At 40.9% G+C, this 72,089-nt stretch overlaps 1 protein-coding gene and 1 pseudogene across 2 annotated transcripts; one reads left to right on the forward strand and one right to left on the reverse strand.

Annotated features, from left to right (window-relative positions):
• Nucleotides 1-2,028: 2,028 nt before the first annotated feature.
• Nucleotides 2,029-36,040, forward strand: DIPK2B (divergent protein kinase domain 2B). The gene is made up of 5 exons (XM_079123543.1): nucleotides 2,029-2,385; nucleotides 10,166-10,430; nucleotides 27,390-27,563; nucleotides 30,541-30,829; nucleotides 32,040-36,040. Exons 1-5 carry the CDS (start codon nucleotides 2,150-2,152, stop codon nucleotides 32,378-32,380), a joined length of 1,305 nt encoding a protein of 434 aa, XP_078979669.1. The 5' UTR covers nucleotides 2,029-2,149; the 3' UTR covers nucleotides 32,381-36,040.
• Nucleotides 36,041-44,247: 8,207 nt separating this feature from the next.
• LOC306651363 (small ribosomal subunit protein uS8-like) lies at nucleotides 44,248-44,643 on the reverse strand (annotated as a pseudogene). The gene has a single exon. The product of its transcript is annotated as a small ribosomal subunit protein uS8-like (transcript).
• Nucleotides 44,644-72,089: the final 27,446 nt, after the last annotated feature.

A 72,089-nucleotide genomic window follows, 5' to 3' on the forward strand; every position in this document is an offset into this window, starting at 1 on the left:
TTCTATATGAATAAACCAAGGTCCAATGTAAACAGTAAATTGAAATTAGAAACTATTAATCAGAAACCACCAACTAACCTACAACTAGCCACTTGCCACTCTAACTAAGCAAAATTATTTTCTTTGTACTGCTTTTGCAAACACTTTATTAAATTTTTCCTTTGGTCCCTCCTGAGAAAGTGCTAGCCATCTGAGATCTGGTTCTACTTTGATCAATGAATTGCTGAATGCTCAAAGAAACTCTTTAGAATTTATAGTACTTAAGTTTTTCTTTGGCCACACTTGAAACTGAAAGCATGATCCATAAGAGGGAAAATTGACAAATCAGATTTCAGCAAATTCACAACTTTTTTCTCTGCTTAAAATTCAAAAGAATGAAACTAGTTACTGCCTAGGAGAAAATATGTGCAAATTATATGTGTTTGTGAACTTTCTGTTAGTGTAGCAAATACCTGAGAAAATAATCTTATAAAGACAAAAGGTTTCTTTGGGCTCAGAGTTTTGGAGGTTTCAGTCCATGGCTCTATTGCTTTGGGGCCTGTGATGAGGTAGGACATCATGGTAGGGAGCACATGGTGAAACAAAACCTCACAGTGGGGAAGCAAAAGAGAGAGGAAGAGGAAGAGATCCACTATCCCACAATCTCCTTCAAGGGCTCAACCCCAAAGACCTAAAATCTCCCTCTAAAGCTTTACCTTTTAAATTTTCCATCACCATTCACTAGTACCACAGACTGGGGACCAAGCTTTTAACACGTGGACCTTTTGGATCCAAACTATAGCACCACATATCCACAAAACAAATCTAGAATATATTTTAAAAGCTCAAAACCAACAATAAAAAACATATTTTAACTGAGGCTGTGGCTCACTAGAGGAGCACTTGCCTAGCATGCATGATGAGGTCCTGGGTTCAATCCCTAGCAACATACAAAAATAATAATAATAATCTGACCAGACATTTTGCCAAAGAGGGTACACAGATGGCTAATAAGCACGTTTTTAATCACCAGAGAACTGCCTTTATCCTGTTCTTCCCACTGATGTTTAGCAAATGTCATCACTTCTCTTGAGGCCATTCTTGTCCCCTGTCACCTCTCCTTTCCCCCTCTCCCAGTCCCATTTTTCTGTGCACTCTCTTATATTCTTAAACTGACCAGGCAATTGAGCTGTAACCCCTAGTAGGAAGATTTTGTGCTTTTAGGCTCTCTCTAGTGCCAAATTAGCTCTCTCATCTACTCCATGCTGTGAACCTTATCTTGGTATCCAGAGGAAGGCAATCCCAGGGCAGTTAAATCCTCCCAAGTCAGGCCAGGCACTGAGAAGTGGCAAAGAAAAGAGGGGCTTTCAGGCCTGGGGGAGAGGGACCAACACAGGTGGGTGTAGGCGGGGGGCTCTTTCTGGCACTTCCCTCATTACCCAATAGAGGCCACGAAGTTCTTTTCCCTCTTATTCTCAGGTCAGCAAGAGAAAATGGACAAACGCAAGGTTTTCCATTTCCTAAGCAGCAAAAAGCCTTGACCTTTTATATCAGTGTTAAATGTGCCACTTAATGGCCAGCAAATTAACCTCTAGTTATTTCACAGCTAAATATGGTAAAAATAGGGGAAATATGAGTGGTTAAAGGACAGGACAGATTGTCCTGTGCAGAAAAGAACAAAAATTGATGTGTGTGTGTGTGTGTGTGTGTGTGTGTAATCCTCAGAATGAAAGCTGTGTAGAGGGTGGAGGCCATCAGGATTCTTTGAAACTCCCAGGTGGAACCTAGGTCGGACACACATCCTGCATGGACCTTTCCTGCCCAGCTGGGATATCCTGTGTTTGTCGAAAGGACCCACACGGGGAAACTGTGACCATTGTCCTTCCCGAAATCTGCCAGTGAGCCCCTCCCCAGGCTGAGGCAGCCGCCCCAGGCAGAGGAAGAGTAGCTCTGGAAACATGTTATCAGCATCCTCCATGGACTTCCTCACCCCCTCCCCAGCCTCATTAGCCCCACGCTCCTCAGCATCCTCAAACAGAAACCTGGGAGGCCAGGATGGGGTCAGCGCCCTGAAACCAGCTGCCTCTGACAGCTTCCTCTCTGGTCAAGCCCTGCCTCTGTACAGCCCAGAGTGGGCAGCTGAGGTTGCAGGCACGGCCCAGAGCCCAGGATGGAACCCCGGCCAGGACCTGAGGCTGCTGCCCTCTGCCTGGGCTGGCTGGTCCTATTGCTGTTGTGGGTCTCAGCCCCGAGCTGTTCTTTCTCTTCGCCAGCTTCTCCCCCTCCTTCTCCGGTGCCCCGAGTCCGAACCAGCTACAATTTGGGAAGGACATTCCTCGGTCTTGATAAATGCAATGCCTGCATCGGGACATCTATTTGCAAGAAGTTCTTTAAAGAAGAAATAAGGTCAGAATCTCAATCAAATAACTCTGAGGGAAAAATTCTGTTCCCTTCATGTGAGATGTCCAGGAGTTTGTTGAAAATGAACTGGAATGGGATTTATAGGTGGGAGCTAAAATGAAGCCATTCAATGATAGTGGTGAGAGTTTGAAGTGGAGGTGGGTAGGAGGGCAAAGGCTGAAGCCAAATGACAGCCATGAATGCTAATTTCCAAGTTGCTTTTAAAATGAAAGCTTAAAGTTTCCTTTTCTATGAATGGAGTAGCCTGGGGCTATTGAGTTTGCCAAGTTCATTTCTCATGGAGGGGGGGCGGAATAAAATTTATAGAAAACCTAGTATGTGACAGACATTTTAAACCATCCTGGGTATTAGTGATTTCACCCATTATTCAGATAATGAAGATTAAGTGAATTGCTCAAAGGCACCATCTAATAAGTGGCAAATCTGGGATTCAAGCCTGAACAACTTGTTCCAAAGTTTTAGAGCTGATTTCCTGTTTCGAGGAGTTGCCTTGATAAGAGGAAAATTGGAGATTTTTTGTGATACACATGGCTCTCACCAAAGAATGGTATCTGGAATTTGAGCCTGTCAACACAGTCAATGCCCATTTATCAAGGCAAGATCTAGCAGGTGCTATAGTAACAGCCTCTATAACTCTGGTCACTGCACTCTATTGGGTCAGGAGAAGGGAGCCATGTTATAGATAATAATAAGATTTGATATGATGCAGGCAGGTATAAAGAACCTTCAGGAGTCCTCCAGAAGCTCCAGGAAGGGGACATTAATTCAAAATGTAGACTGTGGAAGGGCTTCTAGGGGCAGGGGATTTTGAGCAATATCTTAAAAACTGCGCTGAAATTTCCTGGGAGGGGAAAGGTGGGAGGCAGAAGAAGTAGCTCAAGCAAAGGTCCAGAAATATGGGAAGGGGTGAGAGGTTCTTAAAGGCTGGAGCACAAAGTCTAGGTGGAGGTGTGGCAGAAGAGAAGGATGGAAGGATATGTGGGGCAGGGGGCCTTGAATGCCATGCCATGGAATTGAGACTTTAACCTGTAGGCCAGTGGTTCTCAACCTTTTCAGTATCAAAGACCCTTTGTCATACACCCCTTTTTCTCCACCCTCCCCCAAAGCCCTACTTTATGCTCATAAGATTCAGTGACCAAGGGCATAAACAATAATTTTATTATCAACCTGTATTAACCAAAGACAAGCTTGATTACTCGATTAAACTACTAAACAAATAATAAGAAATTGCCAATCAAAAATATTTCACTTCTTTTGAGAGGCCACAGATATTTTAGGAAGTTCATGTGAAGGTTTCCTATTAAACCATTTTTTAGGGGATTTTCAAATGTTGAAAATTGAAAAAGCCACAATTGGGGCAACTCTGTAGCAGGCACTAGTGAGGGGAAGATGAATTTGTATTTGGGGAAGATCTCGTGGAGAGCAGCATGTAGGATGGACTGACAGGAGCTGAGACAAGTCCAGAAGAGAGATCATCAGGACAAACGAGAGCAGTAGGATACTAGAGTCATGTTTTGACCAACTCGTTGTGAAATAAAGATGAAGACACTGAACATGAACTCAAGGTTTTCTAGGTAGGAAATGGGATGAAAAAGAACAAGAATTCAGGTGAAATATATTTTAAGATAGAGGAGAGAGAAATTAAGGGATTCAACTGAAGATGAGCTCTAGGTTCCCATCCTCCTTATTCACCAAGTGGCAATAAATGAGATTTTCTCACCAGGAAAGGACTGGCCAAATTCAGAAGGCATGTCCCTAAATGGGTTTGTGTTCATTAGAGTTCAGGATATTACTTCACCTCCCTCAGAATTCATTTTCCATGTGCTCCTGAAAGGGAAGTGTGCAGATACATGCAGGAAAACATCAGACAGGGCAGGTTTGGGGTTATAGTTATCCGTACTTCATCCTCAGAGAGGAGAAAAAAGGAAGTGAGTGGTTCTGAGAATGTGAATTTGTTTGTAATCCTTCTCTCTACATTGTAAATTTTTCTGGTTATAAAAGTAGAATCTGTTTACTTTAGAATATTTAGAAATGATTGATTAAGGAAAACACAAAATAAAAATCACATATAATTTCTCTCTCAAGAGATCACCCCTTAGAGTAAACATTTTATCATATATCACTTCCACCGTTTTTCTAAGTATGAATGAAGAAATGCTTGCAACAAAACTATGATCTTACTATGTATAAGTCTTTCGGGAATTTTTATTTAACAATGTATGAAAAACACCTTTCTACGTATTTAAATACTTTTCTTCACAATTTGATTTCTAATGGCTTCACAAAGGTTAATTACATCAACTAACTATAATTTATTTAGCTAATCCATTGCCATGAGATAACTAGGATTTTTTTTCAATATTCATTATTATATGCAGTGTTATGTTGAACATTCCTATGGCGAAATTTTGTGTACATTCTCAATTAATTCCATGTGAAAAACTCTTAAAAGTGGAATTTCTGGATCAAAAAAATATGTCAAATTTTTAGAAGATACATATTATGTATACATATTATGTATAATATGTATAGATATGTATAATATACTGTAGAACATACATTTATGTTCTATAGTATATTAATATTCAATATATAATAATTAATATTTTATTATATTATTATTGTATTTTCCAAATGGCATATGTATTTGTGTGTGTGTATATACACATATACATAAATGGAGACTTCTACATAAAGAGCCCATTTCTTGCACACTCACAAGTACTTAATATTACTTTTTTTTTTTTTTTTTTTTGGTACCAGAGATTGACCCCGGGGACACTTAAACACTGAGCCACTCACCAGCCCTTTTTTAAGAAATTTTTGAGACAGGGTCTTGCTAAGTTACTTAGGCTAAGTTGCTGAGGCTGGCTTTGAACTTGCGATCCTTCTGTCTTAGCCTCCCAAGTCACTGGGATTACAGGTGTGCACCATGCCTGGCACTATTTTTGTTTGCATTTTTTCTGAGTTGAGCTTTTTTTTAAGGCAAAGAATTTATAAATTCATACCCTCTGCCTCTCTCTTACGCTGTCTCTCGCGCCCACACTGGGAATCAAACCCAGGGCCTTGAGCATGCTAAGAACAAGTCTAACACTAAACTATATTCCCAGCCCCCGCCTTTGCCTTGTTTTCTAATGGTATGTTTTTTCAATTTGTTGTTGTTGCTCTCCAAACATTTCTCCATTTTTAAAAATGATTACCATTATACCTCAAGAAAAAGCCCATCCCAAACTCTCAGACATTTAGCTGCAATGATCTAGCCAGACCAGCATGAGCACTGTAACCCTGCTCCTCACTAAGGACTGGATGATGCTTGTATCTGTTCAATAGCAAATATCAGATGGCTTCTAAATGTGACTGGGTATGTGGAAGGCATATGACTGGTAGCTGAATAGCACCTTTCTTTGTTTCCCTTTTATCTGGCAAAAGTTCTAGTGATATATCAGAGATTTCATTTACTCAACCATCAACCTTTGAAAATTTGAATGTTTCCTGTACCCATTTCCCATGCATTCCATGTTGACTTTTACCTCCTAAATTTAAAAGTTAGGGAAAACTAGGAAATTGAGTAAGCCTGATTGTCATACTTTTCCTACTGAAAATACAACTATATGTGAAATCCTGAGTGGTCCCATCAATGAGGAGGATCTACCAAGGTCAAGTTGATCAGTACTATGTCCAGGGGTGGGTACTTTTAGTGGCAGTATTTTAGAAATATTTAGGAGGCCCAAAAGAATGACAGGGCTGGAACTGGGGCTCAGTGGTACAATGTCTGCCTGGCACATGTGAGGCCCTGGGTTCGATCCTCAGCATCACATGTAAATAAACAAATAAAATAAAGGTATTGTGTCCATCTACAACAAAAATTACATATTTTTAAAAAAGAGTGTGATTTTTTTCCAAAGGTTGCCAGTGGTTTGGTGAGACCAAAGCAAGCCTGTAAAGGGAACAGTAGACAATGGGACTAGAAAGAGAATTATAAACTGTGCTATGACTATACCCTGAGAGCTTTGGAAAGATGCTGGATTGTTTAAAGGTGTGGTGAAGAGCTGTAGGGTGAAGAAGAGTGAAAAGAGGCAAGAAATATTTAGAAAAACATGTCTAGCACAAGGCCCTGGGTTCAATCTCTAGCACCACACACAAAAAAAGTCTACATACAAAGGAAGAGGGCATCTCATTCTAATTCCAAAGCCATTCCTCTCCCCCACACACCCACCCTACTCTCCATGTTGAGAAGCTTGAGAGATTTACCTTTCTGCTTCCTTCCAGCTCTGAGAAGCTACAATCCTGCTTATCCAACTTTTAACACAGTGTGGAACCTAACCAGCACATCAATCATGCCCATGGTCTCATTGCAGAAGATGATTGGAAAACTGTCTGTTGCGTGGGTTTCCAAATTCCAGGATACTAACATTGTAGTGACCAAAAAGCAAGGCCTATTTTCTCACCTGAGTACTTCTATTCAATAAAGTAGGTGATCAGTATTGTAAGAATATACATTTTTCTCACTCAATGCAATAAATGTATTACTATTTTGAACAGAGGAGAAGCGAGGCCTGGGAACCTATTGGTTTGTCTCAATTCATCCTTATGGAGTGACCTGAGCCCTTGCTGACCCTGTACAGGCATTCATTGCAGGTTACCTGTCAGTCATGCTATCATCTGAGCAGAGCCTACTCAGAGATAAGGCAGAAGAAGAGGACAATGATCTAGTCCCACAGGGCAAGAAGTCACCTAATTGGATGAAAAGGAGCCCTGAGATCTGCCTCCTCCTACCACTAATTGTAATTTTTCAGACTAGTCATGTATATGTACTGCCTTCAATTTTTTCATCCTCAAGACAACATGGGAATAGGGGAAAGGGCAAAATAAACTTCAGGACCTTGCTAGCTCTAACCCTTAACAAAGCTATCAATGTGTTCCCATGAGTTAATTTGTAAAATGGACGAAAGTAGAGAAAGCAACAGCAAAATGGTGAGGATCAAAAACTCTGAAGCCTCGAATTTTATTTCCTTTTATTCCTAGTAGTGTGACCCTGGGCAAATGATAACCACTCCGTGCCTCCGTTTCCTTATCTGTATGGTTAACAATAGTTTCAGCCTCATAGGTTTATCGAAAGGATTAAATGAACTAATACACAAAGTGTGTGGCAAAGTTACTGGCACACTTGTATTTCATAAGGGCATGTTACTATAATTGTGACAGAAAGACCAATTCTGCTGCTGCTTGATAAAGTCAATGACTCAAGAGACAGAGTATCAGGAGAAGAAAGAACTTTATTCACTGGTCAAAATATGAGAAAAGGGAATTCAGTTCACAAAACAGCTTCTCAACTCCAGGGAATTAAGGGCTATAAATATAGAATAAGAATAATGAAAAAAAAAGAATAATGAGGGAGAGAGATCGACTAATAAACGGGAGGAATATTAGTGTTCATTCTGGGAATAGGCAGAAATTTTCCAGGAACTGGAGCACCTCTTCTTTTCATTCCTTTCATGGCCTGGTGTTCCTGGTCATGGAGCTTGTTAGGTATCTTTAGCCTTGAAGGGAGACTAAGCAAGTCCAGGCCAGGTTAACCCTGTATTATAGTTCTGGATAAAATATTTTTCAAACCATCAACACTTCTGAGTAGAATATGACCCAAAGGTTAAGGCAGCAAAGAAGATGAACACAAATATGAAGGCAGAGTTGCCAAGCCTTTTCCTCCCATTCCAGTCACCCATTTGATGTCTGCAGGGCAAAGTGAAGAGTCAGTGTTTTCAGTAGAAGTGGCCTTCACATTCCTGAAAAGTAACCTACGTAACCATTATCATCATAACTCACATGTCAGAGATGTTATCTACAGCAAAGCTAGTGGGAGACTAAGAATGCATTGCCCAGCTGTGTGACCTCCAAAGCTAGTGATTTTTAAGTCAACTAAGCAAGTGAAGCTAGAGGGCTTATTTAGGTTTTCGTTCAGATACATCAACATTATCTAAAAAAGTTACCAAACTGTAAATCCTTAGTCCCAGGACTTTTGCAGGTTTCAAATCCCATGAGCAAGAAGAGCAGCAGGAAACAGGCAAACAGCCCTGCCTATGGATCGTGATCCTCCCAGAGGGGATGATTATTTCCCAAGGTTGTCCTGAAACTTGCAGCAAAATCAACTCATTACAAATTTACAATGTTTCATCTTTAAAACATTTTTGTGATAATGCTCTCAAACATATCTTTTGGTACCAGGAATTGAACCCAGGTATGCTTAACCACTGAGCTACACCCCCAACACGTTTTATATTTTATTTTGAGTCAGGGTCTTGCTAAGTTGCTGAGGCTGGCTTTGAACTTGTGATCCTCCTACCCCAGCCTCCTGAGCCACTTGGGATTACAGGCATGTGCCACCACGCCCTGCTTGAATAGAATTCTTGATGTCTACTTCCACTGAAGTTTGCATTGTCACATTACAGAAGTTGCTTACTGACAGTTTCTGTTGGAGCACTATTCCAAATGAGAGAGGCCCAGAACTCAACTGTATTCCTCAAGGACAGAGAGTTCTGGGCTCTCCTACTCCCTGGAAAAGTACCTTGACTGCTTTGCCCTTGGAAGTTTTTGTGTGGCTTTCTTCAACATCAAAACAGTAGTCTTTTAGGGTAAAGCTGCATCATATAAGTGAGAAAATAAAATAATCTAGGGTTTGGGGTTCACTGAAATGCCAATTCTTCCAAAATACCTTATCCTCAACTCATTATCATAAGGATGTCCAATAATGCCCAATAATAAGAATTTAAACATTCTCATTTAATTTAAATACATAACACATAACCTGATTTTCAATTGCAGTATGACCCTCGGTTATTAATAATAATGAAGGTAAACTTTTTCTGAGTGGTTTTTCATACATAAATCAAAAGGAGATTTAACATTCTTCCCTGATGGAAATGTCAGCACACAGCTGGAGAAATTATTATGGAGGAAAGGGTAAATGTTGGGCCTAGGAAATCAGTAGATGATAATAGGCCTGTGCCTCTCCCCTGAGGAGAATTAAAGAATGACCAGACCATTGGATAATTTCACACCTCCTAGAGCCCTAATAACTTTCAATTCAGTGACCTAATATTTAGCCGCCAAGGTTGCCTAAGACTTGGTTGGTGCTAATTACCTAATTCCATGGGGAAAAAAAGCAAAGTTGATGGGACTCCTTGGGGTTGGATATAGAGGATCAGTGATCTCCCCAGTGTGGGCCCAAAAGCCTCTTCAAGAACTATGGTTCCAAGACCTAGGCACTGATCAGAGGATGGGTGGATTGAGCAACCAGTATGGGAAGCAGGGAGCATGGCAGAGTTTGCTGATGAACAGCCCAGAGTTTGCACCACTACTTAGCAACATATTGTCTACCTTCATCAAAATACTTAAGCTCCATGAGCCTCAGTTTCTGCTTCTGTAAAGTAAGGATGGAGTGTGAGGAGAATCAAAACTGTTAGCACATGTAAAACTACTATCTTTACATGGAGTAGATGTTCAGAAGACCATAGCTCATCCATCTGTACCAGTGGACTGAGGAGGATATTCTGGCTGACCCACACTTTCCTCACCTTTTATTGACAATAACATGTATACTTCCCTAAGTTTGAGGAAATAAAAGTAGTCCTCTCATCAAAAGAGTTTGGAACACTCAATCTAAGAAAAAGAAATAGATCAGATAGGCTGTTGTCCCCTGTCTCTCTGTCTTTGGCTCCATCAGCCTCCAGTTCACAGGCCAATCCTAAAAAGACTATTCTTCTGACAGGTTTGACAACACACTGGCTTCCCACCATGGACTGCCTCCTGGTGACTTGCCTTCTTACTCTGCAAATTACTCAGATGATTCCAAAACCTGGCGCCCTGTGGAGATCTTTAGGCTGGCCAGCAAATACCAAAATGAGATCTCAGACAGGAGAATCTGTGCATCGGTATCAGCCCCAAAGACCTGCAGCATTGAGCGTGTCTTGCGGAAAACAGGGAGATTCCAGAAATGGCTGCAAGCCAAGCGCCTCACTCCAGACCTGGTGCAGGTGAGTGTGTAGACTACAGGCAGGATGGGGTTGGAGAAACTGAGGCAGAGAGAAAGAGAGATCCATTCCCATCTCACATCTCAGCCTGAAAAAAAGAAGTTGTGGTCTTTGTAAAGTGCAACAAAGTACAGTTCCTGGCTTGTGAGAAGACAGGTATAAAACGTGATTTACTTGTAAGTCTCTTATCCCATTGTCATGCACCATTCTCTTTGATATGACCTTCAGTGATTATTTGAAAAGTAGTTCCTAGCTGCCACCTCTGGTCTAAAGATCTGATGGGATGACTCTCGTCAGCTATGTTAGTCAGCTCTCCATCACTGTGAGAAAAACAGCTTAAAGGAGGAAAGACTTATTTGGGTTCATAGTTTCAGAGGTTTCAGTCCGTGGTCACTCAACCCCATCACTATGGGTCTGTGAGGAGGGAAAGCATCATGGTGGGGAGCATGCAACAAAGCAGAGCTGCTCACCTCATCATGGCCAGGAAGAAAGGAGGGAGAGAGAGAAAAAAGGAGAGAGGTAGAAGTAGGGGACAGAGACAAGACATCCCTTTCCAGAGCACACCCCCAATCACCCATGTCTTCTAGCTAAGGTCCACCTTCAACAGCATCATCAACTAGGCATCAAATTTTCAACACATGAGCCTCTGGGATATTCCAGATCCAAACTTCAGTACCAACTCTTCCCCTCCAACAGGGTTTAACTCACCTGCAACTATCCTCTGACAGCCTTTACCAACCTCCTGGCTAGGTGAGCACAGAAGCTCCTGTATATATTCTCTTTCACAATACAGAGAGTGCACTTTGAAAATCAACTTCCTCTTCTGTTTCCCACTGTAAAGAAGAAAAAACCTCTATCATTACAGAAGCAAACTCTGATAATGCAGCACCCTTTTCCCCTCTGAGATCTCCCCACCCACTCCCACAACTATGCTGCCCTGGGAACTTCAACATATTGCTGGTGCCATCATGTCCTACATAGGTTTCTTGCTGCACTATCATTTCAAGTATCATCCTTCTTTGTTCAAACTGGCATAGACAAGGACCACCACACACAACCAGCTGAGCCCTTTGGGGAAGAAGATGCCACCTCCAAGGACTGAGGAGTCACTCACCTCCAGCAAAGATGGGAAAGAAGAGGCTCACTCCAACCTCCCTGCCATCACAAAGGCTGAAGGACTTGAACTGGGTCACAAGGTTGGAGGACTTGAACTAACCTTCTCATGGCAATGCTAAGGCTGCTTCTCACACTTCCTGGGCAACTAAGTCCTTTACATGGGCACCTAAGGCTGCCTGAATGAATTCTGAGAATTAACAGATCCTTCTTTGGCCTCTTCAAGGTGAAGGACAAGGAGCAAAGAATATTCACTGACTCCTGGATATCTCATCCATGTAATAAGACCATCTGGTTTTGCTCTTAGGTTGTGTGGCATGATGGTTAATTTCGTGTGCTAACTTGATTGGGACATAGGATGTCCAGATATTCAAACAGTGTTCTGAGCATTTCCGTGAAGGTTTTTTGGGATGGAATCTACATTGGAATAAGCAGACTGGATAAAGCAAATTGTAGGTTGTCCTCCCTAATGTGGTGGGCCTCCTCCAATCTGCCAAAGTCAGGTCAAGCAAAATGGCTGATTCTCCCCCAAATAAGAGGGAACCCCTCCTGCCTACTGATTTCATTTAAACAGGGACATTGTTTTTCTCCTGCCTGCAGACTTGAACTAAAACATTGGCTCTTCCTGGGCCTCAACCCTGCTAGCCTTTGGACTAGAAGTATACCACCTGCTTTCCTGGGTCTTCAGCTTGTTTTAACTGCAGCTCTTAGGACTTGTCAGTGTCTATAATCATGTGAGCCAATTTCATGTACACACATGCACACACACACACACACCATTGGTTCTGTTTCTCTGGAGAACCCTAGTACTTGTGGAAAATGCTTTGAAATAAGGAGTCAGTTTGCTGGTAATTAGGGCCATCATCTGACACAGAATAAATCTGAGTTTTCTAATGTGGTACTTTTGCGTCTGCACTATATGAATTTACTGGCATTGGGTGGGGAGAGAACAAATCAGAGGATGTCAAGCTGTCCCAGTCCAAGGGAGTGGTGACAGCATTCAACATAAAGGTCATAGAGTTGGTATATATATATAGGAGACAGGAATTGGAAATTCAGGTAGAAGAACCTCATGGGGACTACTTAACATAGAACAGAACCAAGGGACAGAGGACAGATACCAAAGCCTATAACATGGTCAATAATCTAGATATAATCCCTCTGTGCCTCTCTTTCTGCCCTGCAGACAGACCCTCCATGCATTGACCTGGATACCCACCCTATGCCATTCATAGGCTGGCCACAACTAGTACTGAGGTGTGGGAAAAAACAATCAGAGACCACCTTCACTTTACCTCAAACATGTGCTTAGGAGCAAGTAGAAGTCCCCAGGAAGGTCAAAACAGGTAGACAAGGAATTGTTTCAAAACCTCTTGAAAATCCCATCACCTCTTCCTCCTCTGTATTATCAAGTCCTACATTGAAGAGCACAATCCCTCAAGATGACAGTACTTCCACCTGGGACATGGACAGCATAACAGAGAAAGGACAAGGGAACCTATGGTTGAGTCCTGCATCTACCACTAAAAGCTATGGCAGAATGAGAAGGAGCAGAGACGCAAAAGAACAGAGAGCTTCCGGTTCCTGTTCATCCATTCAACAAGTTTCAACAACTGTGCTACATTTGGGGGACTCAAAGATGAATCAGACACAAACCCCACCTCCAGGAGCTTATGGCTCAGTGATGGAAACAGACAAGAGTGCAAATCACCACAAAACAATGTAGTTGATGTTATGGAGGTGAGGGGTAGACTACTGGCTTGGGTTCTTCATTCACTGACCCCAGAATCTTGGATTTAAACCCAGGTCTTTCTCATTCTGCTCTGAAATTCCTACTCCAAAAAAATGAGGAGGGAGGAAGTCTTGTGGATGATCTCCAAGACCCTGGAAGCTCTGATATTCTTTGACTTGATAAGTCTCTGCTTCATTTATTTTACAAATACTGACCGGATGCCTACCATCACCAGACCACATGTGCTGGACACTTGAATTTTCTTGTTTCTCAAGTAGCAGCAAATGGTACCTTCTCTGCCTCATTCATTCATCCTAATGAGCATAATTATATGAAAATGCTTTAGAAAAAGTTCATCACTTTAAAAATGCACATCAGTATTCTCATAGTAAGTCCTTTCCTTTAAAATTTGCTCTATCTATTTTGCCATTTAAGTTTTCCTTCTTTCTGCCTCCAAATCATCCATTTATAACACCCTGTTGAGACAGTCGAAACTATAACCATTTTCACTTTACTTTGGCCTTCCCCTAAGGTATCTTTTCATCCCATCAGATTTTTTCGCTTCCTTATTTAAAAATAGGAAAATATCAGCAGCCATTTTATAAGTTCTGAAAACCTCCTTTCTTCTATCCACCAAGTTCAAGATCCTCCCCGTCCCCATCTTTGGCACCGTCTTCTCCTTCTCCTGCCCTCCTTTCTCCCCAAAGACTCTTTACTCTTAGGATTCCACAGCCTTATCCAGGCAACACTCAAACTCTTGTTCTTTTCTTCTTAGCAAAATTCACCCAATAGATCATTCCAAAAGGATCTGTCTTCACCAAAGGTGTATGATGGGGAGAACTTTCATCTATCTACCCAAGAGAATTGAAAGCAAATGATCAAACAAAAACTCATAAATGAATACTCAAAATAACATTATTCATAATAGCCAAAAGATGGGAATGACCCAAATGTCCATCAAATGATGAATAGATAAGTAAAATTTATTCATATAATGGAATATTATCCAGTCAGTAAAAGGAAAGAGACACTGACTCATGCTGCAACATGATGAACCTTGAAAACATGCTCAGTAAAATAAGCCAGGTACAAAAGGCCACACATAATTCCATTTCTAGGAAATGTCCAGAATAGGTAAATCCATGGAGACAAGAAAGGCAGATTAGTGATCACTGGGAGCTGAAGAGAGGGGAGAGTTGAGAATGACTGCTTAATGGGTACAGGGTTCCTTTTGAGGGTGATGAAAAAGCTGTGGGATATAGTAATGACAGTTGCACAACCTTGTAAATGTACTAAAAGTCATTGAATTGTACATTTTAAAATAGTTAAACTGATAAAGTTTGTATTATATCAATTTTTGCCCAGCAACAGAAGAAAAATATGTCATTTAGCATACTAGCCTATCCTGTAACTACATTCTCTTAGAGCTATGTAAGGGCAGCTAACTTAATAATTCAATCCATGCCAAGATGTTAATAGCTAATAGAATTTCTCTCCATTTGAGAGCCAATATTGCAGGGTTTCTACCAGTCCATCCATGACCATCTCAAATCTTCCTAATACTGTTGGCCCTCTGTATCCCTGAGCTCCATATATGCAAGTTCAATCAACCACAGAGCAAAAATATTTGGAAAAAAGTCACGTCTGTCCTAAACACATACAAATATTTTCATTATCATTATTCCCTAAGCAATATAGTACAAGTATTTGCATAGCACTTAGATTATTGTAAGTAATCTAGAAATGATTCAAAATATAAAGGTGGATGAACCCATAGGTTCAGTGCAAACACTACATCATTTTGATGAAGGATTTGAGTGTCTATGGATTTTGGTATTCATAGAGCATCCTGGAATCAAGCCCCTGCAGATACTGAAGTGCAGATACTGGGATACTGCAGGTACTGTACACCCCTGCACTTTTCCCTGACTAAGCCCAAATGTGGCCCCAGAATCCTTCTCCGTGGTATTCCAAATAAGCAGCTTCTGTTTTTTATTTTAGCTGGAATATGATGAAATTTCTGAGTGACCATTCATCCCAGCTTGGCTAAACAGCTCTGCCCTACTTTTCTGATAATCCATCAGATATGACTTCCTGGTTTGAAAGTCATGATCATTGTATACTTATATGAGAGTTTCAGGGGCCAACTGGAGAACCATTGTAGGATAGATTGTAGGGAGATGTGCCTCACCCTTCAAGTTATACCAAATGGCCCAATGCCAGCTCAACCAACCCGTCAGGACAACCCTTGGGATTCTGTCGGTACTTGACTTAAGTGAGTTTTCCCTGATTTCCTCAAGAGCCACTTTCCAACAGGAATCTAAGACAAAGCCATCAATTGTGTGTGTGTGTGTGTGTATTGGTGTGTGTTGTGGGCAGGAAACTAGCCGGCTTTTCTCAGAGTATTAGCAAGGCAGAGATGAGAATAGAAAAAAATCAAAGAAATGAAAGTAAATCGGAGTGAGGAAGCATCTGACCGGCTCAGGAGCCTTAGAACCTTTACTATCAGTCCTCTTTATGAATAAATAAAATCAACTTGTATTTTTAAAAAAAGGCCCAGCCCATTTCATGTAGATGGGAGGCTGAGTCAGGGTGTCTGGGTCTCCCCTCCTGCAGGGCCAAGTGCAATTTTGTCTTAAGAGCACTTTGTCTTGAGCCAGACATACAGCATACAGACAGTATGCTACAGCAGGGACTGCAGGACCAAGAATCAAGAAGGGGATGAAATAATGCAGGGTATGTGTCTGTACGTGTGCAGCACTTATGCTAATAAAACCATGACTTTTCTCCTCTAAAAGCTGCATTGTTCTGATGGGAATATCCCACAGCCTAAATTACTAGTTCACAAATAGAACCACAGCCAAGAAAACCACTCAGAGTTTTTCATGATGTGCTTGTTTGCAAAACCACAAAGAAGGCTTCCTCTGCTATTATGCCAGGCGCAAAGGGGTAACCACCCTAGGCAGTCCATGGCTAAAGAGAGGAAAACACATATCCTCCATCGTGCCCGCCTTCCATCCCCTCAAGTAAGATCCGATCCGCTTTTGACCTTGTGTTAAACACAGAGTCGGTTACTCCCTCCTACGGGAATGGACTCGATGGCTGCGGAGCCTTTCCTCCCACTAGATGGCAGTGTAGAGCGTTCAAGCAGCTTTGTTTAAACAAGGACCGACCGTTGGCAATTTTATTTCCTGCGTCTCCATTATATCTTTAAATAGAATCGGGGCAATAAACAAACTAACTAAAATGCATTTTAGCCATTCAATCAAAATATAACTACAAAACAAAGGAAATTCATTTTTGCTTAAATTTAACTCAAGAACACTTAAGGGGCCTTTACAAGACCTATGCTAGGCACTAGGAGGGCATAAGGGTGACAAGATGACACCATACTAGATTCATTGTGGCACAAAATAGGTTGTGATAAAGTGTTTTAATGAAGATGAAAATTTTATATTGGATTCACAGCTACTTTTCAGACTAAGTATTTAAATAAATATAAATAAATAAATAAATATTTTAATTCCTCTCAGGCTACCAAGCCAAGGACCCTTTAAAAATGTTCCATTTCCTTTTTAAAAACTAGCATGACTATGATGATGCTGAAAAAGAAAAACAGCTCACTGGTGGCAGTTTTCACACCCATCTAACATTGAAGCAAAGATGAAATGACTACTAGGGGCAAAGGAAATTTAAAAGACCAAAAGTGCATCTCCAATACCATGTGGGGCAATATTCCCAGTATGTCATCTAGACAATGACCTTCAGGATGGGAGCCCCATCAGAGGTGCATGATGCCTATGAAATCATTAGACCTCACTCCCAGTGACCCTTGGGAAGTAGCCACTATGCTGTGTTTGCTGTCCATAGAAATTTCAAGATAGAAGTAGAGACCTATTGTGGGATGGTTGCAAGTATCCCCACAGCCTACTTATTCCTTCCAATCGTGGAATTGCTGACAGTCAAAACAACTAAGATTTTGAGTGGAATGTGTTTAGGGTTAAAACCATTGAGACTTATCACCTCTCATTTGTGGCAAAGGGATTATGTGTAACTTAACATATTCATTCTCAGGCCTCCATTGTCATAGACTCATAGAAAAGGGACTAATAGATCACCCACTCTGTCCACTAAAATGACTTCTAAATCATTCTTGATAGATCTCATGAATGAAAAGGAGACAGTAAAAAGCTTTCCCAGTCTTGACACAAAAAAAGTAGAGAAAGGAAAAAAACAAGAGAATAATAGAGGAAATGTAGATATGAGACGGGTCACCAGGGGGCCCCTTCCAGATGATGCTTAAATGCAGAATAAAGGCAATCTCCCAGCAAAAACATAACCAAAGGCTGAACAATCACCAAGACAGACCATTCAAGGCAGGCTTCAACTTTACAGAGTCTCAGCTTTCCCTGAACTTAGATGTTAGTCAACAAGGCCCCTTTTTAAAAAATTCAAGGTTCTAACGATGAAATTCTTCCTTTGACATCTAACTATTCCTATTCTAATGAATAGCAGTCTCCCCTTATTTGCAGTTTCATCTATCACAGTCAATCATGGTCTAAAAATATTAAGTGCAAAATTCCAGAAATAAACAATTCATAAGTTTTGTTGTTGTTGTTGTTGTTGTTGTTTTGTGGTACCAGGGATTGAACCCAGGGATGGTCAACCACTGAGCCACATCCCCAGCCCTTTTTTGTGTTTTATTTACAGACAGGGTCTTACTGAGTTGCTTAGGGCCTCACTAAGTTGCTGAGGCTGTGTTCGAACTCATGATCCTCCTGCCTCAGCCTCCCATGCAGCTGGGATTATAGGGGTGTGCCACTGCACCCAGTGACAATTCATAAGTTTTAAATAATTTCCATTATACTAAGCTGTTATAATTGTTCTATTTATTATTATTTTATTATTGTTAATCTCTTATTGTGCCTAATTTATAAATCAAAGTTTATATCATAGTTAAGTATGTATAAGGAAAAAAATAAAGCTGGGCACAGTGGCAAATGCATGAGTTCCCTGTAACTCAGGAGGCTGAGGTAGGCAGATCCCAAGTTAGAGGCCAGACTCAGCAACTTAGGGAGACCCTGTCTCAATATAAATTTTTTTAAAAAAAGGACTTGGGGTGTAGCTCAGAGATAGAATGCTCCTGGGTTCAATCCCTAGTACCAAAAGAGAAAAGAAAAGGAAAAAGCATTATATATATATATATATATATATATATATGTATATATATACATATATAAAACATATATATACATATATAAAACATTATATATATGTATATATATACACATATACACATATGTATAAAATTTGGTAGTATTTATGGTTTCAGGCATCCAAGGAACATCTTAGAATGTATCCCTTGCAGATAAAGGAAGACTACTGGACTAGTCTTCTAGATGAAATATTTTTGCTGTAAATGGGACTTGGCTCAGAGATCTCTGAAACTGGCTATGCTTCTATGTATGTCACATAATATGAAGTAAAGAAAAATTAAACTATATAATTATATAAAATATATCTATAAATTCACTGGGAAGAATTAATGATAAAATAATTTATAAGTTCTAAAACCCCTCAATTATTTTTTAAAGTAGAAACTGTAAAGAACAGTCTGTAATCAAAAGGCAATCACATTAGATATTAACGATAACAAAGAAAAAACTTACCAAACCAGAAATTTTAAAACATTATCTTGAATCACAGAGCAAATAAGTTGTAACAATATGAAGAAAATAAAAATGAAGAAAACTCTATATTCTCCCAATTTATGATTCAGCCTTTGCCAAAGCATTGCTTAGAGGAAAATTGGAAATCAATCTAGTGTTGTGTTAGGCAGCAGTCAATACAAGTTTGGTCATTAATGTGGAAGAATAATAAAAAATACATAAAAATTTATGTTAATTTGGTCCTAACTCAGGGTCACTTATAGGAGTCATAATTTTTCCAATTGTGTTGGCTTTTCCCTCTAAGAATTATCAGGAGTTCTATGGAAGGCATGATTTGTAAACCTTTTCTGTGGATTAATGAGAATATTTATTCCTGGTTTATATATGTGAACAGAACATAGAGTAATATATCAATTTGTTAAAGATCAAAACAGATTTCTACCCTACTATAATGTATAACTATGATGCACTAATAAAAACATTTTCTACTCACTGAACCATACACTTCATAGATTTCTGAAATAAACTTGAACTCTCACCAGTTCAAACCTTCAAACTATTTGTATCTTTTCTGTAAAATAAAGAATCATCTATATGACCACACAGTGACCAGAAACTCACTACCTTCAGAAACAGCCTTTCCTTCTTTGGACAGATGAGATCCTTAGAAAATTCATCTCCAATCTGTCTTCTTTTTTATTTTTATCTGTTTTATTTATTTATTTATTTAGAGATGGGACTCTATGTTGCCCAGGCAGATCTCAAACTCACAATCCTCCTGTTTCAGCCTCCAGAGTAGTTGGGATTTTTGGTGTGCACCATCACTTCTGGCTTCAAATCTGCTTTCTTATAACTTTCATTCATGGAAATTATTTCTACCCCTTGAAGTTGCACAAATTACATATGACATTTCTGCCTCCCATACCTTTGCCTCCTAAATCCTGGCTTCCCCAGTCTAATCAACCCAAATTTTATTTCCTATATGGTCATTCCCCTCATATTCAAGCGTATTAAACACTATGTCAATTAAAACCCATGTGTGGCTAGATTTTAGTTTATGAGAACAGAACATTTTATTTATCCCATTAAATATGGCCTTAGATTAAATCTATTACTTGAGCCTATTAGCTTGATGCTACTTTTCATAGCCTCTATAACCCAAGTACATATCATCTTCAATTTCAATGAACACAAATTTTACCTATGCCTTTTGTTGTTAATAAAAATATTAAATGGAACAAGACCAAAGAAAAAGCCTTATTAATCCATTAATTGTTAAGTAAACTCAGTTCATCAATTTTCAAATACCTTAATTTTCTAGCAAAGTCTTGCTTCCCCAGTCTCCTTTATGGTATGATTATGAGAATCACTGTTGAAAACCTCACTGAAGTCCATATATTCTCAGTCTATTGTATTTATCTGACTTAAAAATCAAATTATCTGGTCAAATAAAAGTGTGAAGTTAGTGTGAGATGACGTGAGGAAAATTGGAAATCAATCTAGTGTCGTGTTAGGCTACTCTGTCTCTCCCTGGCTCCTCCTTTAACTTTTTGACTCCTGGGCCAGGGTTAGCTCCATACTGAATGAGCCCAGCTTCAGCAGGACACTGCACCATCAAGTCAGGAGCAATAAGAACTGACATGAGTTTCAGTCAGTTCTTATACACTCTAGCTTGTGTTTATGGGTTCAGTCTTGTCCCTGATCTCCCCCTACTTTGCTTCCACTTTCCCTTTCCTGCTGCCTGCCCTGTGGACTTCAAGCCTCTTGCATCAGGAGGAGAGCAGCCTTACAGAGACTGCTTAACTAGTTCCCAAGGCTGACATAAAGTCAAAACCCTGTAAAAGTTTTTTTTAAATATCCTGGACTGGGAATGCAGCTCAATGGTAGAATATATGCTTAGCATGAGTGAGAACCTAGGTTTAATCCCCAGCACTGCAAAATAATGATGATGATGATGGGGGCTGGAGGTGTAGTTCAGTGTAGTGCATGTTCAATCTCCAACACCACACACACAAAAAGATCTTGTGATTCTGCTTCTCTGATAAAAATCTGACTAATACAGGTGGTGCTCTCCCAACAAAAGGGTCAGGGGGAAGAAGAGGCCTAGAAGCTCCTGTCCGGGCCAGCATGAGGGTTTTCCTGACAATCAAAATTCTTTCTGAACCTGCTGGACCACAGGACCTTTGCACAGAAGAAGTCACCGAGCTCCTTTGGATGGTTTTGCAAACTTGGATGCACAGATAAGTTGTCAGAAGCACTTGGCTTCCTATATTTTGATTAGAAAAACAAAAGAGAAAACCAGCAGCCCATAGAAAGAACTGGCCCAGTGGAAAATTATGACCAGCTTTAGCATACCTGAATCAAAATGACAGGCCATGAAATAATTTGTTTTACTCTGCATCAACTGCCCTGATTACCCTGTCAGCTGAATTACCTGCCACAACGATTATTTCATCTTCCAGGGTGAAAGTCTTTGAACATCCTACAAATGCTTCAGGGGCAAAGCCAGAGGGGCCCTGGAATAGAAGAAGACATAGGTTAAAGTTGGAGGTGGGAGGAAAGAAAGAAAGCCTGTAATAGGAGAGGAAAGCCAGCTACCACTTCCACCAGCAGAGTCATCCAAGATGTTGGCTATTCCATGGAAGCAATGACCACGATCACCACCATGTCAGCCTCTGGATGTGAAGGATTTGATGGCAGGGGTACAGAAAGGCAAGGGAAAATAGCCCTGACTAGGGTTACTGCTACATAGACACCATGCATAACACTGAGGAGTCACCTACTTAACTGTGACAAGTCATGTCTCCATAAGCAACCATTTTCTAGTAATCAGGGCTCAGTAGTTAAAAGGATCAGAAACCTTCTCAGACCAATTAAAGGAAAAAAGGGGGTTATAGTGCTGGAAGTGCATCCATCCAGACCTCCTTGGAACTAGGAAATTGCAAGGCACCTCCTCAGAGCCACATTCCTTCCTAGCTCTGTCCCCATCTGGAAGTCTGCTCCATAACCCCTGGGAAGACTGGATCTCTCTGTGTTAGTCATGCTCCCTGCTCTTCTACCTGAAGTTACAGGTTCCTGGACCAAACACCAGCTGTCTGACTCAGCCTCTCAGGAACTGGGAGTTGGGACAGACACCCCAGTTAAGTGCACTGCAGAACATCAATCCGTTTGGGGACAAGAATTTGCTTCTTAAGCACCTCTTATATGTCCACTGCCTACTAGTAGCTGTGGAGGTTAAAGTGTGATTATTGGAAGTTTCTGTCCCCAAATCACTGAACACCTAAGGAGAGATCTGATGAACATACAGCATGAAGCCTGTACAGCACAGACTGTAGGAAAGGGAAGAAAATCAGGGATGCGTGGGCCAGGAAAGGTGCTTGGAGGAGCTATGACCTGAACCTGAAGAGGAGGATGGGATTGGAAAAGTGTCGGTGGCAGATTTTCCACAGGCAGGGTGAAGATGTGGAAATGAGAATATGGTATGATTGTGGGAAGTAGTGAATGTCATGACCCTCCATTATAGTGTCAGAGAAAAGTGGGTAAAAGTTGTAATGGCAGGACTAGGGTTGAGTGGGGAACCAAACTTTGTTCTATAGAACAGTGGTTCTCAAACTTGAGCATGCATCAGAATCCCCTCGAAAGCTTCTTAACACATATATTACTGGACCCCAGCCTCAGAAGTTCTCATTCAGCAGGTCTGGGACAGGGTCTGAGAATTTGTATTTCTAAAGAAAAGTGTCTTGAGGACAGTGGATCTTTTCACACATGCACTTAAAAGTGGACAAAGATCCAGAGAGGGGTCAGGAAGGTTTGGTGGCAAAAGAAGGATGAGACCACACCCACACAGGCTGATGGGGAAAGCAGAGTGGGGAGGACTGGTCCAAGAGACATGGCATCTGCCATATGCCAGATAATGCTCAGGGTTCCTGGAGATATGAGGGTACATGGGATCTAATTCCTGCACTTGAGGCATGGATTACCTGTCAGACCTGGAGAAAGAAGGCCCAAAAAAGATGCTGCAGGTTCAAAATAAGGAGGTAGTAATGCCTGGTCTGGGACTCAGGCAGGTCTGAGTTTGGCTCCTAGTTCCACCACTATATACTCAACCCTGAATGTGTTCCTCAACTCCCTGGCATGCAGAATCCTCATTGTGGGTTGTCACAGTGCCTCCCACCATGAAAGTGAAAATTAACATGGAAACACATGCCAGGCACAGAGTCCCATGCTCAGAGCAAGCATGCACCAATATTAGCTATTGTTTTATTATCATCATATCAAAAGTCATCTTTTCACACATTTGACCCTCTCAACACTCTCGTGAGTATGGACCATAATCATTAAGGTGACCATATGTTCAGGTTTGCCTAAGATGATCCCAGGGTAGGCCTGCTGTGCTGATTTCATTATTAAAAATCACTTCTTTCCCTTTCAAAAATATCCTGGTTCAGAAGTTAAGTCATATGGTCCCCTTAATTCTTATCCCTCAGTTTTACCTGAGGAAACTGAGGCATAGATAAATTAAACCTACCCCAGTTCATTCAGTTGTCAAGTGACAGGGCTCAGATTTGAACTCAGGCAGCTCAATTATAAAGAATGTGCTTGTAACTACATCATACTGCCTCCTGAAGGGGCAGTGAAAACCAATTTTTTGCTTTTGAAATTTGGGGTGAAGTCTGTCCACCCATTCAGGCCAACACAATACAAGGTAGAATGAAGGTAAGCAGGCAGTCATCTTGGAGAGGTGAAACACAGAGCTATTCAAGAATGCACGCATAGAAACAGGAGACCAGATAAAGCCACATGTGGAACTCCACACATTCAGGGTGGCTCTTCATGACTCCTCTCCTGGGAACACTCCCCAGGTATTGAAAAAGAACTTCTCTCAACCCATCTGCTCCTGAAAGACCATTCCATCAGGGCAAACTCAGAACCTCAGCAGAGTACCCAGAATCTAAACAAATAGGAGCTCTTCCCAAGGAAAGGATGTCACCCAAAGTTAGAGAATCTATCTTACGTAGAAATGAACTCTGTGAGAGATAGAACTTCCAGTGCAAGGGAAACTTTCCATATCTCTCGCCCCACCAGAGGTGTTTAGTTTTTAATTGAATGTGGTTTTGACATCTGTTCAACCCTCTTGAGTATACTATGCACTCTGACATGATCCAAGGCAAATTCCAAATTCTACACTCACTCCTGGCTCATTTTCTCTTCTCTGTTTCTACCCTTTCTTTGTTGAAAGACTTTCCACTGTTGATTGAATACCTGAGTTTCAGGGAACCTGAATTGATCAACCTAGGTGAATGGTAGCACTGAGAAACTTCCCAAGAGAGGAGGGAACTATCATAAACCCGCCAGATCTTACAGACTTCAAAGCAAAATTGAAATGATTTAGGAATTATCTACTTTACAGCTTTCCCTCCCTCCTCTAGTACCTGAAATGATGGGCTAAAAAAGTGAGCTCTGCTTATAAAACAACTTGACTGAGGGTTACAAGGACATTTTTGGATGTCTAAACTATTGAAATCATCCATGTGGTTTCTCCATGTGGTGGCAGACACTTGTAGAATGGAATTTAACAGGCCAAAACACCTCACATTGTGTCTGAGTTTCAGAGGAAAAAATAATGAAAAAGAACTTTGGTAAAAGAAAAAAGTATCTTCATTTGAGTAGGAAAAAGAACTAGAAGATGTTTCTCTTAATATCAAACAAAATGGGAGTTTTCCCAATTTTGAATACAATGCAGCTTGAAGAAATGTTCAGTAACTTTTGGCTTAATTATCCATAACAACTGAGACTGTCTTTGTTTTAATTACAGCACAATGATTAACTATGATACATGATTAACCTCGGTTCTGTCTCACAAGCATATTCAACAACTAAATCATGCAAAAGGTGTTCAGGCATGTAATCAGAAAGTGGTTTTATTAGCACTAGAACTTTCTCTTCTTCTCTCTGGATACTAGGAGAGCTTGAGAACTATTCAGGTCACTCAAAGTAAAATTTTATTTGTTTGAGATTTCCTTCAGCTTTCCAAATCTAGCCTGCAAAGGTGACTTTCCTACATAGCTGACTTCCTATTTTAGAGGGCAAAGCCATCCTTCTGATCTTAGATTTCCTAAGAGCAGTTTATATTTTTTTTCTTCCACACATTTATTTCCAGAGGAGCAAAATTCAAATATGTCAATAGTGATGAGTCTTTCTTTTTTGAATATTTGTTTTTGAAAACAACCAAGTCAAATGATTAATATGGAAAATGAACTTGAGCATAATTTGACTGTACTGAGGCCCAGGATATTGGATGCTTTAAAAGAAGGGAAAGAAGGTTCATACACACATTACACACATTATCTTCCTTACCATTCCTGTGAGGTAGGAAAAAAAGCACTATCATTCCCCTTTTACAGAGGCAGAAGTTGAATTTCAGTTTGTACAAGACTTCTGATCCTAACCCATTGCCCTTCCTCCATGACTTGATAAAATCACAATTCTCTGGGCTGGTGGCTGCTTGACTTCTCTGAGGACAAGAAGCAAAGACTCGGAGAGCCTACTCTCTGGAAAAGGGATTTGTGATAATACCATCTATCTTAGTCTGTTTTCTGTTGCTATACCTGAATACCACAGACCAATTTATAAAGAATGGAGACTTATTTAGTTCAAAGTTCTGGAAGCTGGAAAGTCCAAGAGTGTGATCTAGCATCTGGTGAGAGCCTCCATGCTACATCATGACAAGATGGGAGACATTATGTGATGAGGCAGAGCAAGTGTGCTAGATCAGGTCTCTCTTCCTCTTTTTAAGAATAAAGCCACTAATGCCATCGTGGGTGCCCACTCTCGTGACCTTATCAAATCCTAATTACCTTCCAAAAGTCCACCTCCAAATGAATTTGGGGATTAAGTTTTTAACCAAGAACTTTTGAGGAGACATCCAAACTATAGCACCATCACTGGCTCAAACTTGGCACAGAAGCTTCCAGGACCTGAGCTCTGGCATCCAGCAACCAAGCATCTGTTGCTTCAGCCTCTCTCTCGTGGACCAAAATCACCCTGGCTCATGGAATCTCTACTTCTTTCCATATCTCTATCCTTTCCCAGATGGATCTCAAATCTAAATTCCAAAAGGGAGTCAGAATAATTGACTTAACTCTTCACCCATAAACCATTAGGTAGAGTCTTTCACACCAAGTACTCCCTATTCATCAAAAATGACCTCACCCTGTTTCCCTAAGCAGGTGACTATGGAGGGGAGCTTCAACTAGAAGGGCATGGAGAGTGCCATGGCAGTGATGGTGTTCATACTGATGATCATGATGGTGACAGTGATTTGTGCCATATATTGAGTGCAGAGCATGTACCTCTCACCATGCCAAGCTTTCTGTGTGCGTATTCTGTGAAACTTGTAAACTGAATCTGTGTTCAAGTCTCAAAGAGATAGCAAGATAGGCAGTAGTAGAGAATTCTAACAACTTCTCCAGTCCTTCTACCATGCTAACCTGGACTATTCACTAGTGTGACTTCTCACATCTTTTGCCAGCCGAAATGATCAAAAGGGTAATCTTCATATCTTTCCCCATCCCTGTCCCAGCATATAAAGTCCAAAAGGAAGACATATAAGATTCCAGCTCTCCTTTGTTCTTGTCACCCTGAGGTGCAGCATTGGGATCACAGTTAAATGGACTCAATACACAGCCCTTGGATGGTCAGTGCCCATCCAGAGGCAACCTGGCATCCATGATTCTTCTTGAAGGCATCATGGCTGTCTGGAAGAGAGCTTCAAACCTTCTGAGAAGACAGAGGTGGCTCCATGATGTGATTTGAGAGGTCGGTAACCCCATCTCTCCTCTATGTATCTATGATTCTATCCTGAGTGATTTTATTGTGTTGTATTATTTTGGATGGGATCTCATTCTGTTGCCCAGGCTGGCCTGGAACTCCTAGTCTCAAGTGATCTTCCTGCCTAAGCCTCCTAAGTAGTTGGGCTTACATGAGTATCCCACAAGCCCAGCCATTCCTAGATTTTGAAGGTTACCTAGGTTTCTAGATCAACATTATTATAGTGTGATTACTCCCTTTAGAAGGATAACTCATTGAGTTTCATTGGCCAAACCCTTCTAGGGAGAGATGACAGTTGTCTGAGGAGTGATAGGGAAGCCATCACCAAGTGTCCTTATTCTACCATGAAGAATACACAACCATTTCAAATTGCATCCAAAATAATGGAAGAGGTCTGCCAAGAGTCTTCTTCCACCAGCTCCCCCAGGTGTGCTCTATCCCATATCCCCTGCCTCAGGGGCCACCCTCTCCTCCTCCTGATCAGCACCATCCCCCACCTCTTGGGGGTGTCTCCCCACTACCAGTCCAGCTCACCAACCCCAAGGTCTCCTGAACCAGCAGAACCTGCCTGGACCCTAGGAGCATTCAACTTCTGGTATCTCTCCCACATACCTACAGGGTCTACCCAGCCCACTCCTGCGCTGCCCTTCACAGAGACTCCTGGACCGTGTGGTCCGGCGCTATGCTGAGGTGGCTGATGCTGGCAGCATCTTCATGGACCACTTTACCGACCGTGACAAGCTGCGTCTGCTCTACACGCTCGCCGTCAATGCTCACCCCATCCTCCTACAGGTATGCTAGGTTGAATGTTCAAACCCTTTTACAGCATGCCCCGGGGCCACCGGCCTATGTTAGTCCTTTCGTGACATTTGGTAATTACTGGTTGGCTTCTGTAGTGTAAAAGTGCTGCAGCTGCTGTAGAGGAAAGAGGTGTGGGAGTGCAGGGCTGGTTGTGAGTGGGAGGGTGACAGTAGGTATCTTTACTGCTTGAGGCAGCCATGAAGGGTTTTGTGAAGGAGGGAAACTTAGAGCTGTGCCTCAAAGATCAGTAAGATTTGAGCAGGCACAGAAGGTGGGGAGATAGCCTAAGAGTGGCTTGTTCAGAGATATACTCTGCAGCTAGGCTTGGAAAAAATAGGGGGATGCTCAAATAAATAAGAATACACACAGCCACATCAATGTTCATAGCGGCTCAATTCACAATAGCCAGACGATGGAACCAACCTAGATGCCCTTCAATTGATGAGTGGATAAAGAAACTGTGGTATATATATACAATAGAATATTACTCAGCTATAAAGAATAATAAAATTATGGCATTTGCAGGCAAATGGATGAAATTGGAGAATATCATGCTAAGTGAGATAAGCCAATCTCAAAAATCCAAAAGAGGAATGATCTCACTGATAAGTGGATGATGACACTTAATGGGGGGTGGGAGTGGGACAAGAATGGAGGAAGGAGGGACTGTATAGAGGGAAAAGAGAGGTGGGAGGGGTGGGGGGGGAAGAAAAAATAATGGAATGAATCAAACATCATTACTCTATGTAAATTTATGAATATGCAAATGGTATGCTGTTACTCCATGTACAAACAGAAACAATATGTATCCCATTTGTTTTAAAAAAAAAAAAAAGAATACATTAGGGCCTGAGGATACACTGGTCAAAAAGATAGGTATGGTGGCTCTTGCCTTCATGAACTTCTAGTTCAATGGCAGGCACAGACACTTACCTATAAACAAACATCCACAAGACATGTGAAGCCCAATCTTCCTGACCCCAAAAGCCAGGATATGGAAGTCACATAAGGAACAGAGAGGAAACAAGGAAGGAGAGAGGAGCAGGAAAAGGAGGAAAAGGAATAAAAGAAGGAGGAAAGGAGGAGAGAGAATACAGGAGGGGGGAAAGCAGAGAAAAGAAGGAAGAGGAAGGGAAGGAGATACAGGTAGAGGAGAAAAGCACCACAGCAAAGATAATTCATAAATAGTGGCCAAAGGGATGATGGGATATATCAGAATACATAATGATGACTCTCTTTTATTGAGTACCTGCTATGTGCTGGATATTGTATTGAATGTTTGATATCATTATGTCAGTTAATGCTCACAACGACCTTTCAAGAATATTGTCTCCTTTTCTAGATGAAGTTAAGTGGGGCCCAGAGATACAAAGTGATTTGATTAGTCACTTACACGGTGTCATGAATGCAACCCAAACTCAGAACTCTCTGATGTCAGAGGCCATGCCTTTTCTGCTAAAACTTGCTGGTTACCTTGGCATTTGAAATATTAGAGGCAGAGTAGAGGAATTGCTGATTGTCCTGCACTCTTTAATCCCATTGTTCTAACCTTGGTTGGTGACAACAGCAGACCCTGTCTACACCTGGGCTTGGCTTCTGGGAGGCCTGGATGGGACCGTAGGGGCTAGGACTTTCCACTCAACCCTGAGCTCTGCCAGAGAGCATGACCTGGAACCTAATAATGGGTTTGTTGCTGTACATTTAGACAATGACAGTAGGCCCAGGACCTCCTATAAAAGCACATAGTGATAAAGGTCCCCTCCAGTCAGAGGAAACTCAGAGCAAATGGCATGGGTTTTTCATAACATGAAATAAAATAAGCAGAAGGTGATAGAAGATTATGACATTGGGGATGACTATTATTGTTTGGCTTTTTGTTTACTTGTTTCACTTTTTTTTTTTCAGTGCTGGGGATTGAGCCCAGGGCCTCATGCATGCTAGGCAAGCACTGTACCACTGAGCTATACCCCCAGCCCAACTTTGTTTTTTAAGAAGGAAAAGAAGGGAAAAAGTGTTTTTGTTATTTCCTCCATAGTTTAAAAAAATGCCATTCTAGATACAGCTGCTTTAATAAATGATCAAGAAAAGACCAGCCAGGACTTCCTTCTGCTTTTCATCTCACAGATGTGCAAGTTGAGAGTTCTTAAGAGGAGTCAGGCTGTCCTATGCTTCCTTAGGCCAGTGTTAGGCTATCTGGAAGGGTCCAGTTAGTTGAGAAGCATCTATGAGTGTGTAGGTAGCTCAGTCAGGCAGATTCTCCCAGGGTTGGCTGGAGAGAAAGTTAGAGCCAGTGCAGGGCTTCTCCAAACCTGAATTGCCCAAGGGTCACATTGTGATTTTTGTCCTGTCCCAGAACTAGGGACCTGCACTGTTATTTTTATTTATTTTTTAGAGATCTCAGTCTTGCCCAGGCTGGCCTCAAACTCCTGGGCTCAAGTGATCCACCTGCCTCAGCCTCCCAAGTAGCTGGGATGCTCTCACCTGGCTTACACTGTTCCTTTGAATCAACTTTAAGTTGACCCTCCATTGTTTTTTCCATAGTCTCTTCCTAAATGGTGATATCTGTGAAATCTCAAAACCTACTCATATTTTTTCAACAATACAACTGTTAGACATATTTCTCTGAATCCTGAATACCATCAAAAATCTCTGCAGGTCCATTAACATTCTCGTACCCTGCTTGGAAGAAACAGTTAAAATACAATCCACTACACAGAAATGAGAACAGCCTCCTTTTCGAATCTTTCCATCAATGACAGAATTTAAAAGATGGGGGTGGGATACAGGGGTACTGCCATGTTCCAAGAGTATAAAAAAGATGGAGAAACACTTTGCTGGTATATTTTGAGACCAGGGATGCCTGTGTGAGGCTGATTTTTCTGTGTTCTCTCAGTGAGAGGTAGAGAGAGAGCTGTCTCCATGAGATTTTTATCTCATTCTCTAAAGCCTATTCCTTCCGGCTTGGCAGATCTTCCCTGGGGCTGAGGGATGGCCGCTGCCCAAGTACCTGGGCTCCTGTGGCAGATTCCTTGTCAGCACCAGTACCAGACCACTACAGGAATTCTATGGTGCACCCCCAGACCAGGCAGCTGACCTCGCCTACCAGCTTCTTGGTGTCCTGGAGTCCCTGAGGAGCAACGATTTGAACTATTTCTTCTACTTCACCCATGTTGATGCAGGCATGTTTGGCATCTTTAACAACGGGCATCTGTTCATCCGGGATGCCAGCGCACTGGGCGTCATCGACAAGCAGGAAGGTACCCAGCATGGGCCTGACTGAGCAGCTGTCAAGGGGGAAGTCAGGGTGACAGAAGCTAAGGAGGGGTGACCTGGGGTCACACTATTGGGCCTTTCCAGTCTCCATGTGTCACAGTGAGAGCAAGTCAAGTTTGGGGGATATTAGATGTTATATAAAATGTCCCTTACTCCCATTTGGATTTTGGCTCTAGCTCCAGCTCCAAAGTGGAAATGCATTTGACCTTGTCCACGAGGGGCGTTGTCCACAGTGGCTCAACCCCAACTACACCCTTCCAAGGCAGTGCTATTGTACAGTTGGGTCTATGAGGCCGAGGAACCTGCCTTGGCCCTCCTCACACATAGACTTCCAGGGCCCATCTTCCCCTCAGAGGCTTTCTTAGCAGATGCTTTTAACCTTTATCTGAAACTTAAATATCTGGCTGGTTCACTGATGTGTTTTGCAATCCATATTGGCACATCTGCTTTTTATAAAGTTTTCAAATTAAAAAGCATAGAACTGAGTGAGATGTATGAGTGACTCATGTTTTTCACTAGGTACAAAGGCTCGCCCAGCATTCTAGAGCCCTTTAAACATCCCAATTTCCCAAGGTGGCCACGTTTATTGAATCCAATAATAGGACAAAGAATTTTCTTTTTCCACTTATGATTTTGTTTGTATGAGGAAGTCTGAAAAGATAGAAAAATTTAAACCACACTTACTCATTTTCTGATGTCCCTTTATTAGGAAAAATCAAATTAGAAGAAACAAGAATGATTCTAGAATATTCAGGATATGTAAATCACTGGACTATTATCTGCCCCATTACAACCATTGAATGCATATTCTGGATTACCTGTTTTTTATTCTGACTTCGTATTTTAAAAGGGCAAATGAAAGCAGTCCTAATAATTTCTTGAGTTCCCTAGTTCAGTAGTGATGGGAGAATACCAATATGGATGTGACCCCTTATTCCTACCAAAAACAGAACCTATACCAATTTCTGGTGGGATAAGTGGGTTTTCCATGTTCAGGTCTCAGCCTGTTTTAGCACAGAGAGTTCCTCCCATGTTGTTTTCAGAAGGGGCCATTGTGTCCCTGAACCATAAATCTCTTGGTGACAGGAAAATGCTAGGAGACTAAACCACTTCACCCAGAAATTCTAATTAGTGGTGCCCTCCCCCAAAAAGAACAGGTTGTAGAATGTGTGATCTTCTCCTCTTCTTTTCTAGGCAGCCAAGCAGCCACCAGAGCAGGAGAAGATAAAGACATTTTTAGCTGTCTGGTTTCTGGCTGCCAAGCCCAGCTGCCCTCCTGCAATATGGTTCCTGAGAAGCAGAGCCTTGTGCTGGTCTGTCAGCAGTTGCTGCCTCGACTTCTCCAGGGGAAGTTCCCCTCCCCTGTGCAAGAGGAGATAGACATTGCTCTTGCTCAGTGTGGCAAGGGTGCCAGCCCCGATCCAGAAGTCCTTGGGGCTGCCACCCGGCTGAAGGACATCTTGAGGCTCCTGAGAACCTGTGATCCCAGATTTGCCTACCGCTACCCAGACTGCAAGTACAATGATAAGTTCTGAGGAGCTGGATTCTAGCTGACTAGAGGGGACAACACACTTGGCTGCCAGGTCAAACAAAGCATCTCTCTGTTAAACATTAGTAAAAATGCATGTTCATTTCCCAGGAGCTAAAGAACACTCAACTCAGGAGGGCAGTTGTGAAAAATGTGATTGCCGCTCCTGGCTGGGATGTCATGGCAGAGCTCAGGATGGGTATTAGAAAACCTGGGTTTGGACACTTACTCCATGTCTTTGAACCTCAGTTTCCTCTGTTCCCCACCAGAGTTTGATAAGGGTGAAAGAAGAAATGTGAGAGGTCTGGGACATGCTCACTACCCCCAGCCCAGGTGATGACAAAGCATGTTCCAGAAACACACACAGGTGGACTGAGTGAAAAAGAGCTATGCAGGTCAGGCTGGCGTGGAGGGAAGGCATGATGAAGGTGAGGCTCTGGACTACCAGAATTTTAGATTCGTACAAGGGAACCGACTTCCTGCTCCCTTTTCCTCCTACTGTGCTTCCCACACCACTGTGGGGGAGGTGACTGCGGGCCAAGGGGACATGCCCACCATTGCCTGCTCCTGAGTCATACTTTGGGTGCCTGCAACTCCCTACTCCTACATAGGAGGTACCACATGGTGTGGGGAGGAGCCAAGACTAAGAAGAGAAGGGGACAGCCAGGGCCAATGTGTTAGTCCCATTCCTCCAAGTAGGTATCAGGACAGGATTCTATGGGTGAGAATTTTCTTAGGGAAAGTACCTGTGGGAAAGGCAAGAGGAGGAAGCAAAGAACTGAGGGGACTGTCAAGTCATGCTGCAGTATGACCCCCAGAAATGGAGAGGAGGCAATTGAAGAAAGGTTGTCAGGGCATCCTTGGGACCAAGTCAGTCACTAGACAAATCCCGTGGCTCCCACGAATGGACCCCTCCTTAGTACCTCTGCTGTACTCAGTCACTGGCAGAAGCAGGCTATGAATGTGTAACCTCAGTCCAACCACAAAAATGGACTTCACAGCACAGCAGCTGGGGTACCAAGTGGCTACTGCTTTCTAGAACATTTTCAACGTAGCCACAACTGGGAACCAGAGTGAGCTGTCTCCACACTATGTGCTCCAGAGCACAACTCTAAGGAGTCAGAATTTTCATTCAAACTTGGCCTCACAAGCCATTATAAAATTATTTTTTTTCTAAGTCAGCCAATGGAACACAGTTTACTCAATGGTTAGTTCACTTTATTATACCTTTTAAATTGAGCATTTAGACACATGAGATGTGGACCTCCATGTATGCAAAAGTAGTAGGGTTCTTCTAGGCCTTCTCCCAGCTCCCTGCCAGGGACCTTTCAGTCTACCTCCTCTTTTCTACCTCTGAATTAGCATCTTTAAGGTCAGAAGACTTGGCTTAACATGACTCACTATGCAGATGGAGAAACTGAGGCCCAGGGAGGAAGAGTGATTTGCTGGGAAAGTTCCAGAATCCCTGCTACCAACCCATGCCTTCTTGCATTCCCCATCAACCTCTGACTCTCACCCTGTGCTATTCAAATCTAGTTCTTTCACTTACATTTAAAGATGGGCCCCAAAAGTCTTATTTTGTCATGTGCTATGTCGCCCTTTGGGTTTGCCATCTGACTGCTCCAGACACAGCCACATGGCAACCATGATAGTGAGGATGACAGGCCAAGCTTGTGGAAGAGTGGGCTTCAGTCGCCTGAGAATCTGAAACGACTGCCTTCCAGCTTGTTCTGGAGGGTCAAGTCTGACCACCCTTCCCACCTGTGCAGCCACAGTCCCTTCTCCCTGCTGACCTGAGTGCACTGTGCCCTCCTAGCCATTATCCTGTCCAGAGTCCAGGAAAAGGGTCACAGCCTCCAGACACTTCAGAATTCCACTGACAAATAAGGGTGGCCACAGAGACCCTCCAACATCCACCCACCTCTCTAGTTGCAGGAATTTTTCCATTGCAAAATGCTTCCGTATGATGGGTGAGTTTTAGTGGGGTCCCCAGAGAATACAGAAATAGACCCTTTCATGGGGGGTGAAGGAAACCTTCCTCTAACCCCTCTATCACATATCTGCCCACCTGCACAGACCTCCAGACCTTTCCTTCAGACCAGTCTCTTGACACTCCGAGGAATTTCCCTTTGAAACCATCGTGTAACCCTTGGAGCTGCTGAGTCTCAGACAATACAGACTCAGATCCCTCCTGAATTAGGAGAAAGAGATCTTGGTGCCCTGCTTGACTGAGTCCCAGGAGGGAGCAAAGAACAAAACCACTCAAACACCCTCAGGGGGCTGTTGAGAGATTGTTGTAAGTACAAATTATAATCAAACTCTGTATTTGTGCAGCTGTGTTCACATCTGCAGAACAGGCCAAGAGCTAATGAAGGCAGGACAGATAGATATTACACAGAAGCTATGTATGCTTTAGAATGGCCTAGAAATGGTTTTCCAACAAGTGAATTTTCACAGGTTCAGGAGGTCACAGAGTCCCTTTTCTCATATACTTTCAGGACAGAGCAGATGTGTTGCTCTTGTCAACATGCCTAAAAATCACAGGCCCCACTCAGGCATTGCCTTCAGGAGATATGTCCCATACCCACCCTGTGCTACTGCAGACCATCTCTGTCACTCCCTCCCTGTAGCAAACACAGAGCAGAGTTGTCCAGATCCCCTCCCTACTTCAAGGAACAAATGTCTGCCTAGCTGTTGACCCTTTTTGGCTCTATCTCAGCTGCCCTGCAACTTCATTCAAGGTTACACCCTTCCTAAGGCATAATCCATATCCAGTGACTGGGCTTGCTGAGATGTGATAGCACAGCCATGTTGGTTCACTGAGCAGCCACTCTGATAGGCAATTCTCATTCCAAAACTCTCCACTGAGCTGGCCAAGATTCTACTGAGCCTATGTCACAGTCTAACTTCCCTCTGCCCATCCTGATTCCTCTGTATTCTTTTAACAGATGTCCATCCCTCTTAAACATCTTATACCCTGTAGTGGGTTGAATGGTGGCACCCCAGAAAAATATGTCCACACATTTTAGCTAGCAAAGATTTTTTTCCCATTCTGTGGGTTTTATCTTCACATTCCTAATTGTTTCCTTTGGTGTGCAGAATTTTTTTAATTTGATGCTGTACCACTTATTAACTCTTGACATTATATTTCTTCAGCTGTAGGGGTCATATTGAGAAAGTTGTTCCTGTGCCTAAAAGCTGGAGTGTTGAACCTATGTTTTCTTCTAGGAGTTGTATAATTTCTGGTCTAATTCTGAGGTTTCGATCCATTTTTAGTTGATTTTTCCTAATCCCAAGAACCTGTGATGGTCACTTTACATGGGAAAATATGTGATTAATTTAAGGATCTTGAAAGGAGGGGATTATCTCAGATTATCCAGTTAGATCCTAAATGCCATCCCATGTAACCTTATAAAAGAGAGGCAAAAGGAATTTTGATACAGAAGAGGAGGGGCAGTGTGAAGATGGAGCCCAAGGCTGGGGCAATATGACCACAAGCCAAGGAACTCTAGCAGCCACCAGAAGAAGAGGCAAGGAATGGATTTGCCTCCAGAATCTCCAGAGGAAGTGAGGTCCTGCTGGCACCTTGATTTAAGCTCAATGAAACTGATTTCAGATTTCTGACCTCCAGAATTGTGAGAGAATAAATTTCCATTGTTTTGAGCCATCCATCTTGCAGTAATTTGTTATAGCACCAACAGGAAACCAACATAAACCCCCAAATCCATCTTAGTGTCTGCTTCCAGAGAACTCAACCTACAACGCTCTTCAATTCCAACCTAGTGTCATTGATTCAAATGCAAATCAAGAACACTCAGTGTCAAACATAAGGAAAATTTGGGGGAGTATGTGATGCATTCATATTCAGGGTTGAGGGCTATCTTCTCCCACTTACAAACCAATGTTCACTGAAGACCCTATGTGGGTCCTACCTTGACCCAAAGCCTTCCCTAACAGATCAGCCCTGAGAGTCACTTTCTGAACCTCATCTCAACTCCTGGACCACAGTTCTATGTCCCACTTGGGACTAATCCCAAGAGTATACCAGAAAGATCTGTGTCCCACCCTCTCATCCAACTAGAAGCTTCCTGAACATGATGGTGATGTGGAGCACTTAATATTCTCCATAGCAACACAGGGCTAGACAAAGCAGATGCTGGGAAAATGTTCTTACCGAGGACAATAACTGTTCTTCTGCTCTATTGGCGTGGTGGTATTCGTACACCATACTGGCCATACTGGATGGAGCCACTTCCCCAGGAACAGTGCTTTCCCCCCAACAGCTAGGAGACAGGTGAGTCAACACTCAAGTGACTTCAGTCAGAACAAAAGTATCATCATGTATTCTCAGTCCCCTGGAATTTTATAGACAAAATTAGAGTATCTTTCTGGGTTAGATCAGTCAATGCCTTTTAGCCTACAGAACTGGTTACATGATTTGTTGGGCCCAGAGCAAAATGAAAATGCAAGGTCCTCTATTCAAAAATAAGAACTGCAAGATAAGACAATAGAGCATGAAGTTAAACTCAGACTCTCTAAACACAGGTTTCAGGCTTACATTGGGCATTGAGTGCTCTTGGCATTTTCTGGGATCTCATCTGACTTCCACACTCCAGGGGAGCAGGCGTGGGACCTCAGGTGATGTATAAAATATGTAACAACTACCATGGCAAAGACCTATGAGAACAGTCTCTACTGGCTGCAGCCATCAGGAGGGTCTCACCGCAGCCCCAGGGGTAAGTCCTCCTTTTCACAGGAGGAAACTAGTTTCAGTGATTTACTCAAAGTGACAATTTTTAGGTCTCCTGCTTTCCCAGTCCTCTACTATAGCATTTGACATCTGCCTATAAGCAATCCCATGAACCTGAACATTTCCTCTAGAATTAAAATAAATATTTTGCTGGATTTGTGTTCTTTGGGGGATGATCTAGAGCTCTGGAATCATACAGACCTGGTATCAACTCATAACTATACTGGTTACTATGTAACCTTTGGCAGGTTAGTGATCCTTTCTGAGCCTTACTTTCTACATGTAAAGAGTGAGGAGAAAAAGATTTACTCTGGGGACATTGCCCTGTTTAAATGACACAATGTCTCTCAAGACCCTGGGCATTCTATATTTGAAGGCAAATGTAGCTAAAAAGCCGAGGGTCTCCCAGCAGAAGGGATTCCTTGTGCAGCCAACACAACACAGAAGCAAAAGAAAAGGACCCTGATCCCTGCCCCAAGTCTTTACTCCAACCCACAGAAGCCACCAGGATGCCTCAGGATGCTAGGCAGTCTGATTGCAGCCATTTTTGTATTTGTATCTGAAGAGTGGAGATTCTCTCTCTCTCTCTCTCTCTCTCTCTCTCTCTCTCTCTCTCTCTCTCTCTCTCTCTCTCTCCTTTCTGATCATCACGATGTGAGCTGCTTCCCTCTGCCACTCTCTTCCACCATGATGTTTAGCCTCACCTCAAGCCCCAATCACTTCCCACATTAATCGTGAATGGCAGGTGGGTAGCCATTTACATACCTCCCCAGCCTGGCCCTCCACCAGGCTCAGGAGAGAATCCTCCTTAACCAGGTAATGTTGGGAGCTGAAGAAGTCTATCCATGCTCACTACATGAAGAGAAATGAGGAACACATCTTGGCCTATTGAAAGCTCTGGCCTCACTTCCGGCTCATGGTGATGTGGCTATTCTCTCCACTTTGAGCCACATATATTGGCACATATGAGCTTGCATGTATATAAGGAAACTTACTGATCAGTCTGCAGCTCTTCATGATATTAAGACTATTTTTAGGCCATGCAGAAGGGTCAACACACAGGCAGTGGCCCCTGTATTTGCAGACATAATGGCCCTCTAGGAAGGAAGCTCAGAGAAACTGGCCAGCAAAGGTGGACTAGGCAACCTGTGGAAGCCCCCAACACACACACATACCATTAGAGCTCTTCAGAGTGGCAGACAAGGAGACTGGAGCACTCCTGACCTACTTGAGTGACCAGAGTGACCATAAGCCTAGACATTGACCCTAGGGCCAGTGTGGCATCAGAGAGGGAGCATAGGCTGTGGAAGCAGACATGTCCAACTTTGGATCCTGCACTAGTCCCTCTGGCAAAAGTCAGCGCATCCAAGTTATTCATTGCAGCAATGGTGTTCACTGCAATTGAGTAATGAATAAGCAAATCATTTGCAATGAATATGCAAAGTTATTCATTGTAATTGCAAAATATTGGAAGCAACCTAAATCTCTGTACATAGGATAGAGATTTGAATGAACTAGTCCATGCACACCATGGAGTGTGATGCAGCTGAACAAATTAATGAGGAAGCACTCTATGAACTGATATGGAGTTATCCATAGGATGCAGTGCTAAATGGGAAAGAAGCAAAGCGCAAAAGGGTATTTACAGGATGTTGCCTCTCATATAGGAAATAAGGGGATAAAGAAAACTTTTATGTTTCTGCTCACTTCTAGTCTTCTGAATTGGATGCTGTCAGGATGTGGGGATAATTTTATGATTGCATAACTCAAGAAATCTCAAAGATAGGTCAGAACAAATGTGACATGGCTAAATCTACAATTTGCAAGGCAGCAAACACCCCGTATTTGGAGTGTTTGGTCATTTTTATTTGAATGATGTTCATGTTTTTGTTTGTGTTCAGACATCAGTGTCTTTGTTTTGTCTTGATCCTTCTTTGTTACAGAGTAGCCTTGTTCGATGCTGGCATTCTGAGAAATTGTTTATGTTCAAGGAAAACATGAAGGCTGAGCTTTGAGGGCCAGGCCAGCTGTGAGCAACACTGAGGGAAAGTCCTAACTGACAATGCCATGCCAGTTCCAACTGTTGTAGATGCTTTTCTCTTTCTCAGTGGGACAACTCTGTGGGTAAAATTCAAGTAAGGTCCATAGATTAGCAAATAGCATTTTATCAGTGTTGATTCCTTAGTGTCTGTTATGGTTTGAGGTGTCCCCCAAAAGCTCATGTGTGAGACAATGCAAGAAGGTTCAAAGGAGAAATGATTGGGTTGTAAGAATCTTAACCTAATCAATGAATTAATCCCCTGATAGAGATTAACTGAGTGGTAACTGGAGTGGTAGGGTGTGGCTGAAGGGGGGGGGGTGGGAGGGGATTGTGGGTGTGACTTTGGGGTATATATTTTGTATCTGAAGAGTGGATATTCTCTCTCTCTCTCCCCTTTTTGATCATGATGTGAGCTGCTTCCCTCTGCCACTCTCTTCCACCATGATGTTTAGCCTCACCTCAAGCCCCAAGGAACAGAATCAGCCTTCTATGGACTAAGACCTCTGAAACCGTGAGCCCTCAAATAAACTTATCCTCCTCTACAATTGTTCTGGTCAGATCATTTGGTCACAGCAGTGAAAAAACTGACTAAAACAGTGTCAATAATTGTACTGTGGTTATGTACAGTGCTAACATGAGAGGAAGTTGGATGAAGGCCATAGAGGACCCTTTATACTATTTTGGAACTTTTTGGTAAGTATACAATTATTCCACAGTAAAAAATTTAAAAACAAAACAAAACAAACAAACAAACAAAAAACCCTCAGAAATGAGTTCAGCACTAACTTGCAAAGGTTGGTTTGCATATTGGGGTTATGCTGAATAAAACAAAATCAGTATCTCAAAACACCAAAATATTGCCTATGTGACAAGATGGTCCCAACTAAAAACACATGGAAACTGAGTTGGATTCAAAGGAAGATCCAGTTCTCCCATTCAAGGTGCACTCTAGGGTACTGTTCACTGAGTAGAAGCATCACAATACCATTTCCATTATTCCCATGTTTTTTCTCCCTTTCTTTTATTTAATTTGCTTAGGTCAATGTGCCCATACTGGAACCAAGACTGCCCCTATCCACACAGGAAGGCAGCAGAGACCCAGAGTTTCCTCATACTTACCTCTGATTTCTTCCCTTCTACACACGAACTGCAGTGCCTCTTGTAGAGTGAACATGGAGCACCAGTTGAAACCCACCACTCCACACCTCCACACCTCCCCACCCTGCCATTGCCACCTGCCATCATTTATCCAAATTCATCTTTCTGCCTCCTGCTCATACCTGGAGCTTCTCAGTGAAAAATCACTCTTCAAGAGAAATTGTACCAAAAGTGAGTTCATATATCACTTGTCAAAATAGCAAATATTTTAATATTTTATTTTTTAAATGATCCTACCCAAGGCAGGAAAATTTTCAGGAAAAGAGGCAAGTCATGGAAACTTGGTGAGAATATAATCCTATTGCAAAGCAATTTGGCAAAGTTCATCAAGAGCCTCAAAAAGGATTGCACACTATACCCAGTAATTCCACTTCTGGGACAGTATCCAAAGGAAGTAATCAAGAATGCAGAGAGATTTATGCACAGACTGGTTGTTAAAAATCATGGATTGAACATTTGTAACCCCCCACTGAACAAGAGTAAGTGGAATTTTTAATAGGCACAAACTACAAGACAGGGGGAAATGAGAGAGGAGAAAAATAGAAACACAATTTTGAAAGCTGGAAAGCAAGTAACTTAGGATCAAAAGAACTGAATCCTAAACTGGCAGCAAAGAATGCTGAGAACCAACCCAATTTATACCACAAACACCCTCAAAATGTTGAGGAATTGGCGGCATTAGATTCTTCAGGAAGTGAGGGAGACAAGGTGGCTAAAACATGGATGAGGTTTAAAGGACTATTTTCAGAAGCAGTCGAATCTCTGGTCTTCCCCACTCTGTACAGCCAAATAATGACCCTCCAAGACCAACAACTATCACAGGCCCCTTCCCCAGAAAGCTGTCAAAGGTTCTTCAGGGGCAGCATGCAGAGATTAGGATGATGGGTCACACTGAAAACTGAAGAATCAAGGTCTTGTGTGCACAGTGGCTGTGAGCTCCCCGCCCTTTGCTGAACTAGCAGCCTGGCCTTCACCTCCAGGCAGGAAAGGGATGAAGGAACCCCGAGGGGAAAAGACTTGACATCAGAAGTTCCTCAGCCTCCCCCGCCCAGGCATGTTCACACAGTGAAGGTCACATTGGGCCAAGCCCACTGGCTATCCAGAGTATTCATCCATCTGTTTGAGTTCCCCACTCCTTTTATTTTCATTTTTCCCCCTTACATTATTTTGAAATTATTTCAGGCCTTCAGAAAAGCTGAAAGAAAATTACAAACATCTCCCATATGCCCTGCATCTGTATTCCCAATTGTTTCCTTTTTTCTCATGTTTGCTGTATCATTTTCTCCCTCCCTCCTTCTATTGCTCCAGTGCCTCTTGCTCTCCCCACTTCTCCATCCCTTTTTTTTCCTGAGCCATTTTATAAAATTTACATATGTGCCTCTACATACTTGAATTTATAACCTCAAAACAAATAAAGGTTTACATAACCACAATATGATGCTCAAAATCATGAGACTAATATTGATACAGCACTATTATCTAACTACAGCCCTTATTCAAATTTTGTCAATTTCTCCAAAAATATCCTTCAAAGAAACTTTTTTTTACCCATCTCAGGACCCAATCCAAGACCACATATTGCATTGAGCTGTTGTATCTCTCTGGTCTTTTTTCAATTTGGAATAGTTTCTCAGTCCTTTTGTGTGTATGTGTATGTGCACGTGTGTTTTATCACTTTGATGTCTTCAAAGTGGAACAGCCAGGTATTCTGTAGAATGTTCCTCAATCTGGGTTTGTCTGATGCTTCCTTATGATGTGATTTGGGCTCTTCACTTTGGGAGATGCTGTGCCTTCTTCACTATATTCTATCTGAAGACATATGAGGTCAGTTTGTCCCTTACTGGTGACATTCATTTGGTTAAGGTAGGGTCTATTAGTAAACCTTCGATTTCAAAGTTAATACAAAACCAAAGAGGAAATACTTCCAGACAATATAAATATTCTCTATTCATCAAGCTTCTACCTACTCATTTTAACTTTCATTGATGATTCTTGCATGAATCAGCTTTTATTCTAATGGTTGCCAAATGATGATTTTCTAATTCTGGTTCCTTCTACATTTATTGGTTGCCAGCCTATTGTAAAAAAGAGATTTTTCTTTCCCCCTACCTACTGTTTTATTAATATGTTTATATAAGTATGAGCTAGTCTTATTTTGTTCAATGGGTTATAATTTAATATCACTTATTTTGATGCTTTGAATTTTTCCAGATTTGACCAGTGGGAAAACTCCCAGGAAATAGAGCAAAAAGTCAGATTAAAAGTTATGGATTAAAAAGTGAATTACAGAATTAGTCCAGGAGGTTCAATTCCCAAAAATAAGAGTTCCAAAGAGTACATACACACAGGTTGACAGACACACAAAGACCCAGATAAGGTACATAAACACAGGCACCACATAGTGACATAGGAACACACACAAAGACATATACAGTTCAAAGACACATACCCAGAGACATGAACATACAAATACACATACATTTGCATACAGGAGGCAATCATCAACACAAGATTAACATTCTGAGAATTAAAGGCCATTAGTGTTTCGATTAGGATTTTTGCAGTGCCCATTGCAATAGATGAAAGGTCAGAACCCTAGGGACAAAGAGGGGGGAAAAATCCCACAGTTTTCTAGAGGTGGTGGTGATTTCCAAATTCCGAAGGGAAATTACTTCCAACCTTGAATTTACTACCCAAATAATCAATCAATTCTATTTCTATTCAAACTAAGCAAAATAACTTCAGATATTCAAGTTCTCAAAAAAATTTTTCAAGCACTCTGTTGTAGGATGCTCTTGGAGGATATCTTCTTCTTAAGGGAACAATAGAAAGGGGGAAGAAAGAGATCCCAGGATGCTGGTAAAAGTGGCTCCAAGTGCCACCAATAGACTCACCCTGTCTATAGGAGGACAGGTTCAGAAGGTTTCAAAAGCCATTCCTTCAGGAAGACGAAACACAAACCTAATGTTTCTAAATGTTTTGGGAGAAGATTTAGAAAACTGGTGAAGAACTTGGCTTTGAATTAAAGAGGAATATATAGAAAACCAAGCAAAGGCATAACAACACATTCCACTTTGGAGAAAACAAAAAGCTATGTGGGGGAAGAAAAGTGGGCATTGTATACCTTGTGACTTTGAATGGCATTTACAAAGCCATAGTAATTCAAACACAAAATATCACTTTGACCAAAATAATTATATATCTTTATTGGGACTATAAGAAGGGTAGGCATGGGAAGAGTGGGCTGGGATGAAGGAAAGAAAAATGAATCGTCATCTTCTTTGGTGGAGATTCAATAGATAATGACTAAACCAAAGACAATCAAGAAGTTTCATTGTGAACATGTTAAGAGAAGTGGCAGTAAGTAGGCAAAAGAACTAGCTAAAAGATGTCATTGCCTGTGTGGCAAAGCAAATGGAGTGAGATAGAAGCTGATTCTTATAACAAACCCTGCAGAGCTATATGACTTTCCAGATTATACAAATCTATAATTTTGTTTTTAAAAATGCAACCATAAAAATTTAACTAAAAGAAATGTTAGGATTTATGCATCAAAATGATAATCACATCATTCTTTTAAATAGCAGAGAATTGTTTAAATACACAAGTGAAATGGCTAATTTAGGTCATACCCACACAATTATATATGCCACTATATTAAAATTCTGTTTAGAAGAAGTTATAATGCAATGAGAAAACACTTATGATCCAATGCTAAGAGAAACTAACAGGTCACAAAATATTCTACATTTGTTGAACTTTGTTTTTGTTTCTTGTGTTTGACTTTTTTCTTTTTCAATAAAGTTTTGCATAGAAATAAGACTGTAAAGAATAAAATATTAATGGTTGGATTAAGATCATGCAGCTTCAGATTCTTTTTTTTTTTTTTCCATTGAGGTATTCTTTGTATGTTTGTTTTACATTCCTAGAAAAAGAAACGCAGGATTTTCCCTCCTGTGTGTTTTCATCTTGCTTCTTCATGGTCCATGATGCCAGCTGAGGTTGTCAATACAATGAAACTAAACTCACCCTGGGATGGGAGCAGATTATTCTGCCATTTTTCTAGGTCTTTAAGCTGCACATCCAATCTGGGATTGATCACTCCACACTTGTTTAACTTGCCTCTGAGGTTCACAACTATTTACCCAGCTCTGTGATCATCAATGATTTCAAATTCACCAATGTAACTATGCTTCATCATCACAGTTAGAAACTGGTCAAGGATTTTGGAGCATGACCTAATAGGGACCTGGCATTTCCTTCTCTTTTCAGCATTATTGATGCTCTTGAGAACATCAGGCAGGAAGTTCACACACACCATTCTGGTGACACTGAAAAGTATCAGAAAGAGCAACTTCAGATTCTTTAAAAATATTTTTACTTTTCTATATTTAATAAGTATTCCTTCAGAACTTTAAAAATATTTTTGAGCCCTGTAGGGTGGCGAATGCCTGTAATCCCAGTGACTCAGGAGGCTGAGGCAGGAGGATCGCAAGTTTGAGGCCAGCCTCAGCAACTTAGCAAGACCCTGTCTCAAAATAAAAAATAAAAAGAGCTGAGGATGTAGCTCAGTGGTTAATCACCTCTGGGTTCAAATCCCTAGCATCAATAAATAATAAAAAATAAAAATATTTTGATAATATTGTGTTCATTATAGAGAAATTAAAACTATTAACATGAACTAAGAAGAAAATAAAAGTCATACAAATGTATTGTTTTTATTATGAAAAAATGCAGGCATTTTCTATGTGTGGGACTGTATCCCTTATGAATGCCCAACAGCCTGGAAGTGGGCATCACTGTGACAGTGTGGCCAACTAGAATCTTGGCCAAGACTCCTGATCCTTAGGTTTGAGTGAGACAGACTTCATCTGAGGGCACCAAGATCACTTTTTTTTTCAACTTCTGAAACTCTATAGAAGGGTTTTGCATGCCTTCATGATGACTAAATGTGTAGTAAAAAATCTGAACCAGTTTTGTCTTTTATTTTCAAGTTAAGTCTTAAGAACTAAGAAAACCAAACGCAAAATTTCAGAAGAATTTCAGAAGCTGGGTGGCTAAACAAGGAAGGTTGGAAAAAATAATTTTCACATTTATTATTCCTTTTAATTTGTTTCAGTCCTAAATCTGTAGCCTGTTTTCCCTGGGTTTCTATTTGATAGTATATGGCTCCTCAGGGTCATAATTTGTATGGGGAACCACAGCTTATATTTCCTTCAGGTACTCATATAAAAATAGGGAGGGGAAAAGACTAACAATATTTATTCATAAATAATTTGTCTAGGTTACACATGCTTAATATTGATTTACTGTTATATTGAGAGCAATAGTCCATCCAGATGCCCAAAATAGATTTCATGGATAGATACATGAAAAACACATATCAGATGCATGAAATGGGAGAGGAGGGAAAGAAAGAGGGAGAGGAGGGAAAGAAAGAGGGAGAGTGAGAAAGAAATCCATCTTGCCATGACACTGTAGGGACCAACCAGAGGAGTCAAAAGAAGTAGGGATAATTCTAGGCTGAAGGAAAGGGAACGAACGACCTGTGCTTATTACAAATGCAGCTCGGTGTAGACTGAACAACCAAGTCAAGCCACAGTGGGTGGGAGCTAGGAATGTGGAGGCATAGAGAAAGGGTGAGTGGAGAAAGAGCTGGAACTGTGTTCTCAATCATTTTCTTCTTCATTCTATGGTTTAGAATGTCAAAAGAGCCAAGTCCTTTGAAGATAGGAGGATACCGCACCCAAAATGGAACTCAGCCACAGTTTGGGGAGACACCTTGGCCCATCATTAAAGCAGTCTCAGTCTCCAATCACTATGTCTTTGCCTTTTTTGAAGCTGCCATTTTTCTTTCCTGTTTGGCAATCAATCTGCGGGATTAATGCCCACTCTGTTATGCTCTGGAAACTGTTTCAGCCAGCTCTGTGATGCTCCTAAAGCAGCTGCCAAGAGGTTAAGAGGCTGAAATGGAGTTGGCAAAAGCTCATGTCATTTTTACAAAATTATCTGTCTTCCCAGAAAGGCTGTGTAATAACCATTTCTGGAGGATGAAGAGCCTGTGGTCTGGTAGAGCCAATCACTGCCCTAAGATCAAGTCAAGCCTCCCTCCCCACAACATTGGACCAACTCCACAGCAGGCATCAGCAGACTGCAGCCAGGCAGGGCCTGTGGGCCAGAACACTGGTTTCATTTGCAGGAGTGCCATGCTGCATCTGCCCACCTCCCTTCTGCAGAGGACATGCCTGCATGGCAGATCCTGCTGGCCTCATTTTGTACCTTGTTGGGTTCATTGATGGCTTCATTTCTTGCTTCCCACTCCTGTTCTTTCTTTTATTCTCCTTTTAATTGCAATATAATTCAGCATACAAGGCACACATCTTCAGTGTACAGTCTGATGAATTTTTCATAGATGTATATTTATATATGAATATATCCACATACATATATACATATACATATATACATATGTACACATATATACATACATGTATATATGTACATATATGTATATGTACATATATGTACACACACACATATATATATATACACACATATATATGTATATATCCACATGGGAGCCATCAAGATATAGAACATTTTATTCCTCAAAGAGTGTTCTCTGTGCAACTTCCTGGTCAGTGCCACGCCCCTTCCTACCTGCAACAACCTGTAACCATAATTCTGGATTCTCTCGCCACTGATTAGTTTTGCCTGTTCTTGAACTTCACATAAATGGCATCATACAGTGTGTACTCTTTGGGATTTTGCTTCTGTCATTTAGAATGTTTTTTAGGTTTATCCATGTTGTGTGTATCTGAACTTCGTTTCTATTGCTGAGTAAAATTCTGATGTATGGAGAGATCATGCATCATCTATCCATTCATCCACTGAGGGACTTTTGGGTTGTTGTCAGTTTGGAACTATAATGAATAAAGCTGTAACAAATGCTCTTGTGCAGGTCTTGGTGTGAAATAAGCACATTTTTATTTTACTGAAGAATCCATTTCTCCTGGGGGAGACTGAGGCAGTTAATTCTGGGTGTAAGGCCTCCGTAAAGAGCAACAGGACTTTGGGGGAATGGCCTTATCTCTAGAGGCCCAGTTCATAAACAGAAGCTGCCTTACTTTGTCCCAGTGAAGTAAGCTATCCAATGCTTTTAAGGGTCCAAAGGTAGCTGGGTTCAATGACAATGAAATTCAATGGCAGTGAAATTCAATGATAATGGGAGCTTTGATTGGGTTTAAGTTTTCTTCTTAAAACTTTGTGTTTGGCTTAAATTCTTCAGGCTCTGTCTTGACAAGTCTAGTGTGAATGACTTGGGGTTCACCAACCTCTTCATGGATGACTTCATCTTATCCATTCATCTCTCAGCTGCCCTAAGGTGGGGGTCTTTATGATGGGTAAGGAGTAAGGACTACTGATTACTCCCTATCCCATGGCAACTGAAGAGAACAATGATCTACTTTGCAGAATCTATGATGCTGAAGAGGGTACCTTCAGTCACAATGGTGCCTGGGCATTTGCCCTGCCTTTCATTTCTAGTCCTTGTAACTCTACCTCATATCCCCTAACAGATTTGTTGAGTGTATGCTGTGTGCCAGGGGTAGTTCTGGCATTTGGTTATTTTATTTTTTTGCCTGCATTTACTCCTCACATAAGCCCTTGAAAGCAAATATTATATTCTTTTTGTAGTGAGGAAATTGGGGCTTAGAGAAGTGTCTTAGTCAGATCAGGCTACAATAACAATACACCATAGACTGACTTATACAACAGACATTTGTTTTCTCAAAGCTTGGAGGCTTGGATATCCAAGATCAGGATGCCAGCATGGTTGGGTTCTGGCTTGTAGAGGACCACCTTCTTATTCTGTTCTCATGGGTAGAGAAGGAGAAAAAGCAATCTCTCTTCACATATGGAAACTAATCTCATTTATGTGTGCTCCACCCTCATGATTTAATCTAAATGTAATTATTTCCCAAAGGTCCCATCTCCAAATACCACATCAGAATTAGGGTTTCAAAGTATGAATTTGGGTGTATATAATTTGGTCCATAGCAGTAACTGGCCTATTGACATTGATCTGAATTATGTTGATTTAACAATAATTCTGGAGGGTAGAGAAGTGCAAGAGTGCTTAGAGTGCTTAGTTGAGCTTAGTGCTTAGTGCTTGATGAGAGCTAAGGAGAGATAATAAAAGATCACTGCCCGTATGTGATTTGGCACCTATTTCACACCTTTACAAAAACACTCTGGTGGATTATAAAACTAAATGTGATGTAAATACATGACCAATGAGACTCCACATCTTGTACAATCACAAGACTGGGATCCTAATAAGTTACACTCCATGTATGCATAATATGTCAAAATACACTCTATTGTCTTGTATATTTTAAAAAGAACACATAAAAAACTAAATGTGTGTAAAACATTGAAGCTTTTTTCATAAACAAGACAAAAATAAGTAATCAAAAAATTTGCATACATTCAACACTTCAATTATGAATTTTACTCATCAAAAGACTCTGAAAAGAGACATGTCACAGAGTGTGTGAATGTATTTGCAACAGTCATTGACCAAGGACTCACATCCAGAATATGTCAATGAGGAAGGGAAAGACAATTCAACATAAAAATCATCAAAGCACAGAGTAGCCATTTTTAAAAAAGGAAATATATTTGACCTCATTGTTAAAGAGGAAATACAAATTAATACCATTATATACCACTAGATACACATCATATGGGTAAACATTTAGAAGTCTGATAATACCAAATGTCGGAAAGGATGCTTAGCAAAGGTAACTCTCATACACTACTGGGGATGCAATCTGGCACTCTCTCTTTGGGAAAGGGTTTAGTATACTCTGGTAAAGATAAAGATATATTGACTTAGAAAATATTTTGTACTACCTATGATTCTTCCTTAAGTGTTCATTGTGTTTTTGTAAATTTAGTTTTCAGTTCAGGCAGGTTTTAACTACATTTTTTCAGAGCATTATAGTTACACAAAATAGCTGGGTTCATTTTGACAAAATCACACATGCATGCAATTTGATTTACTCCATTTCAGTCCCCAGTGCCTTTTCTTCCCCTCCCCCTCCCCTTGCTCTTCTTCCTCTACTCTACTAATTTTTCTTTCATTCTTTCATTTATTTTTTGATTGTTGCTTCATACGTATACATAAAAGTAGAATTCACTGTGGCATATTTCTATATGTGCATCCTGTGACTTTGTTAAATTCATTCAGCATTTCCTCCCCATTGATCTCCTTCTCCTCCACTGATCTTCCCTATACCTTTATGATATCCAATGCCCCCACTTTTCCCCCTTATTTTGCTGCAGTTTCCACATATGAGAAAACATTTGGCCCTTGATTTTCTGAATCTGGCTTATTTCTCTTAGCATGATGTTCTCCAGTTCTATCCATTTACTGGCAAATGCCATATGGTAGGTAAAATGGCAGTTCCATTTCTAGATTTTTGAGGAATCTCCATAATGCTTTCCAGAGTGATTGCACTAATTCACAGTCCCAATAACAATGTGTAATTGTACCTTTTATCCCACATCTTTGCCAGCATTTATTATTATTTGAATCCTTGATAATTGCCATTCTGACTGGAATGGGATAAAATCTCAATATAGTTTTGAGTTGCATTTCCCTGATTGCTACAGATGTTGAATACTTTTTCTTATATTTGCTGGTCATTTGTGTTTATTCTTTTGAGAAATGTGTGTTTCATTCACTTATCCATTTATTTTTTTTTTAGATTTTTTTTTATTGTAAACAACCCTCCCCTCTCCCCTTCTCCTTTTTCAAATCTACTAGAATTCCATTTTCTCATTATTAATTTATATTTGATTGGTTCTTTATGTTATCCTATCCTTCTTTCCCCCTTTCCTTTATTTTACTCTAGCTTCCACACATGAGAGAAAACATTCAACCTTTGAGTTTCTGAGTTTGGCTAATTTCACTTAGCATGTTATTCTCCATTTCTATCCATTTACTGGCAAATGCCATAATTTTATTCTTTTTTAAATGACTGAATAGAACTCTATTGTGTGTGTGTGTATGCGTGTGTATCTTATAATTTCTTAATCCATTCATCTATTGACATCTATTGGATTGTTTCCATAATTTCACTATTGTGAATTATGTATGCTTCTATAAACAACGAGGTGGCTATATTGCTATAGTATGCTGATTTTAGATCTTTGGGGAAAATACCAAGGAGTAGGATAACTGGATCAAATGGTGGTTCCATCCCTAGTGTTTGAGGAATCTCCATACTGCTTTCCAGAGTGGTTGTACTAGTCTGCAGTCCCACCAACAATGCACAAGTGTACCTTTTTCTCCACAGCCTTGCCGGCATTTATTGTTGTTTGTATTCTTGATCATTGCCATTTTGACTGGGGTTAGAGGAAATCTTAGTATAGTTTTGTTTTGCATTTCCCTGATTACAATCAAATTGTTCAAAAATGTTGAATACTTTTTCTTGTTAGTAATTTGTATTTCTTCTTTTGAGAAGTTTCTGTTGAGTTCATTTGCCCTTTTAATGATTGGGGTTATTTGCTATTTTGGAGTTAAGTTTTTTGAGTGCTTTGTATGTTCTGAATATTAATCTATTGGAGGAGTGGCTGGTGAAGATTTTTTCCCATTTTGTAGGCTCTCTTTACACTCTTAATAATTTTCTTTGCTGAGCAGAAGCTTTTTTAATGGCATCCCACTTATTGACTCGATTTCAGTTATTTTTTTATTTTTTTATTTCTACAGACTGTATTTTGATTCATTGTATGCAAATAGGGTATAACTTCTCATTTCTATAGTTGTGCACAATGTAGATTCACACCATTCATGTAATCATACATGTACATAGGGTAATGATGTCTGCCTCATTCCACTATCTTTCCTTCCCCCACTCCCTCCCTTTCCCTTATTTCCCTTTACATAATCCAAAGTTCCTCCATTCTTCTCTTACCCCCACAAATTCCCCCTCGTTATGTATCATCATCCACTTATCAGAGAAAACATTCAGCCTTTGAGTTTTTGGAATTGGCTGGTTTCACTTAGCATGATATTCTCCAACTCCATTCATTTACCTGCAAATGCCATAATTTTATTCCTCTTTGTGGCTAATTTTCCATTGTGTGTATATACCACGGTTTCTTTATCCATTCATCTATTGAAGGGCATCTAAATTGGTTCCACAATCTAGCTATTGTGAATTGAGCAGCATAAACATTGATGTGACTGTGTCACTGTAGTATGCTGATTTTAAGTCCTTTGGGTATAAACTGAGGAGTGGGATAACTGGGTCAAATGGTGGGATCATTCCAAGTTTTCTGAGGAATCTCCATACTGCTTTCCAGAGTGGCTGCACCAATTTGCAACTCCACCAGCAATGTATGAGTGTGCCTTTTTCCTCACATCCTTGCCAACACCTGTTATTGCTTGTGTTCTTGATAATCGCCATTCTAATTGAGGTGAGATGGAATCTTAGGGTGGTTTTGATTTGCATTTCTGTAATTACTAGAGATGATATCTGTTGATCATTTGTATATCATCTTCTGTGAAGTGTCTACTCAGTTCCTTAGTCATTTATTGGTTGGGTTATTTGTATTTTGGGGGTAAAGTTTCTTGAATTCTTTGTAAATTCTAGAGATTAGTGCTCTATCTGAAGTGAGTGTGGGAAAGATTTTCTCCCACGCTGTGGGCTCTCTCTTCACATTATTGATTATTTCCTTTGCTGAGAAAAAGCTTTTTAGTTTGAATCCATCCCATTTATTGATTCTTGCTTTTATTTCTTGTGCATTGGGAGTCTCGTTAAGGAAGTCTGGTCCTAAGCTGACAAGATGAAGATTTGGGCCTACCTTTTCTTCTGTTTGGTACAAGACCTCTGGTCTAATTCCTAGGTCCTTGATCCATTTTGAGTTGAGTTTTATACAGGGTAATAGATAGGGGTTTAATTTTATTTTACTGCATATGGATTTCCAGTTTTCCTAGCACCATCTGTTGGAAGAGGCTGTCTTTTCTCCATTGAATGTTTTTGGCACCTTTGTCTAATATTATATAACTGTACTTATGTGGGTTTGTCTCTGTGTCTTCTATTCTGTACCATTGGTCTACCTGTCTATTTTGGTGCCAATACCCTGCTGGTTTTGTTACTATTGCCCTGTAGTATAGTCGAAGGTCTGGTATTGTGATACCTTCTGCTTTATTATTCCTGCTCAGGATTGCTTTGGCTATTCTTGGTCTCTTATTCTTCTGGATGAATTTCATGATTGCTTTATCTATTTCTATGATGTACATTATTGGCATTTTAATTGGAATTGGAATTGAATTTATATAATGCTTTTGGTAGTATAGTCATTTCGACAATAGGAATTCTGCCTATTCAAGAACATGGGAGATCTTTCCATTTTCTAAGGTTTTTAAGGTTTTTTAAAATTTCTTTCTTTAGTATTCTGTAATTTTCATTGTAGAGGTCTTTCACCACTTTTGTTAGATTGATTCCAAAGGTTTTTTTTTTTTTTTTTTTGAGGCTATTGTGAATGGAATAGTTTTCCTAATTTCTCTTTCAGAGGATTCATCACTTATGAGTAGAAATGCATTAGATTTATGTGTGTTGATTTTATATCCTGCTACTTTGCTGCATTCATTTATGAGTTCTAAAAGTTTTCTGATGGAATTTTTTGGATCCTGTTAATAGAGAATCATGTCATCAGCAAATCGTGACAACTTGAGTTCTTCTTTTTCTATTCATATCCCTTTAATTTCTTTCATCTGTCTAATTGCTCTGGCTAGTGTTTCAAGGACAATGTTGAATAGAAGTAGTGAAAGAGAGCATTCCTGTCTTGTTCCAATTTTTAGAGGAAAATGTTTTCAGTTTTTCTCCATTAAGAATGATATTGGCCATGGGCCTAGCATCGATAACCTTTACAATGTTGAGGTGTGTTCCTACTATCATTAGTTTTTCTAGTGTTCTGAGCATGAAGGGTGTTGTATTTTATCGAATGCTTTTTCTGTATCTATTGAAATAATCATACGATTCTTAACCTTATGTCTATTGATGTGATGAATTACATTTATTGATTTCTGGATGTTGAACCAACTTTGCATCCCTGAGATGAACCCCATTTGATCATGGCAGACTATCTTTTTAATATGTTTTTGTATGCAATTTGCCAGAATTTTGTTAAGGATTTTTGCATCTATGTTCATCAAGGATATTGGTCTAAAGTTTTCTTTCCTTGATGTGTCTTTGTCTGGTTTTGGGAACAGGGTGATACTAGTCTCATAAAATTAATTTGGAAGAGTTCCCTCCTTTTCTATTTCATGGAATACTTGGAGGAGTATTGGTATTAGTTCTTCTTTGAAGGTCTTGTAGAGCTTGGCTGAGAATCCATCTGGTCCCGGGCTTTTCTTGGTTGGTAGGCTTTTGATGGCTTCTTCTATTTCATTGCTTGAAACTGATCTGTTTAAATTGTGTATGTCCTCCTGATTCAGTTTGGGTGGATCATATGTCTCTAGAAATCTGTCAATGTCTTGAAGATATTCTATTTTCTTGGAGTATAGATTTTCAAAATAGCTTCTAATTTTGTTATGTATTTCAATAGTGTCTGTTGTGACATTTCCTTTTTCATCATGAATTGTAGTAATTTGAGATTTCTCTCTCCTCCTCTTTGCTAGTGTGGCTAAGGGTTTATCAATTTTGTTTATTTTTTCAAAGTACTATTTCATAGTGTCCTAGAGATTTTGATATGCTGTATCATTGTTCTTATTTACCGCTAAGAATTTTTTTTATCTCTTTCCTGCCTGATGTCTTCTACTATCCATGCTTCATTCAATAGTGTATTATTTAGTCTCTGGTGGTTGGAGTAGTTTCTGTTCTTTATTTTATCATTGATTTCTAATTCCATTCCATTATGATCTGATAGAATACAAGGGAGTATCTCTATTTTTTTGTATTTACTAAAGACTGCTTTGTAGTATAACGTATGGTCTATTTTAGAGAAGGATCCATGTGCTGCTGAGAAGAATGTGTATTTGCTCGTTGATGGATGGAATATTCTATATATGTCTGTTAAGTCTATGTTATTGATTGTGTTATCGAGTTCTGTGGTTTCTTTGCTCAGTTTTTGTTTGGAAGATCTATCCAGTGATGAGAGAGGTGTGTTAAAGTCACTCAGTATTATTGTGTTGTGGTCTAGTTGGTCCTGGAATTGAGAATGGTTTGTCTGACGTACATGATGCACCATTTTTGGGGGACATAAATATTCATGATCGTTATGTCTTGCTGATTTATGGTTCCCTTAAGCAGTATGAAATGTCCTTCTTTATGTCTTCTGACCAACTTTAGCTTGAGGTTCACTTGATCTAAGGATGGAAACCCCCACTTTTTTACTGAGTTCATGTGCATGGTATGTTTTTTCTCATCCTTTCACCTTCAGTCTGTGGATGCCATTTTCTATGAGATGAGTCTCTTGAAGACAGCGTATTGGGTCTTTTTTTAAAATCCAATCTTCCAGTCTATGTCTTTTGATTGATGAGTTAAGGCCATTAATATTCAGGGTTATTATTGAGATATGATTTGAATTCCTAGTCATTTTGGCTTATTTTTGGTTTTTAACTTGACTTGGTTTCTCCTTTGATTGTCTCTTCCTGCAGCATAGTTCCTCCCTTTGCTGACTTACATTGTTGTTTTTTATTTCCTCCTTAATGGAATCTTTTGCTGAGAATGTTCTTTAGTGCAGACTTTCTATTTGTAAATTCTTTTAACTTTCATTTATCATGGAAGGATTTTATTTTGTCATCAAATCTGAAAGTTAATTTTGCTGGGCATAAAATTCTTGCTTAGCATCCATTTTCTTTCAGAGCTTGAAATATGTTGTTCCAGACCCTTCTAGCTTTTAGGGTGTGGGTTGAGAAGTCTGTTGATATCCGTATTGGTTTCCCCCTATATGTCATCTGATGCTTTTCTCTCGCAGTCTTCAAAATTCTATCTTTATTTTGTATGTTAGGCATTTTCATTATGATGTGCCTTGGTGTGAATCTGTTGTAATTTTGTACATTCAGTGTTCTGTAAGCCTCTTGTATTTGATTTTCCATTTCATTCTTCAGGTTCAGGAAATTTTCTGATAATATTTCATTGAATATGTTGTTCTTTGGTTTGTATCTCTGTACCTTCCTCAATCCCAATAATTCTTAAATTTGGTCTTTTCATGATGTCTCATAGTTTTTGGAGATTCTGTTCATGATTTCTTACCATCTTCTCTGTTTGGGCAACTTTATTTTCAAGATTAAATATTTTGTCTTCATTGTCTGAGGTTCTGTCTTTCAAGTGACTTATTCTCTTGGCGATACTTTCTATTGAGTTTTTAATTTGGTTTATTGTTTCCTTCTTTTCAATGATTTCTGTTTGGGTTTTTTTCTTTCAGAATCTCTATCTCTTTATTGAAATGCTCTTTTGCTTCCTACATTTGTTCTTTTAACTGTTTATTGGAATGATTATTCATTGCCTGTATTTGCTCCCTTATCTCATCCTTTGCTTCATGGATCATTTTAATTATGTATATTCTGAACTCCTTTTCTGACATTTCTTCTGCCATGCTGTCATTGGTTCTATTAATATAGCATCTAAATTTGTTTGGAACACTTTCTTCCCTTGTTTTTTCATGTTGTTCATGTATCTTCCCCTCTAGCAGTACAGATCTGGGGTATTGCAGTTTCCCCCATATAGGCTTATAGTGACCCTGCAGGTTTCCAATACATCTTCTTTAAGGGGGAGATCAATATTAGTAGCACCTAGTACAAACAATATGTAGCCCTAAACCAAATATCCCCTATGAAGACATTAACAGTATTGTCATAATAAACAGAAAGAATGAGTTCAATTATCATCTACCATATAACCAGTATGTTTACAATGAGGTGTACAATTTCTAATGGTGGACAAAGAGGATGGGGAGGAGTGTAGGATGTAACTGTTATTGGGATAAGAAAAGAGTATTTGGAGGTACTAGATCATTAGGAAGAGTGAAAGTAGAATCAAAAGAAGTCAGTTGTTAGCATGAGAAAAGTGAGAAAGAGACTCCAATGAAACAGGTAAATGAAAGGAAAATAGAGTGAGAAAAATAAAGAAATAAAAACTTAAAAATTTAAAAAGAAGGAAAAAATCTACACTGTAACAGTCATATACTGCTCAAACCTCCCAGTGTTCAGTAGCCTGATGCATGAGAGGTACCTGACAATGAGCTTACAGTCTCCAGCAGGCATGTCAAAATGGGAGTTGACCCACCTAAAGATGGCTGCACCAGCTTCCAAATGTATTATCAGATGGGGAGCCACAGTGCATGGGTGCCGAGTCTGCATGAGGTTCATGGTGGGGTGGCATACTGAAGGCCTGGTTTTAGTTCTTGTTATTTGGGGGTCTTGTTAAGGAAGTGTGTGCCAGCAACTACATAATGGAATGTTGACCCTATTTTTTTTGTTAGCATTTGTAAGGTTTCTGGTCTAATTCCTACATTTTTGATCCATTTTGCTTTGAGTTTTGTGCAGGGTGAGAGAGAGGGGTTTAATTTTATTCTTCCACATACAGTTATCCAGTTTTTCCAGCACTGTTTGTTAAAAAAGCTGCTTTTTCTCCAAGATATATTTTTGTACCTTCATCAAATATCAGACAGTTATAAGTATATGTATTTATCTCTGTGTCTTCTATTCTGATCCATTGGTCTTCATGTCTATTTTGATGCTAATACCATGCTCTTTTGTTACTACAGTTCTGATGTATAATTTCAGATCAGATGTTGTGATGCCTCCTGCTTCACTTTTCTTTCTTAGTATTGCTTTAGCTATTCTGCTCTCTTATACTTTCTAATTCTGTAAGAATGTCATTGATATTTTGATGGGGATTACATTGAATCTATACATTGCTTTTGATAGTATGGTCATTTTGACAGTATTAATTCTGCCTCTCCAAGTACTTTTTAGATGTCTTTCCACCTTCTAAGGTGTTCTTCAATTCTTTTTCTTCAGTGTTCTATAATTTTCTTTGTAGAGCTCTTTTATCTCCTTGGTTAGATTAATTCCCAAATATTTACATTGTTTTTTTTCCCCTGAGGCTATTATGAATGAGATGGTTTTCCAAACTTTTTTCCTTGACTGAATCAGAGTTGGAGTATAGAAAAGCTGTTGATTTATGGGTATTGATCTTGTATCTGGATACTTTGCTAAACTCATTTATAAATTCTAGAAGGCTTCTGGTGGAGTTTTTAAATTGTCTCTATATAGGATCATATCATTGGCAAACAGAGATAGTTTGACATCTTCTTTTCCTATTTGTATCCATTTGATTCCCCTTTATACTTGATCACTCTGGCTAATGTTTCAAGGACTATATTGAATAAGAGTGGTGAGAGTGGACAGTCTTGTTCCTAATTTTGGAGGAAATATTTTGGTTTTTCTCTATTTAGTATGATGTTGGCTTTCAGTTTGTCATAAACGGCCTTTATCATGTTGAGGTAAGTTCCTTTTATCCCTGGCTTCTCCAACATTTTTAACATTTATGGGTGTTGGATTTCATCAAAGACCTTTTCTGCACCTATTGAAATGATCATGTGATTCCTGTCCTTAATTCTGTTTAAGGGATGAATTACATTTATGGATTTGCATATGTTGAACCAACCTTGCATTCCTAAAATGAAACCCCTTTGATCATGATGTATTACCTTTTTGATGCATTCTTTAATGCAGTTTACTAGTATTTTATTAAGAATTTTTGCATTTATATTCACTAAGTAAGTATATTGGTCTGTAGATTTTTTTTTCCTTGATGTGTCTTTGTCTCGTTTTGTTACCAGAGTTATACTGGCTTAATAAAATATATTTGAAAGTGTTCCCTCTCTTTCAAATTCATGTAATAATTGGAGAAAGACTGGTGTTAGTTCTTCTCTAAAGGTCTGGGAACTCATCTGAGAATACATCAGGTCCTGGGTTTTTCTTTTTTGGAAGGCTTTTAATTGCTGTTTCAACTTCATTCCTAAATATTGGCCTGTTTAGGTTTTCTATATCTTCCTCACTCAATATGGGCAGGTCATATGTATCTATAAATTTTTCAGTATCTTCCATATTTTCCAGTTTTTTGAAGTATAAATTTTCAAAATAGGTTGTGATAATCCTCTGGATTTCAGAAAGGTCTGTGGTGATATCTCCCTTTTCATCTCTGATCTCATCGAATTGTGTCTTCTCACTCTTTCTTTTGGTTAGTTTGGTTAAGGGTTTGTCAATCTTATTTATCTTTTCAAAGAATCAGCTTTTCATTGCATTGATCCTGTATTATATTGTTTTATTCTCAATTTCATTGATTTTGACTCTAATTTTAATTATCTCCTGTCTCCTACTGGTTTGGTGGTTATTCTATTCTTTTTCTAGGGCCTTGAGGTGGAACATACGCTTATTTATTTGGGATCTGTCTAATTTTTTATTGTAGGCACTCAATGCTATAAAATTTCCTCTTAGAACTGCTTTCATACCATCCCAGAGATGTTGATATGTTGCATCTTTGTTCTCATTCATTTCTAAGAAGTTCTTAATTTCTATTCTCATTTCTTCATACATCCATTCTTCATTTAAGAGAGTATTGTTCAATATGCGTGTATTTATGTTGTTTCTATTATGTTTCTTGCTGTTGATTTCTAGCTTCATTCCATTATGATCTGATCGGATATACCCATATATCCTTAACATATCATTATTTTATATTTGCTAAGATTTGCCTTGTGTCCTATAACATGATCTATTTTGGAAAAAGTTTCATGTGCAGCTAAGAAGAAGGAAAATTCAGCTACTTTGGGGTGAAATGTTCTATAGATGTTTGTTAGGTCTGTTTTATTTACAGTGTTGTTTAAGTTGGAGATATATTTATTGATTTTATGTTTTGATGACATGTCTAAAATTCATCATTAAAATTCCCAGTATTATTGTGTTGGGGTCTCTGTGGGATTTGATGTCATGGAGTATTTTTTCCATGTAATTGGGTGTGTTGACATTTGGGGCATAAACAGTTACTATCATTTTATCTTCTTGTGGATTGTATTCTTTACTAGGATAAAGTGGCCTTCTTTGTCTCTTCTGATTTAATTTTTGCTTGTAATCTGCTTTGTGGGATATGAGAATGGCTACTCTTGCTTGTTTTCTTGGACCCTATATATGGAATATTTTTTGCCATCCTTTCACTCTCAGCCTATGGATATCTTTGCCTATCACATGAGTCTCTTGCAAACAGCATAATGTGGATCTTGTTTTTTTGATCCATTTTGATAATCTGTGACTTTTAATTAGGGAGTTGAGACCATTAAAATTCAGCATTAGTATGGATATGTGTTTGTGGTTTTCTGCCATTTTGTCTTGATTCTCATTTAGTGAGTTATTCTATTGAACTTCCTGTTTGGGAGCTTTGGGAATTGGTTTTATATAGTTCCTCTGTGTGCAGTTTATCTTTGAGTATTATTTGTAGTGCTGACTTGGTACCCATGAATTCTTTTTGTTTATTCTTGTCATGGAAAAGTTTTATTTCCCCCTTGAATTTGAAACTGAGCTTTGCTGGATATAGTAATCTTAGCTGACAGTTGTTTTATTTTAGGGCTTGGAAAATCTCATTCTGGCTCTCCTTAATTTTAGGATCTGAGCTGAGAAATAAAAAGTGAGCCTTATTGGTTTGCCTCTAAATGTGACCTGATGTTTCTCTCTTTAATGTTTTAATATTCTTTCCTTATTTTTTATGTCAGGCATTTTGATTATGGTATGTCTTAGCAAGCTTCTTATTTTAATAGGTCTATGTGGGATCTTGTAAGCCTCCTGTATGTGGATGTCTACCTCATTTCTGATATGGAAAAAGTTTTCTGTATGTATCTCATTAAGTGTTCTTTATGCCTTTAGTTTGTATCTCCAGTGATTCTTGGGTTTGGTCTTTTAAAGTTGTCCCAGAGTTCTTGTATATTCTGGTCATGTTCTATATTTTTTCCCTTTATTGCCTTCTGTATACTCAAGATCATATAGCCTGTCTTCAATACCTAAAGTTCTGTTTTCAAGGGCTGAGTTTCTATTTTCTTTTATTTTTAAAATTATTTCTTTATTTTTTGAGTTAGCTAATTTTTTAATTTTTCTACTTAGTTGTATATGACAGTAGAATGCATTTATATATTTTGACAGAATATACATAAATAGAGTGTAATCTCTCATTTTTCTGATTATACATATTGTACGATCACATCGGTCATGCAGTCATATATGTACGTGAGGTAATAATGTCTGTTTCACTCTACTATCCTTCCTACCCTCAACCTCTTCCCCTCCTTTCACTCCCCTCTACCTAATATAAAGTAACTATTCTTCCCTAGCCACCCCCCGCCCTTATTGTGAATTAGCATCTGCATATCAGAGAAAACATTTGGCCTTTGGTTTTTTTGGGTTGAGGTTCTATTTTCTATGCAATGTAATCTGTTAGTGATGCCTTCAAGTGAGTTTTTAATTTGATTTATTATGTCTTTCATTTCTAGGAGTCCTGCTTGGTTTCTTTTCACTATTTCTATTTCTGTATTAAAGTGCTCTTTCATCTCCTGTAATTGCTCTTTTAATTCCTTCAATCTTCTTTTGGTTCATTGAACATTTTAATAATCAGTTTTTTATAATATTTTTCTGGGCTTTCATCCACCTCTCTATCAGTAGGGGGATTGTGAATTTTGGGGGGAGATCTGTTTTTCTGTGTGTGTGTGTGTGTGTGTGTGTGTGTGTGTGTGTGTGTGTTTTCAAGTCTTGGACTTACACATCAATTGAGGTATATTCCCTTACCTCTTTTTGCACATGTCCTTTTGTGGACAATTATCATATTTGTTCTGGGATGTCTGTTTTGATGTATGCATAGATGCCAATGAGTGGAACCTGAGGTCCCTCTCGGCTTGTTCCTCCTTGGGTCCTTGTCATTGGTTTGGGGCTTTTGTCTCTTCACTTCTCTGAGTTGGAGTAATGTCAGGAAGTGTTTAGTTCAGCAGCAGAGTCTCTAACCTGTGAACTTTTTAGTGTCCCTGTAGGTTCCCAGCACCTCACAGAATGAGCCAAAATAAACAATAGTAACAACTGTTGAAACAATAAACAATGCACAGTATTAAAGAAATACCCAGTTCCTACTATGACATCTTCAATATTAATTGCCACCAATAAAGAGGAATGGTGGGTTCAGCAATTATCAACAGTAAAAACAATGACCATGAACTAGATCTGGCTTTAAAGCAAACAGCAGGTGTCAACTATATCATCCACAGCAGTAATGATTGTATTAGCATTAATGGTGGAGGCAGGAGTTATATAAACCTATTAGTTCTGAAAGATGGTAAATATACAATTAATTAGGGGGAAAGAAAATGTGTTAGAAAGTTAGAAAAGATTTTACAATTTCAAAAAGTTAACAGAGAGAATGCAAAAGAGATATAGCAGGTGGTATTTATACAGAAGGAGGGGAAAAATAGAAAAGGCAAGGTAATGGGAGAGAGGAAAAGAGAACAATAAAATTTCACTGTTAGCAGAAGAAAGAGAAATGAGAAATAAACAAATAAAAACAATACCAAACCAAACCAAAATATACAATCCAAAAAACCTGAACCCTTAAAAGACAATGCTAGGAAAAAATAATTACATTTAAAAAAGCTAAAAATGAAAGAAAAATAAACAAATGTGTGTATGTATGTGTCCCTGAACCAATCAAGACAGCCAGAATTAACATGCATGAACACACACACACACACACACACACACACACACAAAGAATTAAAAAAAAAATAGTAAAAAATCATTTTTAAAATCCAATTTTAGTGAAGAATGATGAAATAGTCTCCACTGAGGTGGTCACTGTCTATGTCCAACAGTCTTTCTTTCCAATTCTTCTTGAGTTATGTACTGATAGTGCAAGGGGTGGGGGTTGTTAACCCCTTCTTGTTTCTGTGTTGCTGAGTTACCAGTTAGAGTGGTCTAAGATTGAAGCTGTTTAAGACGTGGCTTCCGTTGTCACCAGTATGAGGTGGGATGGGTTAGGAAGTACTGTCAATTGGTATGCTATCTACTCAGACCAGTTCAGTACACTCCCAGGGTACAGTCTACTGCATTCTGTGAGGGGAGTTCCAGCAGGTGGGGCTTAGTTCTAATCAGGTCTCAGGGTCTTTGTTGGGTGGGGTTTGCTCTGGAGAGAGAAGACTGACCTGTATCTAGGGCTAGACAGTAACCAATCTCAGATGCAGGTCTGGTTCTCAAAAGCCTCCCGAGAAATCCAAATGTGGGACAGAGGGGCCCAGGAGCACAGCGTTCCTGGACTTAGTCCCTGAGAGTATTCATACCTGCCCTTTCAGACTCCTGGCCACTTCAGCTGGTCATGTCCGGCTTCCCTTCACCTTTATGACTCCAATTCCCCTGGGTACAGTTCGCTCTGCACCTGTTTCACTCACATTCCATTAAGCCCAGCCTAGATCATTCAACAGGATATTGTAGCTATTGTAGCTATGTGTGTTTGTGTGTGCTTCTGATCTTCTGGGTCCCTCAGTTGCCACAGCATAGGGCTTGCCCCAAGATGGCTCCAGTCTCAGCTCTCCAGGACCAGTTGAGATAGAGTGCACTTTGCAAGCACCCGTTGTCAGGTTTCTCCATATCAAGATCCTGTTCCTCCCTTTGTGGCGAATCCACATGGGCAGCACTGTTGGGGGCTGTGCCATGTTGGTGGCGCCAGGATGGCTCCTGATCACATCGGCAGCGAGGAGGTTAATAGACATAAGCACACTCAGGTGATTTTCTCGTCCACGCACACAGTGTATGCACATGTGTTCTCGAGCACTAATTTGCGTAAGAGGCGTGGCCCTGCTCTCCGCTCCTGGAGGTGATGTAAGCTAGGCGGAGCGAGAGAGAGACACAGCAGCCATTAGAAGAAAAGCAGGAGAAGAAGGACACACGCGCGACAGCAGCCAGAGGGAAAAACACGGACAGCAGCCAATACCAGAGAAGCAGTAGCAGAAGACACGCGGCGCGGCAGTAGCCAGAGAAGACACGCCACAGCAGCCATTAGCAAAAAGCCAGAAGAAAGAACACAGCAGCGAGTAGGGGCAGCGGCGGAAGGCAGATCGCGGAACGGAGAAAAGCCTGTCTTTCTTTCAAAGTTTCTCTTAAGCAAAGTTTCTTACTCTCTGATAAGCGGGGTCTCTCTCTCTCTCTCTCTCTCCTCTCAAAGCAAGTAAACCTCATTTCCTCTATCCTCTATAAACAAGCAAGAAAGCAGTGCACCAAAGAGAAAGATAGAAGTGCCTCAGTTTCCACTCCACCACCCATAAGACCCGTGCAAGTTGTTGCTGCAGGCGGTGACATATCCATGGATTTTGGAACCGCAAAGAGCCAGCGACACAGCACCTGTGGGGTCACAGCTTGGCTCTAATGTATTCTTTCTTCTGTGTTTATTGTACCCAAATTTCTGAGTCCCTAATCCACTTTGAGTGTCCAATGTTAAATTTTAGTGAAATCCTTCTTTTACACACCTTCCTAAGAAGCCATACACCCAGTGCTTTTGTCCCATGCCATGCAGCAACTTGGAATGCAGCTTTCCTCTACTCCACCATCTTTTGTCCCCTCTTAATTTCTTCCTTTGCTGTACACATTTTTAATTTGATGGCATCCCATTTATTGATTCTTGGTTTTATTTCTGAGCTTTAGGGATCTTATTAAGGAAGTCAATGCTTGCACCAATAAGATTAAGTGTTAACCCTATATTGTTAACCCTTCTAGCAATTGCAAGATTTCTAGTCTAATTCCTAAGTCTTGGATCCATTTTGATTTGACTTTTGTGCAGGGTGAGAGATTGGGATCCAGTTTTCCCAGCACCATTTGTTAAAAAGGCTATCTTCTCTCCAACGTACATTTTTGGCACCTTTGTCAAGTATCAGATGACTGCAGGTATGTGGCTTTATCTCTGCATCTTCTGTTCTGTTCCATTGGTCTTCATGTCTATTTTGATTCCAATACCATGGGGGTTTTGTTACTTCAGCTCTGTAGTATAATTCGAGATCAGGTATTGTGCCTCCTGCTTCACTCTTGTTGCTCAGAATTGCTTTTGCTAATTTGGGTCTCTTATTCTTCCAAATGAATTTTAGGCCTGTTTTTTGTTTTATTTTTAGTGCTGTGGAAAAGTCATTGGTATTTTGATGGGGATTGCACTGAATCTGTATATTGCTTTTAGTAGTATGGCCCTTTTGACAATATTAATTCTGCCTATCCAAGAACATGGGAGTTCTTTCTGTCTTTTAAGGTCTTCTTCACTTTTTTTTAGTGTTCTATAATTTCCATTGTAGGGATCTTTTACCTTCTTGTTTAGATTGATTCCCGAGTATTTTATATTTGGGATTTATTGTACAAAGTATGGTTTTCCTGATTTCTTTCTCAGCAGAATCATTGTTGGAGTATAGTTTATGAATGTTCATATTGTATCCTGATAACTTTCTGAATTCCTTTGTCAGTTCTAGAAGACTTCTGGTAGAGTTTTTTTGTGTGTGTGTGTGGGGGTGGCTTCTAGATATAGGATCATGTGATCAGCAGAGATAGTTTGACTTCTTCTTTTCCTATTTGTATCCCTTTAATTTTCTTCTCTTGCCTGATTGCTCTGGCTAGAGTTTCAGGAACTATATTGAATAGAAGTGGTGAGAGTGGACATCCTTGTCTCATTCCTGATTTTAGAGAAAATGTTTTGTTTTTCTCTGTTCAGTATAATGTTGACTTTGAGTTTGTCACATACAGCCTTTATAATATTGGGGTAAGTTCCTTCTATCCCTAGCTTCTCCAGTGTTTTTAACATGAATGGTTGCTGTATTTTTTTAAATTTATTTTTATTGTAAACAAATGGGATACATCTTGTTTCTCTGTTTGTACATGGGCCTTTTCTGCAGTTGTTGAGATGATCATATGATTTTTATTTTTAATTCTATTTATCTGGTGAGTTACACTTATTGATTTGCATATGTTGAACCAACCTTGCATCCCTGGGATGAACCCCACTTGATCATGGCATATTATCTTCTTGATATGTTTTTGAATATGACTTCCTAGAACACACACAATCACGCAGAATGGGAAAAAGTAAAAAATAACAAAATGAAATGAAATGCAAAACAATTTTAAAAATTAAAATGGAAAAAGTTAAAAATGTAAGATACAGAAAAAAATTAAAATTATTAATCAGACATAATGGGCTCGTTTCTGTTGAATTGGTGAAATTTGTTGGCAAGGATAGATTTTCATTTTTTATATTTATTTTGGGATCTGTAACCTTTGGGTGAAGGGCTGAGTGTTGTTGAGTCCAAGTCTTTGTGTTCCTCACCTAGCTGCCAGCCATTGTGGCTCGGAGCCAAAGTAGTAGCTCTCAGCTTCCTGTCTCCAAGAATAGGGTGGGATAGACTGGGGAGTGTTGGCAAATTGTGTACTTCTGTAGCAGGGGTGGTGTGGAGTTCTAAATTGGAAGTTCTAACAGTTGGAATTTAGTCTTGGCTGACCTTTGGAACTCTGTGGGTAAGTATTTGATATTTGATGCACACCTGCTATTGCTGAGAAGGTGCTGATCTCTGCTGGACTCTAGGTCTCAAGGGCTTCCTGTAAATTCCACTTTTAGGGTGTGGAATCTAAACCTCCATAGGTCTCATGTTCACTGCTATAGATGTGATTTATCCAGGACTGGACCTGGAGTGCAAATGCTCCTGCCTAGTTGTTATTGGCATCTTCTCAATAGCTCTGTCTCCTTGGTATCCAGAGCCTGGATGCCCTAGGAACAATTTTCTTTGTACCTATTTCAGTCACACTGGTGTAGGCACAATCAGGAGCCCACAACAGGTGGCCCTCAGTCAGGTTGGCAACTTCCTTTAGGAGTTCCTGTTCTCCTGCTTCTGCTTATGGTCACTGCAGTGCTTATAAATGTTTCCCATGTGATTGACGTCAATTCCCACCAAACTATCTGCCCTGGGCCGAGTGATGTCACTTGCTTTTCACTCAACAACTTCCCTGTCAACTCTGGGTCCATTAAGATCAGCCTCCCTCTCTATTCCACAGGTTTTCTGGGGCCAATTCCCATCATGCTTTTCTTTCTCTCTCTGCCTGTTCTACCCCACCCCTTAGCAGCTGCAGCTGTTGTGCTGCCACCAGACAAGCTGGGACATCTCTAACCTATTATTTCTTATATTATGTCCCAAGTTTCCAACTTTCTGTGTGTGTGTGTGGTGGGGGGGGGGTGTCTATCTTTCTCTCTCTTTTTTTAACTGTTCAGTATTGAATTTAATTGAGTTTCCTTAGTCACCCACCTCACTGAGGAGAAGTCCTCCCACTTTTTAAGTCTGGAGCTAAGGAACTGGTGAAAATTACACCTTTCCTCTAATTTGCCATCTTCTCCTCTTCTCATCATATTTTCTGGCTGAAAGGTTTTTGTTCAGTTTGTTTGTTTGCAAACCCAAGGACTTGTCTGAGTACTTCTCTTGAACAAATTTTGGTGGACATGTTATCCTTGATCTTATTTTTCTAGTTTCTGGGCTCTCTTAAACTAGTTCTATGTGGGACTGAGGTCCAGTTGTTAAAGTACAGGAGCAGTAAATCACATACAAAAACATTAAAAAGTTGGTGCACCATGATCAAGAGGGGTTCATCCCAGGGGTGCAAGGTTGGTTCAACATCTGGAAATCAATAAATGTAATTCACCACATTAATAGTCTTGAAGTTAAGAATCATGTGATTATTTCAATAGATGCAGAAAAAGCATTTGATAAAAATACAGCACCCCTTTATGCTCAGAACATTGGAAAAACTAGGGATAGTAGGAAAATACCTCAACATTGTACAGGCTAGATAAGCTCACAGCCAACATCATTCTAAATGGTGAAAAACTGAAAGCATTCCCTCTAAAAACAGGAACAAGGCAGGGATGCCCTCTTTCACCACTTCTATTCAAAATTGTCCTTGAAAATCTAGCCAGAGCAATTAGACAGACCAAAGAAATTAAAGGGATACAAATAGGAAAAGAAGAACTCAAACTATCCCTATTTGCTGATGACATGATTATATATTTAGAGGAACCTGGAAATTCCACCAGAAAACTTTTAGAACTCTTAAGTGAATTCAGTAAAGTAGCGGGATATAAGATCAATGCACATAAATCTAATGCACTTCTATCCACAAGTGATGAATTCTCTGAAAGAGAAATTAGAAAAATTATCCCATTCGCAATAACCTCGAAAAAAATAAAATACTTGGGAATCAATCTAACAAAACAGGTGAAAGACCTTTACAATGAAAACTACAGAGCACTAAAGAAAGAAATTAAAGAAAGCCTTAGAAAATGAAAAGATCTCCCATATTCTTGGACAGGCAGAAGTAATATTGTCAAAATGGTCATCCTACCAAAAGCACTATACAGATTCATTGCAATTCCAATTAAAATACCAATAATCTAGCTCATAGAAATAGAGAAAGCAATCATGAAATTCATTTGGAAAAATAAGAGGCCCAGAATAGCCAAAGTAATCCTGAGCAGGAAGAGTGAAGCAGGAGGTATTACAATACCAGAACGTAAACTATACTACAGAACAATAGTGACAAAAATGGCATGGTATTGGCACCAAAATGACAGGTAGACCAATGGTTCAGAATAGAGGACACTGAGACATACCCACATAAATACAGTCATCTGATACTAGGCAAAGGTGCCCAAAACCATACATTGTAGAAAAGATAGCCTCTTCAACAAATGGTGCTGGTTTTCAAGATGGCGGACTAGAGGGTGGCTGCATTTCATGTTGCTCCAGGACTCAGGATTCAAAAGAGGAAATATTGAGAGACATGGGACCAACTCAAAGCAGCCAGGTGAGTCTCTCCCATTGGGGAGGCGTCCTGGATGGGGCAGTAGTCCTGGAACGCAGGAAACTTTGTGAAGTAGAGCTGCCCGGCGAGGCACCCTTCCCCCCGCTGGAGCAGTGAACTCAGACAACGGGGAGCATCGTAGAGAAGGCCGCTCAGCACAGCGCTGGGACTCGGAGCAACCACTGGGGCTCTGGCGGCAGCGCAGAGGAGGAGCTGGATGGAGAGCTGTTTGGACTCAGAGCGACCGCTCCTGAACACCAGGGGGCCTGCCAGGAGGAGGAGCGTGGCAGGTCGGTTGGACTTGGAGTGACTGCATCAGAGCTTTGGGCGGCTGCTCAGAGGAGGAGGCGAGTGGTGAGTTGTTTGGATTCAAAGCGACCGCTCCTGAACACTGGGGGGCTGCCCGGAGGAGGAGCGCGGTGGGTCACTAGGTCTCGGAGCAGCCGCACCAGAGCTCCAGGCAGCTGCCCGGAGGAGGCGTGTGGCAGGTCACTTGGACACAGAGCGACCGCTCCTGAACACCCGGGGGGGACTGCCTGGAAGAGGAGGAGGAACGGGGCAGGTCACTTGGACTCGGAGTGACTTCCCAGGGCTATGGGCAGTTGATGGAAGGAGGAGGCATGCAGTGAGTTGCTTGGACTCCTAGTGACCGCAGTGGAATACTGGGCGGCTGTCTGGAGGAAGAGGCGTGCGGCAGGTTGCTGGGTCTCGGAGCGACTGTACGGGGCGCCAGGTGGCTGCTCAGAGGAGGGGCCGCATAGCCAGGTGATTAGGTGCAGAGCAGGGTCCCAGGATCTAGGAGGCTTCTCGGTGGAAGAGCCGCACAGAGACACGCTTAGGGGCAGAGTGAAGGTTCCAGGACGGCGGGCAGCTTCTTTCAGGAGAGGCAGCCTAAGGAGACTCATCTGCACGGGTGAGGCTCCCAGGCCCAGGAGGTAGGTCTGGGCCCTTGGGAACGTTGCAGATGAAGGCAGCCCAGCCCAGGCGGTAGCTGTAGATTGAGGGGAACCTCTAGGAGGGGAACTGACCACCAAGACCTCCCCACCAGGTGAGTCTTCCCTCCCGGGAGAGGTTTTCCGACAAGGATGGGAAACCAGAGACACAGGCCCAAACAGGCCTTGCCTCAGCCCGCAGCCTAGTTCCCCTTTGGATGACCATTGGTCAACAAGTGGAGGCACCTCTGCCCACTAGCAGGGAATATACGCCACCTGAAGGCCACCACCCCTAGAGAGGCAGCTTCCTTGTGGAGCACCACACTATCAACTTCCTCCAAGACTTCAGGCTACTGAAGGCTTAGAGGGGATACACTAGAAACCTTCAGGGACATTATAAGTCAATAGAGGAAATCTGCAATATCTTAGCGGTCCACTGATACCTAAACCACATGAGAAAACAAGGGAAGAAAATGCCCCAAACAAATCTAAATGTTACATCAATAAAAGCCAATGACAGCATGGCAGAAGAAATGACAGAAAAAGAGTTCAGAATGTACATAATTAAAATGATCAGGGGGTTGGGGTGGAAAAAGAAGAAGCAGAGGGAGGAGTTGCTGCCGCCACCACAGCCGCCACGGCTGCTGAGACTTGCCGGAGTGTGTGAGCTTGGAGGTTGCTTGCGTGGATTTATCACAGCCTCAGTCCGCGTAACTCCAGAGGTTTAACCACAGGACAGAGAAAACCAGACAGAGTCTCACAAGGTTGCCCAGGCTGACCTGGAACTTGTGATCCTCCTGCCTTAGCCTCCCCAGCAAGTGGGATTACAGGGGAGTTTCAAGATGGCGGCCTAGAGGGTGGCTGCATTTCATGTTGCTCCAGGACTCAGGATTCAAAAGAGGAGATATTGAGATGCTTGGGACCAACTCAAAGCAGCCGAGTGACTTTCACCCCTTGGGAAGGCATCCCGGATGGGATGGTGGTCCCGGAACACAGGAAACTTTGTGAAGTAGAGCTGCCGGCGAGACGCCCCTCCCCCCGCTGGAGCAGTGAACTCGGACAACTGGGAGCGCCGTAAAGGAGGCCGCTCAGCACAGCGCTGGGACTCAGAGCAACCACTGGGGCTCCAGCAGCTGCGCAGGGTAAGAGTGGCGAGGAGAGCTGTGTGGACTCAGGACACCGGGGCCTGCCCTGAGGAGGAGGAAGAGGAGCGTGGCCGCTTGGATTCGGAGTGACTGCACCAGAGCTACAGGCGGTTGCCAGAGGAGAAGCTGTGTGGCGAGCTGTTTGCACTCAGAATGATACTTCTGAACCCCGGGGCCTGCCCTGAGGATGAGGAGGAGGAAGAGGAGCACGGCCGCTTGGATTCGGGGTGACTACACCAGAGCTACAGGCAGTTGCCAGAGAAGGGGCTGCGTGGCGAGCTGTTTGGACTCAGACCACTTCTGAACCCCGGGTCCTGCCCGGAGGAGTAGGAGGAGGAGGAGGAGGAGCGCGGCGGGTCGTTTGGACTCGCAGTGACTGCATTAGCGCTCCAGGTGGCTGTTCAGAGGAGAAGGCGAGTGGTGAGTTGTTTGGACTTAAAGTGACAGCTCCTGAACACAGGGGGGCTACCTGGAGGAGAAGCGTGGTGGGTCGCTTGGTCTTGAGTGGCCGCACCAGAGCTCCGGGCGGTTGCCCAGAGGACCCGTGCAGCAGGTCACGTGGATTCAGAGCCACTCAGAGGGACCGCTCCTGAACACCCGGGGGGTTATCTGGAGACGGAGGAGGAACGGGGAGGGTCACTTCGACTCGGAGTGATTGATTGCCCAGGGCTACGGGTGGTTGGTGGGAGGTGGAGGCATGCAGTGAGTTTCTTGGACTCCTAGTGACCGCACCGGAATACTGGGCGGCTGTCTGGAGGAAGAGGCATGTGGCAGGTCTCTGGGATTCAGAGCGATTGTACAGGGCCCCAGGTGGCTGCTCAGAGGAGGGGCCGCATAGCCAGGCGATTAGGTGCAGAGCAGGGTCCCAGGATCTAGGAGGCTTCTTGGTGGAAGAGCCGCACAGAGACAGGCTTAGGGCGGAGCGAAGGTTCCAGGCCTGCGGGCAGATTCTCTGAGGAGGGGCAGCCTAAGGAGATTCATCTGCGAAGGGTGAGGCTCCCAGGCCCAGGAGGTAGGGCCGGGCCCCTGGGAACTTTGCAGAGGAAGGCAGCCCAGCCCAGGCGATAGTTGTAAATTGAGGGGAACCTCTAGGAGGGAACTGACCAGCGAGACCTCCCCAGTGAGTCTTCCCTGCTGGGTGAGGTTTCCCACAAGGACAGTAAAACCAGAGACTCAGGTCCAAACAGGCCTTGCCTCAGCCCGCAGCCTAGGTTCCCTTTGGATGACCATTGGTCAACAAGTGGAGGCACCTCTGCCCACTAGCAGGGATTATACCCCACCTGAAGGCCACCACTCCTAGAGAGGCAGCTTCTTTGTGGAGCACCGCATTACCAACTTCCTCCAAGACTTCAGCCTACTGAAGGCTAAGAAAGGATATATATAGAAATCTTCAGGGACATTGTAAGTCAATAGAGGAAATCTGCAATATCTCAGCGGTCCTCTGATACCTGAACAATATGAGAAAACAAGGAAAGAAAATGCTGCAAACAAATCTAGATGTTACATCAATAAAACCCAATGACAGCATGGCAGAAGAAATGACAGAAAAAGAGTTCAGAATGTACATAATTAAAATGATCAGAGAAGCAAATGATGAGATGAAAGAGCAAAAGCGAGGATCGTACCAATCGACAGTTAAAAGAGCAAATACAGGAAGCAAAAGATCATTTCAATAAAGAGTTAGAGATATTGAAAAAAAAAAACAAACAGAAATCCTTGACATGAAGGAAACAATAAACCAAATTAAGAACTCCATAGAAAGCATAAACAA

This window comes from Sciurus vulgaris (genome assembly GCF_902686455.1).
Source record: "Sciurus vulgaris genome assembly, chromosome: X".
NCBI classification, from domain to species: Eukaryota; Metazoa; Chordata; class Mammalia; order Rodentia; family Sciuridae; genus Sciurus; species Sciurus vulgaris.

Excerpts from the sequence above, each read along its gene's own strand:
- DIPK2B (XM_079123543.1), top strand. The coding sequence starts at position 2,150 with ATGGAACCCCGGCCAGGACCTGAGGCTGCTGCCCTCTGCCTGGGCTGG. Across the intron at positions 10,431-27,389 it reads TCACTCCAGACCTGGTGCAG|GGTCTACCCAGCCCACTCCT; the intron begins GTGAGTGTGTAG and ends ACATACCTACAG. Across the intron at positions 27,564-30,540 it reads CTCACCCCATCCTCCTACAG|ATCTTCCCTGGGGCTGAGGG; the intron begins GTATGCTAGGTT and ends CCGGCTTGGCAG.